Here is a 72,089-nt window from a genome sequence, read left to right on the forward strand (position 1 = left end):
CAAATCTGTGGTTAACAGCTAAGGACCACACACCTAAACTCCACGGCAGGGAGTGTGTAAGTGGTTTTCAAGAACGCTTGTTTACACCCCAAAACATCCTGTGTGGAATATCAACAGCTCAGATCTGACATCAAGGATGGTGTGGACTTCCAGCGCTAAAAAAACCACATAGTTATGAGGCTGGAAAAGAAAGCCTCTCTGAGCATTAGTAACCAAAGAACTGCAATATTTGCATTGAAATCAGGGAGGCTTGTATTTGACACAAACATAAAAAGATCAGAGCTTAAGAGCCTCTTACAGTAGACAAAGAGCATCAGAGCGTCCAGTTGCCTATTGAGTCGTAATAATGAGTGCTTTCTGCTCATGTCAGCGAATCCTCAAAGCAATCCAAGGTTGTGATGTCATTTGATTTTAAAGGTTGCAATGCTTTATGGGGTTTGTAATGCGCCTTTATGGAGGCATGCAAGCACATTTCACCCTGCGTGTGCATGTGTGAGTGTGTGTGTCTGTGTGAGTGCTTCCACATATGTGTGTGTGACTGGGTTATAGAGTGTGTCTGCACTATACATTGTTCAGGCTTATCTGACTCACTCTGAATCGGTATTGATTTCCTCTCCTCTGCTCTCTTCGGCTCTCTCTCTCTCTCTCTCTCTCTCTCTCTCTCTCTCTCTCTCCCTGCCTTCCTCCTTCCTCCCCCTTCTCTCTCTTCTGGCTCTGGACCAGCATCAGCAAAGCAGATCCTTTGACTTTCACCCTTATTTCATTTCTGCTCTCTGGTCATCTCTCTCTGTCAGAGACAGGACTCATTTTGGCACACCGGAGTGAAATATTTTGACACCCAGTATGAATGATAATGAATGTATCCAGGCTAAGGAAGACTATGCAATATTAATAACACAAGTCACAAAAACCTTTATACAACACAAATCGTAAAAAAAAAAACAACTACAAGACAAATTTCTTTAATTACGTGATGAACTGATGAAATGAAATGTATGTGATTATTATTATTTTTGTATTTATTTGACAACATAGCCCCATTCTAATCCATCTTCCAATTATTTCAACCCCATCAGACTACATGATCCAGGTCAGCAACACAACGTTTGATCATGGACATCCTCCACCATTTTTTTAGTGGCTTTTGCATTATTTCCTTCTGATACATGTTAACGCACAGATGTAAACAGGGAGAGAATATTGTTTTTTGGATGACAAAACTCTTAATCTAAAATCTAATTTGTAGTTATTTAGTCATTTGAGGAAAAAGTCTTACTTTATTTTGGTAAACCTTCATTAATTGTGTCATGCCAGTTTGGTAAAGGCCTCCTGCTCTCACACAGCAGCAGAGTGGTTTTAAAAGTGCAAATACAACCAAAGAAATAATTTGTCTGATTAGTCAGTATTACATTACAACTTTACAACTAACACTTTTATATCCATAAGGAGAAAATTATGACAAACCTGTTTCCACATTAGTCTCCCTACAGCTCTTTCTGATATCTGTGTGTGTGTGTGTGTGTGTGTGTGTGTGTGTGTGTGTGTGTGTGTGTGTGTGTGTGTGTGTGTGTGTGTGTGTGTGTGTGTGTGTGTGTGTGTGTGAGGGAGGGAGGGAGCGAGATGGAGAGAGAGACAGTGAGTATGACAGAGAGAGTTTATGAATGAGTGTTTATAATGGTTTAGAGTTAAATCTGAGCAGAGAATTATTCTAGCAAGACCTTATCAGTTCTGATTACATACATTCCCATGTAACGAACTTAATATTTAAATTGTCCCGTACTCCCGGCAGGAGAAACGGACACGGGCTTCCTTTCTATTAAGTCAATTGTCAATACACTTCCAGCAAACTGATAACCAGTGTAGGGCTATCTCACAACGTCTTAACTTTATATTCTACAATTTTAGACTATACATAATCCTTTAAATCAATATATCGATATAGCAGGCCACACACATTTGAGTATGTAAAGCAAAAACACTGCTCCGTTGTTGTGTAAAGTTAAAATGTTAAAACACTTGTGATAATAAAAGGGAAAATAAACTAGCAATTCAAACCTTGTTATAACACCCATTGTGACCGCTCAAAATAATTGATTTTTTTTGGAAAGCTGTCATCTACGTGTCTAAGATAATAAATAAAGGTTTTTAAGTTTTTCTAAATGCTGTAGATATTTACATTTTCTTCCTTCTAGGGAGTTCGTTTTTAGTTTCGTCCCCACCGAGAACTCGTTTTGTATTTAGCAGCAGATATTTGAAACTGTGCTCTGATTCAAGTGGCCCATTTATTCTGAGCCGTTTTGGAGTAAATAAAGTACACCGTTTAGTTGTAGGAGAAAAGGAGAGGCATTAAACAAGGTTTATAGACTACAAGCCGATAGCTGATAGGCTTTAAAGCTGCCGATCACTCGTCTCAACTGGACAACACAGGCTTTACATTGACAAATAAACGAAAGCTTTTCAAATAATCCAATCCTAATCAATTGGGAGTCTTTTTTAAAAAGCGGTTTGGTTTTGTTTCACCGCTGCTGTGTGCTAAGCGGGTGGGTTTGATGGCGTTTTCCTTTTCCCAGCAATGAATAGGCCTATAATATGGTCAATATAATCAATAAGCGTACATCTGAGAGGTGTGACAGAGAGTGATTGACGCCAAACTGTTTCTCGCCTGCAGTAGTCCGTCCAGGGCGGGAGAGGGCCCGTCTCTCCGGACACAAAGCCCGGTCTCATCCGTCCGTCCAGGCGCCGAGTAGCAGCAGCACGGTGCGGTTAGTTCACCGTCTGCCCCCCTCATGCCCCCCTCATGACACACACACACGCGCGCACACACACACACACACACACACACACACACACACACACACACACACACACACACACACACACACACACACACACACACACACACACACACACACACACACACACACACACAGAGTTAAACTCACAAACATGCTTTTTCATTTCATCACATCACAGGATTTAGATAGATAGATAAATAGATGTCAGGATGGCCTTTTAAATGTGACCCACATTCACCTATGGCTTGCAATAACAAAGCTGTCATCTGGGAATATCGTGTCACTCCTGCATATTTAACATTTCAGGATGTCTTCAGTCCAAACGCTATTGGCAGCCTGGATGCATCAGCCCCCTATAAACATGTGTTTTGCTACTTCTCTTGGCTGTTTGAGTGTCACTGTGCAGAATGATGCATGTGCAGCGTCTCACAGGTTTGTATGTGTTCACCTGAGCCAATCATTGGTAAATATGCAGTTTATTCAAGAGTGATCTGGACTTTTAAAGCCTCCTGTTACCTAAAGTTAAAATAGATTTTCAGTGATGTATGGGACACAGCTTGTGCCCAATATTTTGTGTGGGGGAGAACTATGACATTTTGATTTAAATGGGATAGTTGAAGTTAGTTGGTTGAAAAACACATCTGACACTTAATACTTAGTATTTGCATGTCTTAAAAACACCTAGGGGATGTTTAAAGAAATTGACTGAATATCACAGATTCTTGTCCAATACATTATTTGTTGTAAGCCAGCTCGCTCTTAGCTGTAGCTTCATACCAGGCTGTCACGTCCTGCAATATAACAAACAAAAGTCCAACATCATCCAAACCGCTTTTCCCATCTTCATTTATAAGTGCACAGTTGTATGGTAAACAGCAACCACTTAAATGAGAGCATGCTCTTACTGTAAAGGAGGCACGAGCACAGCTTAACATGCTGCACATCCAGCAGTTTAATATTTGCATCAGGAAGAGTTTGGCATCAAGCAAAGTACCTTATAGCGTCATTGACACCAGGACAAATGAAATAGATGACACAAGCAAGTGCCACTTGAGACTCCTGAGCCTCAACGCTTGTCTCTTCAGAAAAGCCCATTTGGTAATGAGGCAACTGAAGATAGCCTATAACACTGAGGTTCTGGTCTCGAGAGAGGTCGTTTTAATGAGCAGCTCTACTTTCCCTGTGGTCCTATTCATTGCTTGGGAAGGGATGTTCAGAGGTCTCATTTGAAATGGATCTATTGATTATCTGAAATATGTATTGAGCATGCCTGGTGCTAACTCCTCAGCTCCACTTGTTTCGCTCTGCAGGCCTCAGAGCTGCCGAGTGGAGCTGATGGAGGAGAACCGGAGTGGTGTTGGCATTGTAAAATGGCCGGTAGCACAAGTTGTTCGAAAACAGGCATTACATATTAAATTATCACTATATTAGCACTAGCATTCAGTCATTACATTAGGGAGTATTGAGTTTGGTTTGAGACAGCACTTAGAGAGCCGCAAGGAGATTCTGGCATGGCTGGGCCTGAACCAATTGAATAAACGTTCCGTGAAATGGTTCTGAAGTGAGGATCAATCAATATGGGGGCTATCAATCTGAGGGCAAATTAAAACAATTGAGCAAAAACAACAAGAGGGAAACTGTTGAAGAAGTCCAGGAGGTATCCGTGGAGGCTCTGGTGCAGGGACAAACATATAACCTCCTCTGCTCAGGAACATATCTTAATTATGCTTTGCTTGCAGTAACAAAGCAAGAACAATGGCAATTCAAACACATGCACGCTCACACACAGGCATGCATACACATGTGCACATTCATATTGATCCCCCCCCCCCACCCCCCAGTCAAATCAGTTTACTGCTGTTGTCTAAACCTGCTGTAAAGTCATCAATCATTTGCATACTACACCTCCACAATGCAGCCAGTTTTCTCTCCTTTCCTCCCCCTCACCCTCTCTTCTTTTCTCCCCATCCTCTTCCATTCGTACAAAACTGGAAGGAATATCATCCTCACTTTTGTGCATTTGCTTCACCATGCACACCACATCTCATGCACACCTCACGTATAAAATAATAAGAATAATGAGTGGCGTGTTATGATGGGAGACATTCCTTTGTCCTCAGCTCTCAGACTGTATAACTGCCACTCTTTTTCCGCCACATCTCCTTTGTTCTTCCACAGATAAACAATTTCTTCTCCATCTGTCTGTCACTAAGCGCGCTCCCGGGTATACTCCCCAATGCGAGGCAGTGCACGCACCACACACACGCACACACACACCTCGGTCTCGCGGATCGATGGGGATCGATCGGGTGGGGAAGGGAGCCCTGATTACTGGACCACGTGTTCAGGAGAAAACCGCGGAAAATCGATCATTGCAGCTTTTTAGGGCAGCAGAACAGAACAGACTCCCTTCAGTCTCCACAGCTACAGCCAGGCACGGAGCACTGCTTCTTTTGTCAGCATTTCACATCCCGCTCCTCCAGTTTCAACATCACACACAATGAAAACTATTTATCCTCCATAACCTTTTATTTTATTAACCCTCCTGTAGTGTTCGTTTCTCCCCCCTTTCGTTGTTGTTACCCGTCCAGATTTCTAACATTGACACAAAAAACATTAATTATCACCACATTTTATTCAGCACCATTTTAAGCTGTTAACAATGTCTCAGGCTAATGAATAACTGCAGTGAAAATACAAAGAATATATACTAAAACTGTATATTTTGTCGGTTTGTATCTGATGGATAAACATTATCCCCATTCATTTTCTATGGCGGTCATTTTTGACATAGTTGACTAAACCAAAAATGGTGATTAGTAATTTTGTACATGTTCAAATGTAAAACACAATATTTAGGATTGATGAAGGTAGTACATCGGCCAGATTTGACCCAAACACAGGGTTAAAAGAACTGTAGTATAATTAGACCATGGAGAATAAAGTAATGAACGTGTTCCCATTGAACATTTAACTCGTCATCATCTAACATTAAGCAATTAACCTTAAAGGAAGATCCTAGTGTTTTTTTATGCATGTTTTAGCCCATTATCCACAAACTCGCTGCTCAGCCCACTTTGCATTACTGATGACCGTTTTCAAGCCTTCTGTGAGTTTTTAGATTGATTTCCTATCCTCCCGGCGGCCACTGGTTTCACTTCATTTCACTGCACTTTGATAATCAACTTGTAGAGATTTGAAACTTGCTTGAAACAGGGAATCCATCCTGATAAACAATTATTTGCATTGATGTTTTTTCGTTTGTTATTGTCACGTTTTAGTTACTGCAGATGTAAGCAGGGGTCGTTAAACCATTGGTCCTTCTTATATCTATTTATTCATAAACAACAAATATATATTTTATTATTCGAAAGGGACTGTACAAGACATTTGCCTGAAACCCCTGCAATGGCTTGAAAAGTGCCACATAATTACAGTAATAAAACACACACAATTTGTAGACTTATCTTATTCTAAACACAGAATAAAGACATAGTTTAGTACTTGAAAAAATATCTGTTACAGAAATATATTAAAGGATAGTTGGACATCTGAGTGTCGTTATTAGCTTTTGGAAAGAAGGCTAAGATTTGCATCCACAAGCTTTATTAATAGCCTCAATATAATTACGAATGGATTAGGCTACATGGTCGTCGTTTCTTAACAGCCGAGTCTCCAATATCAGAGTGTTTTTGAACACACCACCAGGAAGAGTTTCAGAAAGAAGCAATGAAACTTAGACTAAAACATACGGACACTGTTAGCTGTCAAGCAAGTTTCAGATCTTCTCAAGTTGATTGTCATAAAGCTATGAAATAAATGGAAAACAAAAGCAGCCTAGAAGGTAAGAAATCAATGTTAAAAACGTTTAGTGTACTTAATACAAACATAAACCATACAGCATATTTAAGGCTGGAACTTCCAGAAGCCACGGGAATGGCCATTAAAAGATCCCAAGGGGAGGTCTGCTACTGTACAGCAGATATCTATTTTTTACTTGGATAATCTGAAAGTCTGAGATAACTTTTTATTTAGTCCTTTTCTACTGACCACGGTCGACTCAATGTCTCAATATTCCACTTCCTGACTTTCTATCATCCCTAGCATTTGACTTAGGGAGGGCAATTTTAACTCCAAATGTGATACTTTCTACCTGGCCGACCATATTAAAGAGTACATATTAGGGAGACGACACAATCAAATATGACAATACAACACATACGTCCTACTGCACAAAAAACATGCATGCACAAAAACAATTGCTCTTTTTTCACCATCTGCTTTTTCCACAAGCCATTTTATTTTGTCAGTGTTAAACTCTTCTGCATCGCTTTGTCCTCACTTCTTGTCTCAGGAATCCCTTATCTTGTTGCATAAATGTTGCAATATTTCCTCTACAAGTCTGAACTTTGTATAACATTAAAGGATTATGGACTATTTTTAACAAGACTAAAAGTCCTTTCTTTTGTTGTCTCCTCCCCTTCCTCTCTCCAGCATGTAAACGTAAGGAGGAGGACCGAGGACGAGAGCGCAACCAGGTGCCAAAGAAGCAGCGACTGGTCTTCACAGACCTGCAGCGTCGCACCTTGGTAGCCATCTTCAGAGAGAACCGCCGCCCCTCCAAAGAGATGCAGATCACCATCTCCCAGCAGCTCGGCCTGGAGCTTACCACGGTCTCCAACTTCTTCATGAATGCCCGTCGCCGCTCCACGGACCGCTGGGACACGGAGGAGCTTGGTCACGGGGTGCGCGGCCACGTACACACTCCTCACGGAAACAACAACAACAACAACAACTCCTCACCGATCCAACCCGGCACTTCCTCTGCAGGGACTTTCTCCAAGGCCTGACATTGGAGCGACGTGTGGCTGGACAGATGCATGGATGATGGAGGGGGGAATGTTTTTAAGTACTCTAATCCTGCAGAGCTACAGGGTGTGTAGTTTAATACCACTCATCTGATTCATCTGCTCACAGTGCTGATGACTTGTGCCGATGAATCAGAATCGTTCTAAGTGTTTAATTGATAATCTGAATGTTACTCTAAAGGGTTAACATGCATTTTTTAATTGTGGCTCTTCAAACCAAAGATCCAGTAGCTTTAAAAGAGTAGACCACATGTGGCTCTGTAAATCCACCTGAACACCGAAGAAAATCCATCTACACTTAAACCACCGTGTGGTATAGCTAAAGCTTGCTTAAGAAAACTCCGCTGGTTGTCAAGATGTAAACACACCAAATAATCACTCATTACAGATAGCTTTAAGACAGACACACGTTGAGTTTAACAAATCAGACAGAGGAGGTGTCTGCTGAGCCACTCATCACTCGTGATGAACCACTCCTCATTTCAGTAGCAGAGACTGCGGCTGATTGAGAGGTGTGTTTGTGTGTCAATTGTCTGTGAAATGCTCTCTACAGGTCCTTTGACCCGCTAACCACACACCACCTCTGCATCACTGCAGGCGTGCGTGTGCATGTGCGTAATGTTCACATGCTGGGTCGCTCCTGGGGTTTAATTCCTCTGCAGTGATTCAACCTGCTGCACCTCAGTGTAGCAGTGCCCCCTGCTGTCCAATAAACCAACATCTAAACATCCAGCAACATAGAGTAGCCTGCAATGTAGATTTATTTTAGGATAAAGACACCCTATACAAGCAGAAGTGTAGCCCTGCAAACACCCAACAAACTGAGACAAAATGAAGATTACTCGCAAACCCTTTGATACACATTTGAATGTTTGTTTCTTAAGACTCGTAAAGGCGACTGGCTGTGTGGCCACGTGAGAGGTTATTTTCAGGTTACAAAAGGAGAACAATCAAACAGGGAGGACACTCCCAGCGTTTAAAAAAAGTATTATGCCCAAAGGTAGGGAGTGAGGGAGGGTCTGCTCTGTTCTAGTGGCCAAACGCAGAGGTCAAATGTCACAATATAGGATCCTGAGTGCCAATGATGTTTGCCTCTTTATGATAATCAGAGAACAGGTGCAGGCCGCCCGTGTCAGGCCTGTGTTGTTACAACCGTCAAACTGCGAGCACCACACGGGCATGCTGCCTATTCCATACCTCAGAAACACATTGATGTGATCAACATGAAACACTCTGAAAATGACTGTAAATAGTATTTAATTTAATCTCTCTTTTTCTCTCTGTCTCTCTATCTATCTATTCTCTATTTATCTACTCTCTTGCTATTCCCCCTGTTGTGTCCTTTCTATTATTTCTCCTTTCCTTAACTATTGATGCGGGTAATAATAGTACCATAGACACATAGTTTCTCTCTCATGACTATTGTGCTATGTTGTGCTGAATATGTAAAGAAGCACCTTGTTGACAAAATGAAAAAAACTTTAAAGATGAAAAAAAAGAAGAATCAACTGACTGATCCTATGCACAGGCGGAGAAGGATTACCACAAATGACAAACTGTGCATATTTGTGAATTTATGTGATGGAAGGACCTGATCTCTGAAGCCCTTCGACTGTCACTGATTTCCTCTGCTGATGGATGTTTTTTGGTTACCATGAGAACCACCTCATTACTTTGTGTCTTTTTTAATTTTATTTTTGTGGGCACAGCAACTTGTTTTGTAGCATCTTCTAGCGGGAGATAATCATATTAGAGAGGAGATGCAAACAGGAGGAGGAAGTGTGTAGCAGGAGCATCAGAGGCCCGCCATCATCAGACTGGAAGGAAACCTTTTACTGACTTTCCTCCACAGTTTGGGTTCTGCCGTGCACTATAACAGATTCCTTGGCGGAGGTGTCACTTTAAAGACATCCTCTAGAGTCCAGATGGAAAAACTGTAGCTTTCAAGTGCAGATATTCGAAGCTTAGACCCAAAGCAGAGCGTTAGTGATGGAAACAGTTGTGTGTGTGGCTACCTCACAGAATAAAGTGGACTGTGACACAGCCATCAATACCAAAGATACTTCAAGCCTGCCGTGTTCACACTGGACCTGGGACGCGCACACACACACACACACACACACACACACACACACACACACACACACACACACACACACACACACACACACACACACACACACACACAGAGCAGTCGTGCTGCATGGCAAACACATAGAGGTGTTTGTTATGTGGGCAGTGTTGAGTGCCTTTTTCCTTCAACCAAGGGATAGACTGCTCTACACACACATACACACACACACACACACACACACACACACACACACACACACCAAACCAAACACACACACACACACACACACACACACACACACACACACACACACACACAGTGTTCAAAGTGAAGGGGGGCACACACTGGGTGAAGGGGGAGCACCACAGGAGGAGGTCATCATGATATCAAACAAGCAACTTTGATTTGAATGTAAAAAGCACTTTTTTTTAACCCAATGAGGGGATACGATTGTTTACCGCCACCCTTTTTGTTTTAAAATGTTGTTAACATGCTTGTGAGACGATGTCCTCTCACATCTCCAGGATACACACCCCCACACACACTCCCACCAGAGATATTTTTGTGTAATTTGTAACCGGAGTGTGGGTTTGTGTGTGTATCTGAATGTTTACAAAGATCCCACTCTCTCATTGGCTCACATCTAAAACTTTAACCTTTGTGGCGACCAACCCATGATCAATAAGTACAGAAGTGATGAGACCTTTCAGCTAGTACTTGATGCCTGCCGGTTACCCCCGCCCATCCAGACCCTCTTCACTGGTCCCTCTGTCCAGTAGCATCACATCAAGGCAGGCATGTGTAGACAATTCATCTTGATATACCTCAAATCTTTATTGTAAAGGTTAATGTAGTGAAACAATAATGACAATGTTTAGCAATGAGAGTGACATTAAGTTCACAGCAAAAATGATTGTTCGGTTTTTTAAAATTCTTTAAAGGAGTGTGTGGAGTAAGCCGTCTTAAGCTTTGAAACCTTTTTGATTTACGTTAAATTATTGTTTGCACGATGTCCTTTTTGAGTTAAGAGAAAGAATAAAAAGGAGGAGTTGGAATAATTTAACATGCAGGAAAAGACATAACATATGATGATGTAGTATTAGGGGAGGAAGTAATCAATGTAAAAGATTGAGTACAATTTAAGAAAAAAATTGTTAAATGAAAGTAAAATGACTCAAGGATGCACTAATTCCTGTTTTGCATCAGTTTTTGGCTTATTTTGTGTTTGAAGATTGTCTTCTTTGTGTGTTAAAGTGATTCCCATATTAAAAAAAGAGAACCAACCGAAGCACCTCTGTCATTAGGGTTGGGACAATTCTTTTATGCATGGATACTATATAAGTGTATATAAACTGCAGGATAAACTGTACCTCTACAGGTGGAGGAGAGGGGGAGAAACAAGGAAAAACAACTGGGTTTTGGTTTTCAAATACATTCTTTTTTAGCCCTGTGTTTTATGTGCTGTTTGTGTATTTGTATAAAATGTGTGTATTTGTACATGTATCAGCTTCATCGCTGTGTGTCTGTCCTTCTGTTGTATGTAACCCTTTCCTTTGTGTGGAAGTTGTCTCCAAACTTTCGTGTCTGTATCTACCCTTTGTCTCATCACACAGGTCTGAGTTTCTCATGTTTTGTTCCTGTATTTCAGCTCATCCTGTTTGAATCTGAATTTGATCGGCCTGGTGTTTGTCTGCTGTAGGAGCCGGCTGAATCATAAACAAACAGACAGCCTGGCAGCTGAAACACGGGTTACTTCCAGTGCATCAAAATGGCGTCATTTAGTTTTTTTTTCTTTTGTAAGCCCAGTGTTGATGTTCTCTCCCTCTTCCCTTACCAACCAACCAATCAATCAGAACCAAGTGTCTTTGTGATGGTAGAAGACAATCAATTTCAAATAGAGGAGAGACAAAAAAAAAAGGAGGGCGAGGGAAAGAGAGCGATGAATGAGGGCTGGGAAAATGACTGGACAGGAGAGATGGGAGGAGGAAGGATGGCTCAGAGAAATCAGTGTGTGAGGGTGTTTGTGAGGTCACTTTTAACCTCGACAGAGAGACCTTTATGGTGGGGGCTGAGGCACCCTGGACCCTCCCCAGGCCACGATGGAGGTGGTGGTGGAGGGGGTCTTGCTACTTAAGTTGACACCTAATCGAAGACGTTGATCAAATGCCTGCACACACACGGTCGTCACACAGAGCCTTTCTTCTGATCCTCATCTCCCAATACCACAATGACTCTGTCAGTCAAGTTGATCTGCCTTGAGCCTGTGGAGGGAGAGTCGAGTAATAAATGGAACAAATAATACACCAAGTGAAAACCAGTATGGTTAAATTGTGTGTTTTGACTAAAACGAATAAAGAAACAAGCAATTGGCTGGCTGACTTCATTTTCTGTGTGACGGTTTGTTACTGTGGTGCATTGTCGCCATCTGCTGGTATACAATAAAAGTGGGTGGTAACCCCAGTGCAGGAAACAGCATAGCCATTAGCCAGGGTTATGAAAAACTGTTCCGCTTAAATGCTAAAGTTAAATTCTTGGCTTTAAATTAGATCGCTTCCTTATTTAGTCATTACAAATAACAACATAGAAAAAATAACTAAAGGAAAACAAGGTTATAGTCGCTTTCATTTTATTTCTGAAAGCTTAATTCAAAGCCGAATCGACTCTGCCATGTAGGAATTCTGGTGAGGAATACTAATACCTGAAAGCCTTTGATATTTGTATGTTGACCTTAAATTAGTTAAAAGACCCATTGTTGTCTTACTTATTTTATATATATATTTTTTTAACTCACCAAGTGTTTCTAAAACCTCTCAGAAATAAATAAAATGAAATGACCTCAGTGTAAGGCCATGTGCAGCATATACAGTAGACAACGGTGTGCTTAAAACCTTGACATCAGCAATAAAAGTGCAGATAAAATGAATGATAATATCAAGGTCCTGTTATTGTCCATGCTCTTTCACAAAGATTATTCTTACATTTTAGTTTTCCCAATATATTGTGGACTGTTTTCCAACAAGCTGTGACTGTCAAAGCAGCATGTCCATGTTTATTTGAACGATATGGTAAACCATCATGTTTCTCATGTAGTGTAACGTGTGAGTTTTTTATGAACACGAACACTAGAAAACAAGAAGAGACACGGGACACTTCTGACAGAGTCACATCATGCTTTTATGACGAAAAGGAGTTCATTTACAAGACGGACAGTATATAAAACAAACATTAAAATAAAAAAAAGGACTTATGTGTTGATTTTTTTTATTGACAGGTACATTATTGTCTCATCCTTCCCTTTGAGACCAAGCAGCCATGGGACTGAACAAAACATGGAGGATCCCTGGAGAAAAGAAGCAGCAGTTAAGTCTTATATTACTATTCCTACACTATTTACAGTTCAACAGTCATTGTCCTCTGTCAGACATGGCAAAGAGGTCTACAGATTTGATGAGCTGATATGGCTAAAAGATCTAATATGTACAGTTTCTGTTCTTCCCATCCAAGGATCCACACATCGCAGGGCAAAATCTTAATGTTATAAATCAGGTACAGTCATGCAAGTCCAAATTTGGTATTTACAGCCTCTATTATGAAGCCGTCATGCTTTAATGATTGATCAGTTGACACCGTTCAATGTGACAAGCTGAACAACTTGTACTTATGTTAGCTCTGCATTTAATTGGAACGCTCAGCACCCATTCCTAGGTTTCCGGAGTCAGTAATGACCGTGTCAACAGGGAACAAATATGCATTAGCTTAAAAACTAGATGTGATCGATGAAAGTGTTCTGAAATGTTTAACGAGGTCGATGCCAAGTAAGTTGATAGAGAGAGAAAAGACAGAGCGAGAAAGAAGAGAGAAAAGAGAGAGGGAAGAGAAAACGTTTTACCGTGCCAAATTGAAAAATAGACTATATATTTTATTAGAGGGTTCCAACAAATGCAGAGCTATACGTTAGTGACAGCTTCCTCTGAAGAGTGGAAGAGGTAAGACAGCGTTACATCAGCTCAGACCTGGGGGGAAAAGTTTAAATCTGGCACCATCTCGTTCTTTAAAAGAGAGAAATCATCTCAAAAGGTAATGAGGAAACCTAGGAATGGGTGCCAACCCGGTCTGTAAGAGCTGTGAACGCCTCCTCCTTCTCCAGAGGGATTCTGGGAGAGTGGCAAGGTTCAAGATGGATCAATGAAAGTATGCCATTAATAATCCTATCCCCATACAGCATTGATCAGTCCCACCATCCTGCTTGGAATATCAATCGTTTTATCTACAGCTTACACATCCCCTTGTGTGTGGATAGATATGTGTAAAAGTACAATCATCCCGAGTAAACAAATGCCTATTCTGTAAGATGCAAACTTATTTAATGTGTCTCTGAATGCAGGTCCAGGTTATCATTAGCCCCTTTGCTTTGTTGTACCAGATTAAAAACACTGTTATGGTCCCATCGCTCTTGCAGTGTTTCAACCAGTCCCATGGCCAGCAACAATGGCACCCATAGCTCTCCGTACATGTGTAGGTGAGAGTTTGGCAAGACCAATCACTGTATACAAAATGCATGCATAGATTAAACCTGCTAAGACCACAAGAAAGAACTTTTTTTTTTTTCTCTAGAGAGGAACCAACCATTTTTCTGACTGGTCATATATAGAGAAAGATTGATGAAGTGACTTTTTTGTGTCCTATCCTTGTTTGTTACTGATCTTTCTGAAGGGGGTGAGACTGGCGGAGTCAGAAAGTACTCTTCTAATCTACAGACTGAGTGCCAACAAACCAGGTCAGAACATTGGCTTCTGATTTCAGGTGCAGGCCTCTCCTCATAAGCAAACAACGCCCGCGAAGGGGTCACACTATGGCTATAATTAAACATCAGTGAAGTACTGACTCATGAATCTAACAGTCAATTTGCTCTCTTTAGTCTTTCACTGTATGAGACGCAGAGCTGTTTTTTTTTGTTTTGTTTCCCCACCACATACAATGACACTGGTACATCAGCAGGATAATGGTCCCATTAGTTGCTGTTACTCACATTGACCACGTGGGGTCAGTATTGCCACATAGAAAAGGGGGGCAGGCAGTTGCAATTGTTTGGTCAAGGTTAAGATGAAGCAGTTGTGCTGTTCAAGGTGCTTTAGACAATCCTTCAGTAATGCTCGGCCACACCTTTAATTAAACCTGAATCTGTTAACGATGACTGCTCTGTAATACCATCTTTTTTGTACAATTAGAGGGACGTACCATTTTAATATTTCTATCTCACAAATAAGTAAAAAAAGATGCAATTACACCATGAATTGAGCCTCCAGGCTTTAAGCAGCACACTGCTCTGAGAGGTCTGTTATGGAAATGGGACTAATAAGCCAAGTAATGACCCAATCAGCCGAGCTCACTTCTTCGTCATCCCATTACTGCTCCTCTCAGCTTCGATAATTCAACTCAAGTCTAATCCAATCAAAACAGCAGCTGGAAGATCTGGAGGAGGAGATGGATTTATTTAGAGCTAATATGGGGTAAGAAATAACAGGAGAACCAAAGGAATGCATGTAGGAATGCAGTCTCCCCGGCTCAATGGTGATTGCACAGCCAAGACGGCTCTTTCATTAGAGAAATATAAGAAATTTCTCAATAAGATTCTCAATAATTTAATATTGGAGATATTGGATTGGAAACCATTACATAAATAAAAAACTGAATAACTCAGGTGGTAGTGACGCCAGGATTTTTGACGTCTAATGGTTAGTTTATTTTAGTCTGCGTTTTTGACAAGTTCCCCTGTGAAAGTTGCTGCTGCTGTAAATGGAGCGCCCAAACTTAAGTACACCCCAGGCAAGGGCGAGACGGAGGGGGAAGTGGGGGATTGCTCAGCCTACTTTCTCAAGTATTACGGCAGAGGAGATGAATCAAGCTCAAGCTCCACTAGAAACACTGAGAGTCTGTCAGCCAGAGATAGGCAACGACTTGGCTGCAAAGCTGTGTGTACTGGCACCCTAAATAAAAGAGAGCTGCTGAAAAAATGCCTTGAATTAAAAATGTTTTTGTGAAGCCTGTAGTTCTAGATCTAATTAGAGCTAGTTTTCAAGAACTTGTGTGGCTTAAATAGAAACAACTACTTATTTTCAACCCTAACCAACATGAAAATGTATATTTTCAGTGAATGTGCTGTGTCCTTGACAAAAAGTGAACCACAGTTGGCAGAAAGGGAGTGTAGGCTGAGAGTCACGGTATTAAAACAACACAGCCCCCCATTCAACATTTGTAATTGTGGCGAGATATCATCAGAGAAAATACACACAGTACAGTCCGTTGGGTTCATATCCGGACAAAGATCCCAGGACGGGAAAGTTCCAGAAGTGTTTTTTTCAGGAATGGGTAGGGCGTGAAATGAGAACCAATGGGTTTTTTTCTTATTATTTTTAGGGAACCTGGGTCACCCCTTTCATCTTTTGTCTCCACTGATCCAATCACTGCTCCGTGTTCGATGGCATCACGAGGAGCAACAAATCATAGCAAGACAACACTGAGTCACCGACCGCACATACGTGTCTACTACCACACAACCATAATCCAGCCTAATACTGTGAACAGGAACAACGAGGGGTGGAAATGTTAAGAAGACAGGGAACAGCAAGAGGGGAGGAGGACAGTAAAGAGGGGGAGCAGGGTAAGAAGACAATAAAACGAAACACACCCTCATCTACGCTTACAGTTGTGATTGATGTTTGCACAATAACACCTTCAACGATCACTGCAGACATTCTCAGTCTAAACCCTAAGTTCTACTAAGAAATACCGGGCAATGGAAACACAAAAGGGTCGGCTCGGGGAGAGGAAAGGTCCATGATGAGACGTCCCGTTCTCAACACCAAAATGGGCTGTGACTGTCAAATAAAAAATAAAACAGGCTGATCCAATTTGTTTCTTCTATTTTCGTTCAGGCTCATGAATCTTTAACAGCTGTTGAGTTATTCATCCTGACACAGAAGCTGTGGTTTCATCACCCCTCGCAAGGAACAAAAATGGGAGTTTCAGAATGTATTTAGCAAAAGTTCAAAGAGTTTATCGGTCTCTCTACCTGGGACAAACTACATTTGTCTAAATAGGTTCTATATTTGTTGTAGATATAGTTTAGTTACTATAACAAAAGGACTATTAAAAATGAAGCAATTTGTTCCACACACAATAATCAATCATTTGACTGCAAAAGCTTTACATAAATCTGTCGCTACGTTTGTGTGCAGTGTCCCTAATAAACTATTATTCACTACCAGCTAGTTTCAGTAAACAAGGTTGCTATTTCATGTGAGTAATGTGTAAATCAATCGCTAGAAAATATATTTGTAAGTTAATATTGTCCAATGAATAGTGTTTAGAGAGTGAAGGCTATTGAAGCAACAGCACCAGTAAAACATAAAATAGATAGACCTTTCTTTGGGTCAAACTATATCAAGCTTAACTGCTGGTGCTTTGTAAAGGCATGTTAAGTTCAGCATACTTAGTTAGTCTTGTACTCTCTTGTAATGCTAACGGGAAAATACAAGCATAATGATTTGTAATTTTAGGGATGTTTAATTATTCCCTAGATATTCAGAAATATAGACCATTTATAGCAAGCATTTAAATGTTCTTGTTTCTTATTCCGTCAACCATCTGTTGACTCACCATTTACCCTGTCACTCTTGGTTAGTGACAGGCACTTTAGATTTTGTGTCATTTCTTGATGTCTGCTTCCTGTCAATATGCACACTGAGATGCAAACAGACGCAAGCACTGTCCAGTGTGTGGCGACTTCATTAGGTGTCAAGAACAGAACAGTCCCACATGGAGGACGGGGAACTCTAAAACGGTAAACAACGAAAAGACCACGGAGAACAACAACTGATTAAATAAAAAAATGGAGGACAAACACTTCAAATTAAGTTTTTTGTTGTTTTTTGTTTTTAAAACCACAGTACTACTCTCCACTATACGATGCACATGGCGTGGGTAGGGTTAACACGACTTCATTTACATTTTATAATCCTCGGTCTCCAGCCAGGGACCCCTCCCAAAGGAGGACCCAGTGGGGGTGTATGGGGGTGTTAGGGGTGAGTAGGGGGGATGCACTGGGCTAGGGGGGCAGAGACATTCGCACACCGACCGTCTCAGAGGCAAAGAGAGAGCAGACTCGTCACACTTTGCTGGGGCACTTCATCAATCTATATGTTTATGCATGTGTAACTGTGATTGTTCTTTCTATCAATCCAAGTAATCTTGATGAAGTTTTAGCACTCCTGTGTGCATGTAATGTGTGTGTGTGTGTGTGTGTGTGTGTGTGTGTGTGTGTGTGTGTGTGTGTGTGTGTGTGTGTGTGTGTGTGTGTGTGTGTGTGTGTGTGTGTTATAGGCTTGTGGGATGCAACTTTTTGCAAACCCAGCGACAGCAGATGGTCTTGTGAACATCACACCAGCTTGTAAAATAGCAGTAGCAATAATTATTATCATTAAACTGAGTCATGCACACGCTACCGTATAAAAAAAACGACCTATACATACTATGGCTTTGTTTCTTCACTCAAACATTGACATTAATGTTGGCTTTATGGCTCTACTTACAGTATTGCTGGAATGTAATATTTAAACAGAGCATGTATGTGTGCCACTCTGTAGGATAGTTATTTCACTTTTCCTGAGAAAAGGTGCTATGCATGTGTTGCTATGTATGTTTTCAATGTGAAGACCACAGCAGCGTTCCTGTGTGTCCTCTGTTTGCCTCTGAGTTTGACCTGACGCTCCGGGCTGCTCCCCCCTGGCAGCGCTGGGAAGGTCAGGCGTCCACCAACGCAGCAGAGGGCGGGACAAAGGGTAGAGGCCGGCAGGTTGACCCTCTCCTGTTGATGAAAGTGCATGAACAGGGCTTGTGATTTACCAAGCGACCTTCCTGCGGCTACCAGCTCGGTTCCCATTGCTCTCTACCGTGTTGGTTGCTGTGGTTACCTTGGCTGCCCGCGTCCGATGGTGTTGACTTCCTAACCAAACCCTCCGGGCCGCGGGCAGCCAGGGCAGCTCTCGGTCAGAGCGCTCGCCCCAAACTCACACAGCTTCAGTTGTCGTAAAATCTCACAAAGAAGAAAAGGTCAAGTGTTTTTGTACTTTATGTGAATGGTCTAAATCCAGAGCTCATTAAGAATAGATAAAGGTATCTGTTTTATAGAAAAACATATTCAATTTAAAACAATTTGTTTTATTCTGTGAATTTACAACTTAACTTTTAATTGCATTTGAATATACTTACAGACTTTAGAAGAGCATAAATACAGGTTCTATAAATGGATGGTAGCCAGGTCTCTCTTCATCAAATTCATTTTAAAATCCCTTACTGCACAAAATACAATAAAGGGAAATTTAAATTGAAGAGGAATTCCTTTTCATTATCTCATTATTGTAAGAGAGAAAGAGATAAAGGGCTACCGGTGTCCCGCAGCTCGTCATCATGCCAATTCATAAAACTTATCTCTTTTATTCTTAACTCTTATCAAGCATGGACTAGGAATAGCTTTTACATGATTTTCAACACAAGCTGAATAAGACCGAAAGGCAGATCAGGGTCATTTTGTTTTCATTCACAAACCAAATTGAGTAATGGCTTCGGTTTAAAGTCGGCGCTTGATTTTGAATAGAGCCATAGACAAAAACATATTTTGCTTTCAACCTTCTTTGCGAGTCAGTTGCTGTGTGTGTTTGCGTGTGTCAAACACGTTTTTGGGACGTGCTCATGCCTCCCCCAAGGGACCCCTGGCTGCGTTGTTTCATATCATTTTCATGTTGAACTTCCTGGTCCCTCCTGAGGAGCTACCAGTGGCAGGTTCAGATTTCCGGAAGGAGTACTCCACTGTGAAGTTGTTCTTGCGTTGACCGCGTCCCCGGCTCCACACGAACAACAGCAGGAAACAGAAGAGAACAACCCCGAGGAAGGTGATGCAGCCCATGGCTGTGGAGACCAAGATGGTGGTCAGGTCCAAAGTGAACTTGAGGAAAACGCGCGTGCTGTTCAGATTTGTGTCGTTGAAGAACTCGCCGCCGTACAGCGAGCGGTTGAGAAAGAAAGCTGAAGCAGCATCTAGCGGCTGGCTGCGAACTGTGAGTGTGGCAAAGTAGGTGTCATTGCCTCCGGCGTTACTGGCGATGCAGATGTATGTACCGCTGTCAGTGAGCTGGGCGTAGCGGATCTCTAAGGTGCCGCTCGGGAGGACAGTAATGCGCCCTGAATTCTTTGCTGTGATCCGCCGGCGCTGTGGGGAAATCCAGATAATAGCAGGTGCAGGTTCTCCTTCAGCCCGACACAGAAAGCTCACGGGTTGGCCCTCACGAGCAACGACCTGTCGGAGGAAAGGAATGTACAGACCAATGAAAATACAGAAGAATATATGGACAATTAAATCTGAATTACAGATACCCCAGTTATCAATACATCAGCATTCATAAATGTTTGCTAGTGTAATCATCTTCTTTACCTGCTGCATCTTACGGTTGCGTATCTTAGGTTTCTGGCATGTAAAGTGATCGAAGAGTGCAGAATCGGTGAAGGTGCTCAGGCTGACCCCTTGCACCTCCACCGGCCCCGCACACACCGGCACTCTGCCGTCAAAGTTGAGGGTCTTGCGTCTTTGCAGGATCCACAACAGACGGCAGTCACACATCAGGGGATTCCCGTCCACTCTGAGGGTCTCCAGACTGTTCACAGAGTGGAAGGAGCCCTCTTCCAAAGTCTGCAGGTCGTTGGAGGAGAAGTTGAGGACCCGGATCTGTCGAAGGCCTCCGAAGGCATGGAGCTCCACTGTCACCAACCCTGTGCTTACCATGATGAGCTCCTTCAGCCTCAGCAGGTCCTTGAAGGCCCAGGGCTCCAGTGTGGTGATGGGATTGTAGGACAGGTTGAGGTGGGTGAGGTGCACCTGGTTCTTGAAGGAAGCGGAGGGGACGGATGTGATGTTGGTGTTGGTGATGGAGAGCCAGTGGAGGTCCAGGCCCTGGAAACTATAAGGGGAGATGTACTCCAGGTAGGGCCAATGATCGATGTCCAGGCCCCGCAGGTTGGACAGCTTGCGGAAGTTTTGGTCCTCTAGGGCAATGATGCTGAGGTGACGAAGCCGGAGAGTAATCAGGCTGCGCAGGTACGAGAGCGTCTGGCCAGAAATGGATGTCAGGTTGCAGCGCTCTATTGTGAGTTCTTCCAGCCCCAGCAGCCCTGAGAATGCCTAGGAATCAGGACAATAAAAGGTGTAATAACATAAGAGGAGAAACATTTAATTTATTTTACATATATGCATGTTGACGAGCAGCACATGTTTAATGTTGATGTTAAAGAAAATATAGTATGTTCACACACGGGGAGGAGTGGGAAAAGTGCTCAAAATATATATTTTAAGAATGTACAAAATATTATATTTTTAAAATGAAATCTTCATTTTCTTCACCATTAACATCTTCCAATGTAAAAGAAATACTTCAACATTTAAATATATAAGCTGAAGCCATGGAACAGTTAGATAGCTTAACAGAAAGCCAGGAAACAAGTGGAAAAGGTAGGCTATCAGTTCTTTTGATCCTTTCATCTAATGGTTAGCAAGAAAGCAAATAAGCTTATTCCCTGAATGTTGAACTACATATAGCTGAGCCAAACCCAGCATAGCTTCAGATACAAAGGCTGGCCAATATCATCGCTCACTATCGATATAATAATGTGCTTGTCTAGGATCTAGGTATTTCCTTGTATTTATTATAATAAAATGAATGTTCCTCCATCCTGTTCTTCATCAGTAACAGTCATGGCACAGATAAGCTGCTGGAGATCTTACCTTGTGGGAGATATAAACCAGGTCGTTGTCTCCCACCTCCAAATGTTTTAGACTCCTCAGATCTTGGAAGGTGTAGTCCAATAAAATCACCATCTTGTTCTCGCTCAGGTCCAGGCTGGTAAGATTGCCCAGTTTGGCGAAAGCCCCCATGGGAACTAACTTCAGCTGGTTCCCCCTCAACTTCAGCACTTTAAGACTTGGGAGGCTGGCGAAGGCATTGGCCTCCAATGTGGCGATGAGGTTCTCACTGAGGTCCACTTCCTCGAGCCGTGGGTACGGTGCAAGGTCACCAGCTTGCACCCAGCGGAGCCGGTTCTTGCTGAGGTCCAGGAGTTGTGTCTCCGTGGGGATGCCTTCTGGGATGTTGGTGAGCCGCCGCCGCTGACACGACACCGACCTCAGCTGAGCCGAACACTCGCACCGTGGTGGACAGGCCTGGCTACTTCCTGGCAGTGTCAAGGTTATTATGGCAACCAGAGAAGCAGCCAGGACCCATCCCCACACCTTCGGCCATGGCACTAAGGCACGCCCACCAGGGCCAGGAGAGCCAATCATGGCCCTGGTCTTCTGACTCCTCGCCTGTCGCAGGCAGGGTCAGTGCACCATACACCTAAAAGATGGGGCAGAGAAATAGAAAAATATGAAGAGATTGATTTGAGACATCATATTAGAGCAAGGGAATTTGAAGAAGATCATCTCTCTCTCTTGCTCATAAAAATTACATCCACAAGGTTGTAAAAATGATCTGTTTCCTGGCCTTTAAGTAATATGTTACCAAAAGAGAATTGAGGAATACCATGACAGGGCACTAAACTACAACTGATGAGACCCGATTACAGGAACGTCTGTGTAATATATTTAAGATAATTTGTCTTTGCTCATTCATTTATGGTTTTCAGTTAGAAAACTGGCACACTGGGAACCGTTTGTACAGCAAGGGAGCTTCTTGCTTCAGCTGAATTCATGCATGTTGCATCTCCTCAGCTCTCCTTGCAGCTCTGAGACCGTCTGCTCCATTTTGACAAACACAATGAATTTATTATCACCACGCATAAACACAGACTGAGCTACTCAGCAATCACATTCTGCCTGGAAGCCACACACGCTGCTGCTAAGAAACGTGAGAAGAAATGGGTGTTTGAATCACTGTGTGCTTAAGTCATATTATATGTTTGACCTGGTATGTGTTGATGCATGTATGCGTAGGACTTGGCATTTTGGAGGGTATGAATTAAAAATCGTTTTGGTCCTCCTTGTGCGGAGATGAGATGAATCATTCGTGCTTTAACATTGCTTCAGGCAACCTGTCATCTCTCCCACACACAGTTTCAACTTAGAGACAGTCAAAGAGCACCTGGCATCGGATCTGAAACACAGCTCAGTGTCCATCTAGTTACCAGTAAGTGGTACTACTTTTATACTTTCATACTCTAAACTTGAGCAAAGTCTATTGCTCTCATGCTAGAAATGATCAACAAAACCCCAGAATATGAACTCTTTACAGTTGTTTGTTTTCAGATGAAGTGGAAAAAAGAGTGAGTATGTCATCATCACCACCAGGGAGAATAATGTTAAATGCACTCTGATGGTGGCAGAGGAGGAAGACAGAGCCAAAAAGATGAAATATATATGACAGTTTTGGTTTAATAGGCAGTGATCAGAGATCCCAGTTGAAAGCAGCCAAAAGTCAAAATTTGGGAAAACGGCTAATCATATCTGACTGTTTCAATGCTTTAGCATCAATAGGATCAAACAGGATAAAATGAGATTTAAGCTAAATTTAAATAATTGCAGACATAAAGTCTTCGCACAACACTCACACATGGTCACACACACACAAACTGCAGTAAAACCCCCGGAGTTTGTGTCGCATCTACTAAGCCTGGGGGTGGATAAGTCCCAAATGTTTTTGACAGGTCTGGAAAACCCTCTGTTTAGAGATCTCATATCGGAAATGTCTGGTTAAAACCTGGCACAATTTTTATATTCGCAGAGAGACAAAACGCAGACAGAGAGGGGCTGCTGACCCAGTTCTCAGCCTTGCACTATCAACCAGCAGCAACATACCATGACCACAACAACAAAGCGGCAAACCGCAGGGTCTCAGAGGAGAAAAGGCCCGGAGAGTAGCTAAAAACAAACAGAGCAAGTGTACAGATGTTCCTAAATAACTAGCTATTTATATGACGAAATAAAACAAATTAGTGCCCCTGCACTGGCGAGATAATTCCTGTAACAGACATGATGATATTGACTATTCTTTACTCCCCAAAAGATGAATCCTGTGTTTTTGGTGAGCACCTGATTTTTCCTCTAGCTCAGATAACAATGTCAAATTGTTTGAAAATCCAGTAACATATTTCAATGTCTACTTTACAGTTTGGCACAAAAATATTATGCACATTCACGATACACAGATAATGAATACTATTGGCTTTGGAGATAACCTGACTTTTTCTCTAGCGCAACCAGGAATGATATAATCTTATTAAGAAATTAAGGATGGAAATATCTATGTACAGACATCCAAGGGTCCCCTGAGGATCCACTTTGAGCCCCTGACCTTTCATCCAGCACTATCTTCAGGGGTATTTTCTAAGTTGCAAGCGTTAGAAATGTTTCCCACATAGGCCTAACCGGGTTTATTAACGCCTGCAAAAGTATAATCTGCCCTCTAAGTGATTGGAAAATCAAGAGGGATGCCATTAATTTAAGCTCACAAATCATACCCAGAAATACTGGATAATCTACTATATTTCCGATCATTTCTGGTGTGAACATAATTCACATTTGACATATACTCTCTACTCAGCTTACCATCATACTAAATCTGAAAAATAAGTTGTGTTATTACAAACAGTAGCTATGTCTTATATTCAGAGTGTATGTAGTTTTTGTGTGTGTGTCAGTGCACATGTGCCCAGCTCTTATGCAGTGTGATTGATGCAGCCTGTCTCCACGCCCCCCCGAGAGTCATCCTGCGGATCAGTGGCAGAGTCGCAGCATGAATCAGTGAGCTGACATTGTGGAGACACACAAGGTCCACAGTGCTGGACTCAAGGACGGGCAAGAATCTTTAAAACACACACATACTTCATCAAACACACGGACCCTGAGGAGTCTGGTGTGCAGCAGACAAATAAATACAAACCTTTCTCTCTCTCCCATGGCAAATACTGAGGATAGTTGTTATACTGGTGCAGCAGGTGGTTTTATCTGCGTCTTTACATGGTTTCAAAAGAGTTGTCTTACATCTTGTAAATGCATCTAGACATCCAACACACATGAAATCACACCAGAAGTCCCCAAATCTACTCCACAAAATGTAAATGAACATTTGCCAGATGTTAAGGCTCTAGCAGTGGCAAATCCAACAAGTATCTAGACAGATTTTTCTGCTACCGGCCAGCTGTCCAGGGAGAAAGACAACGAAAAAAAGGGCCTAAAAATGACTAATTTTAGAGAGCTGACCTAGTGAACAGATGTTTGGGAATAACATCCCCGTACAATCACACGTACATGATCATCATTCACAGGCACAACAATGAGGACCACAGCCAGATGTTTCAAATACAGGTGGTTTAACCCAATTTTCACACAGGACAGCATCATTAAAATGCTATTTGGCCAAGGAAAAGATGCTTCCCAAATGTAGTAAAATAAGGCTGTGGTAATTGTCTGGTGTGTATTTGTGTGGCAGTGTGTCTGACTGTAAATAGGTCATCCATGTTGACTGAGCCTTTATATTCAGCCAGCAGAGCGTAGATATTCTCAACCCTGGTATCTCTTTTTCTTAAGATTTGTCATCTAGCAGTCAGCAGGTTATTAGAGACAGCTTTTGCATTTTAATGTCGCAAACCAACCAAGGGTGCAAAGTTGACAAGATTTCACTTTTCAGAGAAAAGCTGACAGTTTATGCTCGTATTTGCTAAGTAGCTATAAGTCCAATATTAAATCTGTGCTTAGTCACTCCATTATAAGCCCAAGTCAACTGTGAAAAGCAGCTTCTTAACAAAGTCGCATTGAATAGGGGATGAGAAGGGACATGTGAACACTATGGGGAAAGACAACTGTGGATAATTTCTTAAAAGCTTTCTGGAATTTTCAGTTTGATCATATTAATCAACAATCAATATCAACTAGAGCAGGTTAAATTCAATAGTATATTTTACTCTGAACACTCAAATCAAGTTAGTTTTTGTCTCTTCTAGAGTGCCTGCATTTTAATAAAGTCTGTAAAAAAATACAAAAAACAACAACCCCAAACTTAGACCCTTGATGAAAACAAAGAAAAAGTGTTATCACTACATAATTAGGCAGGAAAAAATAAGCCTTTGGTAGTTGCTCACAGAGCAGGATCCCCTCATTGAAGAATCGTACAATACCTCGGGTGGGAACATCAAGATAAAATATGAATAAAAGAACTAGAACAGAAAGAACACAAAAGAATCAACAGAATACAAACTGTCAACATTCACAAAGTCTTGGTCGCTTGTTTACATCATCTACATCTTTGCAGCAACACCCAAGGAACATAACCAACAGCGCCCATTGTTTGCAAGGAAAACTGAGCAATGTCCAGCTGACTTCACTGGGCTGCAGTGTGCGATCTAGACAAAACTGCAGTTGTTTGGGTTTGCAACGAGAGGTGATAATGACGATGGCGCTCTGTGCCATGCAATCATACTGCAGCAGCATCTTCTTCCAGTAAGAACTCTGAGTCACTGGGGCAGCGAGTGTGAACTAAATGACACTGACATGATGTCTTGTCTGACCTTAAGCTGAGACAAAAACAGACACAACCTTGACTTGACTGCTGCAGTTTCATTGGACAGAATATTGTAGTATTTTAAAGTCATCTCCCGAACTTTCAACTCTGGCTCATCCAACACTAAAGTATATCTACCCGTCCAGAGCAATATTAGATGCTCAGATCAACTGCTTGTGAAAATGAGTTAGTATAAAGAGCTAAAAAAAAACGCATGTAGGAGTATGGGTTGGATTGATGGGTCAAACAAAAGCATGATTTTCACCCACAAGACCGCTGTTTGTGTCCAGTATGAAACCAATATTCAAATACTTATTTTTTTTGACTGCTTAACCTACATACCTAACATAAGCAAATACTTTTTCTAACTTAAAACAGGATGTTTTCTTTGACCTAGCCAAGTAGTTTTCATTGAACTTACAATGTTAAACATGTGTTTGAAACTGAGACCTTAGTGAAGAGTCGTGGTTTGACAGGCAGGGCTTCCGAGTGCATTGAAAAGTGACGCCAAGGGGTCCTAACCAATCATCTGGGAACGGGTTGGTGTACACTGTGTAGACGGGCTGCTGAGCTGAGGATGCTAGGTTACATATCCATACTGTCAGTCTCAATCGTCTCATACACTCCTGAGAACTTGAGTCTGCAGCACAGCAAGAGGCTTATAGAACAAACACACACATAACCAAATACACACACAAACTTCTTCATCCTTTAGGGAAGCATCATCCCTCTGCAGCTGACTGTCTCCTCGTACAGGGGATGATGTTTCACGGAACCAGAGATGCTTTCTGACTCATCCTACTGTACTGTTTCCCCTCCAACCAGGTGGTCCCAAAATACTTCACAGGTCTGTGATTTCTCTGAGCTGATGTTAGCATGTCTGCATTTTTCCTGAGAAGCACAGCAAAGTGACAAGCCCAGAGTTGGTTAGTGAGAAGTGGCACTAGCTGAGGAAGTCAAACTCCAGAACCATCCAACTTCAAAGTCAGCCAAAAACTGCACTGAAACTGAACATTAGCAGAGGATGCACAGCGCATCAAGAACCATGCCTGACAGCCACAGAGGAACAACAACACAAACAAAAGCTAAAACAAGCTTAGATAAAACCCCACAAGACAAAAAAGTCTATGTGCTGCTTGTTCATTAAGGGGAAATAGTCTCTCCCAGTCCTCAAATAACTTCGGCAAAATCCTCACACACTCCCAGAACTGTTTACTTTCCTCTTGCTAAAAGTGTTGGACAATTTTGCCACAAGGGTGTCTGCAATGTTTTTTGGTACAAAATAAAAACTTTGAAGACCTTTTTTTTTTAATATCTCTCAAAATAAAGACACTACACTAATGTATAAAGTGTTACCTTCATCATTATAGAACTCTTTTAGTGCTTCTTTTCAATTTGTTGAATAGAAGGGAGAGGAGCCCAAAAGTTTGTTTTCCTCTGTGTGTGTGTGTGTGTGTGTGTGTGTGTGTGTGTGTGTGTGTGTGTGTGTGTGTGTGTGTGTGTGTGTGTGTGTGTGTGTGTGTCACATGTTTCATTTTGAACTTTACCAACGCCTAGACCTCAGTGAGGGGTGGCGGGCACAGCGGGGACTGAATGGTAAATCAGACTAGATCAGAGTTCTGATAGCTTTGGTGTGCGTCAGTTTCACAAAAGCAAATAAAGCACTCCTTTCTGTACTCACATCCTTCTCATTCGATCCAGATACCTACTCACCAGAGGTCCCCTTACCGTGTTCAAAACTTGGAACAAGACTAGACCATGTACCAAAGAACTAGTAAGATTTAGTGCAATTAGGATCTCTTTACAGATGTGTATCATTGGGGGACACACTCTCTAATATTTGTTGGACCGCCTTTAGCTTTGATTACGGCACGCATTCGCTGTGGCATCGTTTCCACAAGCTTCTGCAATGTCCCAACCTTTATTTCTGTCTTGCATTAATTTTTCACCAAGATCTTGTATTGATGACAAGAGATTCTCCAGCACATCCCAAAGATTCTGAATCCGGTTCAGGTCTGGACTCTGTGGGGGCCAATCCATGTGTGAAAATGATACCTCATGATCCCTGAACCACTCTTTCACAATTTGAGTCCGATGGATCCTGACATTGTCATCTTGGAACATGCCCGTGCCATCAGGGAAGAAAAAACCCATTCCATTCCATTGATGGAATAACCTGGTCATTCAGTATATTCAGGTAGTCAGCTGACCTCATTCTTTGGGCACATAACGTTGCTGAACCTAGACCAGACCAACTGCAGCAACCCCAGATCATAGCGCTGCCCCCCACAGGCTTGTAAAATGAAGATGTGTTTTTTTTTTAGTTAGTTTTAGAAAAGTGATAAAATAAAATTGAATTGGCTGACAGAAATGGATTTGAAAATGTATAAATTAAAAGGTTGATACTTTGGAGAGAACAACCTTTACAACGAATGAACTATAAAACAGTATACCTACTTCCGCATTGGTTTTGAATATCTCTGAGCCGATGACTCTTTCACTCTTTTGTTTCTTAAACCAGAATATGACGCACACCCGATGTGTCACTAGACATGTTTTTTCTCGTGGTACCTATCTGACTTGAGCAGATAAGATGTTGCATCAAATGTGTCACTGTGAACATTCACATTGAGAAATATTTTTGCCTTCTTTGATGTCTCGTGTGACTTTGTTCCTTGCTTGATTTGACTCCCTCAAAACTGGCTTTGTTATTTTCCTATCTGCCATAATGAGCAACAGTACTGTGCAGTCCAGAGCATCAAATCCATGACAGACATTAATGAAGTGTGTGTTTGTGTGTGTAGGCATGTTTCAATCCTCTGAAGTGATTGTATCTTTGTATTCATTTTCCCTCGGCTGTAATTATTTTCTCTTCTCGTGTTCACTGCAACAGACCCATTAAAGAGAAATGATGTGTACGATATGCTAAACCATCCACCCAACTGACTATGTGTGTCTATTCTGTCACAGTGGATCCCGTCTAGTTGGTCAGATTACAGTAATAATTTACAACATTTAAAATTGGTAGAAAGTATTCCCATCACAAACTAAGTGCTAAATAGTTTTCAGTGTCTCAGATTTCACATCATTGGTATTCAAACCTTTATGTGGAAGCCCCAGGGCAACCAAAATAGAAAAAACTGTAACCCTAAAGCTTCACACACACATCTCTCTCTCCTTCTTTCTTCCTCTTTCTTTTTTAACGCGTTTCTTCTGGCAGTAATCTGACAGCTGAAGAGAGTCCTGTGTTTGACAGTTGTGATGAATATACACAGAGGGATGGTGGGATTAAAGGGAAAAACAAAAACAGAACACTGCAGCATCCAATGAATCACTTCAAACGAGGCTTGTTCTCTTTAAAACCACAACAGACATGTATGGCTTTACCCATAACCCTGTTGTGTCCCATCTGTTGCCTAAATTCAAAAATATATTATTTGACATGTAATAATTCAAATTCATACATGCATGAAGATAATCAAATAGTATTGGATACAACATTTATATATAATAAATTCCTGTCCTAACAACAATTAAAAAAAAAAACATTTTCTAATACGTTGGCTTTTCACAGGGTTTGTTGTCTTGAATTCTCTGCTGTTTATCTGTTGACTCACTTCCTAAAACCCATTTATATCATTATAGACATTTCATTAAGTTTTATTTATTTAATATTATTTTATTTAACTTTTTATTCATACATAGCTACTTTGTTCCAATGGTTTTTATTATTTATATAAATTATTTTTATTATTGCTTGTCTGGCCATTCTGCCATCCCTTTGTAACTTTTAAAGAGTGCTTTATAGTATTGTTATTATAAACCAATACGTATACTAAATATGTATACAATCATTTATCTTTTTAATACTCGTCCACTGTGATGTTCTCTAGGATTTATTTGAGTGAAACCTGCACTCTCTGCATTGAAAACGTTTAATATAAATTCAAGAAGCTTTGATATGAACAGCTAAAAAAGTGCTAAACATAAACATATCTTACACATTAACAAGTTGATGTTTAGCAGGTTTAATGTTGACGATGCAATTGTTTACCATCTTAGTTAAGCGTGCTGACATTGCTAATTATCACTAAACATGAAGTACAATGGATGCTGAAAGAAACATCAGTTTTGGGCAGTTTAACATTTTGTGCTGTCTACCCATTTCACTAGGTTTTACAAAAGTGAACTTCATGGTAGCTCTAGAAAAAAGGTCAAAAGAACACCAAAGTCATGAGCATGTTTCCTCAGGGGATCGTGTAGGTCTGTACAAAATGTAGTGGCAATTAATCTGAGAAGAGGTTAATAGTTTCTCTGGCCATCTTACGTTACAAAATGTTGAAAACAAACCAGTCAGCCCTCGCATTTAGTGGATCACAACAAGGATGATTTTGTTTTACTCGAAGGTCTGGCACATTTAATTAGCGGTAGCTATTTTGATGATTCTGACACCCTGCAGTGTTTTGACCTGCTTTTCTCTGGCTCAAACCTGAGCACATGGCTACACATACTGGGAAAACCGAAGCAGAAATACACACACACACACACACACACACACACACACACACACACACACACACACACACACACACACACACACACACACACACACACACACACACACACACACACACACACACACACACACACATATATAGTGTAGTAAACAACAACAGAGGGTGGCCTGGGAATCCAGCTTTATAGATGGATAACCATGCCTGCAACCACATGGTGTCTGTTCAGGTGTAGAGCACCCGCAAACACTATTTCTACCATCTGACATCACTTTTTCCCCTCCAACTCTTTATTAAGTCATGTAATCTGGAGGTTCAGGGGTCAAGGCGTTATCATAAATCTCCATTTCAACTAAGTCGGCAGACATTGGTGAAATGCCAGGGCTAAAAGGGAACATATTGGTTTACACCCCAACCAAAGTCACCCACACATTATCACTAAATTTAGGTCTGTTAAAGCTCTAAACATATATTGCCTAACGTCACCGGTAGCCATGACTCTTATGTACAAACACATTCACAGCAAGGACAAGCTTTGGCCAGGTCCTTTAGAGTTAAAGAGAAGAACTTAATCGTCCATCAAAAGTAGATGAACATTTGTCTGTGATGTGGCTTAAAAGTGAAGTAAAGAATGTTTGACGACACATTTTAACTTATTCATCTGCATTCAGTAGTTACAGCATGGCAGTGGATACAAATCTTGTTATCCATCATGGGACTTTCCCTCATTAGTGAGCAGGTTGGAGCAACTACAGAGCCCATTTCCTTATGCTGAACATGAATAAATAAAAAAAAATAATGTTTTCAGTTCAGATCCAAGCAGAGTTGCTGTGATGTGTTAAAATGGCACATTGGCAACGTTCCGGTTTCTGTGAAACGGTCCAATGTGTGCACCATAATGTTTTATCATGAACAATGAAGAGCTGCAGATCAGAGGTTTGGACACCAGCCAGCTGCTATACAGATAGAAGACTTATAAGTCCTTGTGTTGTGTAGGTTCACTGCTAAAGCTACACAAATTATACACACATTTAAGCCTGTGTTAACTTGGCTGTCTTAAAAGTGTATTCAGGAAATGCATTTTGTGCACCAATTGTTTATCCTGGGATGTAATTAACCAGCAAGTCAGAGATTATTACAGTATTAGCAAGAGGGCAAGTTAGAGATAAAGATAAGAATAGCAGTAAGATTAAATCATTTAATTAAACCTGAACCTTTTCTAGGGGAAACACATTCACACATGCAGACAGCAATTATTTTGAGTGACACACAGTCTGATAAGTGACTGGACAGCGTAGAATTAAAATTCCCTTTGTCGATCTGTGGCCTTAATACTGGTGTGGATTGAAATGATTCATTAATTATCTCACACAAGATTAAAAAAAGCTTGGTCATCACCTTGAGTTTTTTTTTAACGTTATTCTCTCAAGTTTATTAAATACTCACAGAATATTTATTTGTCTTATTTTATCCATGGCAGTACAGAATTGTGTGGATAATGCTGATGAAGGAGGTCTCACATTGTTGCCAAAGAAGAATACCCTTTCCCTTACACAACCAGCCATCACAGCTCTGATTACGGGGCTCCAGACAAAATACGAAGGGAGTTCATTTCTGGTGTCGTTTCCTTTCTAAAGGCTAATGACTTTCCAGATAACAAAATGGTGGGGTTATCCCAAGGGTTGGTCATTGAGAAGTTAAATCACGTCTTCTTCTCAGCGCCAACGGACCATCCGCAGATTGAGATGATAGCAGGCGATGCTGCTAAGTAAAAACATTTCCCCTGGAGACACCTCACCTGAAATGCAAAACAGCCCCTTTTTCACCCTGTACAGCTCAGTGTGTGTGTGTGTGTGTGTGTGTGTGTGTGTGTGTGTGTGTGTGTGTGTGTGTGTGTGTGTGTGTGTGTGTGTGTGTGTGTGTGTATAAGTTGGAAGTGTGTTTTTAGATCCCTTTGGTATGGAGAAAAAAAAAAAAATAAATAAAATTCTCTGAACTGTTTTTTAGGTGAAAGCCAAACAGTGAATTTAAAACAAAGGCAGCTGACACCCCTAAATATACCACCAGCGCCTATAAGAAGACCACAAGAAGAATTGTGATGAAAAGAAATTGAAGGCAGGAGATTGAAATAGATAAGCGCAGAGCTGCATAATATGCCCACAGTGTGAGCAATTGATATATTTGGGCATCAGGGGAGGAGATGATGGACATGGAGAAAAGGAAATAAGTGGTGGAAAGAGGAGTGAAAGAGGGGGAGGGGGGGATAAGAGGGACACTCTGTCACTAATGATGGAGGAAGGTCAAAGCTATTCCACAGTTGAGAGAATCTAATGATGCAAATCAGGTCCGACTCTCAGTCAGATGCCAGAAGAGACGCCAAATCCTGATTCTGCATTTAAAATATTCTCAGTCTGTAACGTGCAAGATGTGGATGCCATTTTACTGAGTGAAAAGGCCACATCTGTCCAAAGAAGAAAGAAAGGGGAATCTCTTGTAATTTGCACAGCTGAATGCATTCTGGCTGACTGACTGGTACAAATATATAACTGTCGATGTGGCAAGTAAACAGCGGGAAAAGAAACGAGTTGGAAAATGAAGGGGGAGGGGGAGAGTGTGACAGCTTTCCATCCCCAGTCTTTGAAGAGCAGCATGGTGCCGGATGACAAGGGGGAGAACAGTTACAATGAATATGTACATAGCTTTGACCTGAATGCATGAATTGATTGCAAATTTACCATGAATCAGACTTTAACACAATTTCTAATTTTATTTATTAAATTGGATTTGGTCTAACAATGCACAAAATCAAATATGTAAAGTGGAATAAATTGACAAATATTCCTGCAGCATATAAGAGGACATTTCAGTCCGTCGAGCTGTTGTTAATAAACCATACAGTACAGTAGGAATGTGCTGTATAGGTACAAGGATGGCGAAAGCATTACATATGCATACATGGCAGGGATGTAGACGGCAGAGTAATTGCAGTGCTTCATGGATAATGGTGACCCTGTTAGCCCGAAAGCGTATTGGCTGCCCGTTTCTCTGATTCTGTTGGCGCAACCAATGGGAGCCGTCGCTACCGTTTCAGATGTGGGGATGAAGGGGCAGAAAGAGGGGGCTGTGAAATACAGAAAAATAGAGGTGAAGGCGGAAAAAATGGGAATGGATGACGTGGGGAGAGAAATGGAGAGTGACAAGGATGTAGATGCAGAATAAAAGAAAGCAGGAGAGAGCTGAATCCTTTGTACTGACGAAACAAAGGCGACAATCCCTGAGCACTGATAAAACCGTTCAGCTTGTGGATGTTCAACACCAACAGACCATATGTGTGTGTGTGCTGTGCAGCTCTGTGTGTGTAAGAAGATGGTGCTTCACAGGACATACTGTAAGGCGATCATCACATTTCCAGGATGCTCTTCTCACCAGAGATCCCAGAGGAGGATACAAAAAACCCCATATACACACACGTACTGTATGTATACACACATACATGTGGCTTTGTAAACACTGTAGAGCAAGGTGATGATAAGAAACACATCATAGTGAGGAGGAGGAGGAGGAGGAGGAGGAGGAGGAGGAGGAGGAGGAGGAAGAAGAAGAAGAGGAGGAGAAGCGGGATCACAAGGTAGGACGTTTCTAGAAAGGTAACATACGCAGCTGAACAAAAAGCGTGCGTGACTAAGGTAAACATTATGAAACGCAGGCAAATTCAAGATAGCAGCAATTGATTATGCGCATGTTACAAAAAAGTTCCCACAAACAGACAATCACTTGACCTCCATGCCAAATTTCACCAGGAAAAAACAGTGGCTGTCTAAGGGTGGAGAATGTTTTTAGACCAACACAACAGACTAAGCTATAGAGCTACAATAGCTGCTAAAACCATACACTATGTGAAAATGAGAAAAGAGCTGGAGATTTAATGTCAAGAAGGATTTGTCGTATAATCGAAATGATGTGAACAGCTACCGATGAAATAGCTTAGTCAACTGCTGCTTCCAAGCTCAATAATTATTTTTCAATATCAATATCTGTGTATATCTGTAAGTATAACGGAATAAAGGACAACTCAAAATATAGTGAGTGTTTGCTCCAACCCCTAAAGTTACTAGAGTTCCCACTACACAGCTAATGTGAAATAATGCCTCTGGTGAAGAGTTGAACTTACTGGGGCTCAGAAAAGACCCACCTGGAGCCTTTATACTGTATATGTTGAAGCACACATGTCCTGTAAACACCTGGTGAAGCCTCGGTCCTTGATGTTGATATGAACTCAGCAGGAATTCTGAAAATGTGTTGAATTATTTCCAATCTCATATTTTCGGTCTTCATCATAGCAATGTTGCTGTCTTCTCTGACTTAATTATTTACCTGTGTGAGTGCCATGGGTAGCTCTAACTACAAAAATGAAATACACATTACAAAAATATCCCTTTAAAAAACACACACACTACCATAGGGATAATGTAGTTGAAACAGTGATCGCATTACTGATAACCAATTGTGACATTCATCCTCTGGTACATCCTCTGCTCTGGAACAATTGGCTACCGCTGGAGGAATGTCATTATCCAGTGCTACAACCGGATAAGAGAAACACTTTCCCACTGATTCATCAAGGTTTTTTGTCCCGGAAAAGCAGCTAAAAAGTGAGTGATAGCAGACGAGCTCCCCTGAAAGAATATCAGAGCAGTCGGGATGCTTGAGCTACTGAAAATAAATCTGTGGGACACTGGCATTGAAGACACACAGAGATGATTGGAGTTCTCCCCAGGGAGCATCCGGTTAAAATTCAAGGACTCTACGTCTCTCATTTTCGCTCCCTCTAATGCTCATCTCACTCCCTCTCTCCCTCTTAGCGAGGTCACGGCTGAAAAGTTTCAATGATGCCCCAGGAGGCCGAGAATAATCATCCAAGTGTGCATCTGCATCCATGTGTGTGTATCCAAGCGCATGATTGACCTTATGTGCGCACAATGTTCTTGTGTCTGTATTTTTGTCCATGTGAACAGCATGTATGGATGTGTAGGTGGTTGACCGCTCAGTGGCCTCTGTTGCAGCCTTGCAGGTTCATCAGATCCCTTGCTGCACTATTTTGATTTCCATACAGCCCTCTGATGTAACGCAATATGCACTTGAGCCTTTCACCTGTGATTTCCTCTTCATAAACCATCATGCAAACTGAGAGTTTGTGGAACTCCTTTATTGGCATTCAATAAGTGTCACTCGAGTCAAAGAGTCAAAGAGTCAAAGAGAGTGAGGCAGCAAGCGCTCCGTAATGAGATCAATGGCTGTCTTTGAGGGAAAAGGCTGATGAAATAAACTGTCTGTTGCATGTTATGCCATCAAAGCTATTCAGCAGAAATCTGGAAAAAACAGCATCCATAATCACCACTTACGTACTGACAAACATCCTTCGGGATTGGTGCTGGAAGATGCACAAACCTATCAAGCAACATATTATGGTGACAGACGATAATAAACACAACAAATGTACACATACACACACCAAGACACAAAACAAACAAGGACACACAGAGCCACGCTGACTTATGCAATGCCAATCCCATCCTATCTGCTTAGTACGCAGTCCTTCCCAAGGACAGAGGAGACAGAAGACTCTGTTCTATCTTCATGTGAAAGTGCGTTAACTGGTGGGAGGAATGATAGAGAGCGAGAAGAAAAGAGTGAGCGCTGCAGGAAAGACGCTGACAGCTCGCCGTTCGAAAATAGCCTGAATGGTGTGGCTCCAAAATAATTCCCTTTTTTCCCCCCCCGATCCTAACTTCAACCGTGGTTTCTGAATAATTCATTCTCGACCAATGACATGCAGAGATGGGGACAAAGAGTCATTGCTCTATTTTGATTCGCATAATAAATTCATGACTGCATGTTTAAAAGGAAGGACGAATAGAAAGGGGGTGGGGGGGTTCAGTAGAGGCCCAGGTCAGAAAAGTGTGAAACAAGGGTGAAACAGGAAGGAGAGGAGAGAGAGGAAACGAGAGATACAGGAATAAAGACTTCAAAAATGTAAAAGGATGTGAAGGTGGAGATTAATGCCTTCAAGTAGCAGCTCAGTACAATTCCACACCCACAGGTGCAGCTGACACAGCATATTGTATCAACTGAGAATAAAGCTGACAGACTACAAAGAAAACCAATAAGGAGTTAATCAAAAGTTTATAAATACTTTATTGGGATAGATACCGTACGTGATAATATTTCATGTCATGTGAAGATGTATTCACAGACTCAGATATTCTATTTGAATGTGACACTGGCCCTACACGTGTTGAAGTGGTCCACTTTAACATGCATGACATTCTTACAGATCTCCAAAAAATCAATACCTGACAAGTTAAAAAAGTAAATTGCATCTATTAGAACAAAACCTCTATTACAGATATCTTGACGAAGTGCTCAAAACAAAACATTCGAAAAAATGCCAACAGGTAATAACAGGTAAAAGGTTTTTAGGAATGGGGATTCTCTTCTCCCCTAGCAGAACATTATCTTTTCAAACAGGAATGAAATAAAAATAAAAATGTTGTATATAGAAAAACTTTTTGCTGTTGGATAAGACGGGTCGTCTTATGATCGGACCATTAAAGTTAGTTAGTGGGAAGAAGGTACCAGAAGGAGAACCAAGAAGAAAAGAAGTAACTCGCCAAGGGCTTTTGTCCTCTCTAAACAAACAAGCCACTTTAACAAGCAGCTAAAACACACTGAGTCAGGGGACTCCACACAGTCAGTCACGCAAGTCCATCTAAACTTACTCTCTTTACCTCTGTAAATACATGGAAATATTGCAGCCCTCTTTTCTTCCTTTGTTTTCAACAAAATCGAAAGTTCCCCGAAGTTGTCTCGTATTTGCTTTCAAATGCTGCCTTGCTAAAAGGCAACAAGCCAAGGACCAATTTACCTAGTGAACACACAGAGGGCTCCGCGCAATGAAGCACATGATGAAAGTAAGTTTTGCTGTATACATGAAACCATAAGTCAAGCAAAGAGAGATGTCAGTTTAAAGAGGCGCCTAACCTTTAGCAAATACTGTATACATTTACACAGTTACCCAACTACTGGCCTTTTTATTATACATGACACTTATAAAGGACAAAGCGACACATATGTGCTGACATCCCCAAGTGGCTTCCACATGCCTCAAGTCCTGAAGGGAGGGTGACGCACATGTGTGCTTGCCTGAATGAGTGTGTGTCTATGTGTGTGCATACACACAGCATTGGTGAACAGTCCCCGGGCTTCTCCAAGCCTGTTTGTGTAGCAGTGACGCAGAAATAATGTCTGAATCTGTGCTCCCTCAGAGCCAAATGTATGTGTGCATGTGTGTGAGTCTGTGTGTCTGAGTAGAGTGGGGGGTCAGTGCTGAAGGACATAACAGAAAATCTGAGCATCTACATTCCCCCAAACAAATTATTCCCACTGCAGGGTGAAGGAAGATTAATGTGGTGAAAATGCACAACCCCATCAAATTAACAGAAATAGAAGCCTGCATTTGAGAAATTCTTTCAGAAAATAAATTCTAATTCTAATTCTAATGTTAACATGGCTATATTGAATACTCTAATCTTATAGGCCAATTAGGATATTCCAGAGGTCTGCTAATTCTTACTAACAGACCGTTACCAAGGATAATCAAGGAACCTTATGCATTTACATCAGTCCACAGAAATAAATCCAGTCAAATTAACGTCAGCTGTGGACGACAAAATTGAGTTTTCTCTGTCAGAAAACACCATGGAATCATTTTTGTATTACTTTTTATATTTCTAGCAGCACCAAACTTTGGATTTATGATGGCTGAACTGTCTAAGTAAAGAAACTTTTTTAAAAAGCAGAAGGTAAAGGGTGAAAAGACAGACTGGAATTCAAAGAAATCACCTGAAAAGTGTTTAAAGACTGGTTAATGGAAAAGAAAATGTCAGAAGACTTGGATATTTACAGAAAACCTCGATCAGTGCTGCCATCATAGTTCCAGTCATCAGTCTGCCGGGGAACATACTATCTATTTTCTTGGCGGAAGCAATATGATCATTTGAAAATCAATTATGAAGTTGTAGGTTTATTTAGTAAGTAGTCGTGCAATAAGTGAAAATGTTAGAAAGTGTATTGTCATCAATAAAAAATGAACACCGAAAGAATATATAGAGGATCTTGTGGCCTTGCTGCACATTATCCCTTACTTCAAACATTTATTTTAAGACATGTTAGTGAAAATCCCTCCTCTGGGTGGAGTGCTACCCTGTAGTAATTGAAAAAGATCACATTATTTAATAATGCTGTGAAATGCCAATGAAGTATTACAACACTGTTTCAGCTTTAAAAAAGGCAAAACATTTATTTCCTGACCTTTTTACTTCAATCTTTCATAGAGGGTAGCACATTTTAATTTCTGCCTCGAGCAGAGAGCAGTGTTCAAGAAATGATACTTGAATCATTAAAATCCAATTTGCAGGACCGGGTCACAACACTCCATCACGGCTATCAGCTAAGCCCTCCTTTCCACATTGCAGGAAACCTGGTCTGTATTGCGAATGAACAAACCGAGGGATCAGAGGACAAATCAATATCAATACAGCATTCATTAACAGAGTCCTTACGGATCAGAAAGCTGTTCATCCACTCAGAAACACAGATGAAACAGCGAAGGACTGCGAGGGAGAGAAAGACAATAAAGAGGAGAGGAGGAAAGTGAAGCATACTAGTGAGACTGATTGACCTTATTGATGTAAAGAGCTCACACGTAAACACACACACACACACACACACACACACACACACACACACGGCGTAGTGCTCTTGCCTAGAAGTCATGCAGCTAAGTTAATGAATACCGTCCCCCCCTGCCCCAAAGGTCTGTTCTACAGATGGCATTAGATGTTCTCACACACACACATACACACACACACACACACACACACACACACACACACACAACACACACACACACACACACACACACACACACACACACACACACACCACACACACACACACAAAACCAGCATCCAAGGTACTTAAAAAGACGGGTTAACACACAGCACAAATTAAGACAGAGTAAAAGAAAAGTGAAGGAAGTGGAACTCCTGCATCCTGCGGGTGCCCCTTATTGAGTTGCATTATTAAAAAAGTAGGTGATACTATTTAACCTGCATTAAAATTCAATTAATGAAGGCCAATATGGACACAGGTGCACTTTCACACACACATAAACACCACACACATATAAAAGGGTCATCTCATTGACCTGCATTAACATCTGCGAAGGACGGGAAAGCACAGGTGAGACGAGCCACAAACTTCCTGAACCACATCAACCAATAATGCACCTGAGATAACACAAGTCTTTAATTCAAGAAGAGCAGGTAATGGATAGTTGGCCCACCATCACACCATTGGCGACACAACTCTTTCAATTCCCCTTTGCTATTCTGCACCAGGCCTACGCAGTACCAAACCACAACTCAGAATTATTATTTTTAAACTCATATAAGGACTTATTTGGTACATTTTAGGGCGAAGTTGCTGAATTCTTACCAACACTGGTTATAACACTGCAAAGAAGTCAACATATTAGTATGAAGAACTAAAATATAAGTTGGTAAAATAAATGTAACGTAAACGATCTGATATATTTTATAGTACAATTTAGAATATTATTCTGCATCATCTGCTGGTCGAACAATATACATTACATAACTCGAGTAACATGAAGTCATTAGAATCCAGTAGCATCACATGTGTCTGCTTCCTGAAGGTCAACAAATGTATGCTCTGTTGTTCATTTAGAACCAAACTGACTCTTCACAACCGCCATTTCTCACTATTTTGTTTGACAGTATGCCGTGCACGAGTGTATTACTGCAGTTATGTGATGTTGTGGAAAAAAGGTGTTTGATTACTTATCTGCTGCTTCTAGGGATGAAAACTGCATACATGTGGATCATTAGAAAGTCAATTAGAAGAGTAGCTTTATTTAGTAAGTAGCAGCAATAAGTGAAACTGTAGAAATGATGTCATCAATAAAAAATGAACATGCAAGAATGTATATGTATTGTGCCTGCTCACAGTTATCCCTTACTTCAAATTTAATTAAACTATAGTGACAAATCCACAATTTGTGGAGTGCTACCTGAATAAACACAATCATTTTTATTAATATTTGAAATGACAATTGATTACACATTTCACTTTAGAACTTATTTGGACTTTTTGAAATTAATTATGAGCTAGAGGTGCCACAGTGACCTTAAATTTCCCATCAGAACAAGCAGTGTCAGAGGAGATGGGGATACTGAGATGAAGATTGGAAAACACAAAAGTAGGATGGCACGAGACGAAAGAAAGACGAAGCGTGGGAAGACGCACAACAGATCTCAAGGCACAAGGTACGTCTGAAGACAATTTCACAGCAGGGAAAACGTAATTAGTAGCGAAATGAACAATGACAGAGGCGAATGAGGAAATCAGGAATGCGAAACAGCATTCAATTAATATCTTGGAGGGGATTGATACAAAAAAAGGCAAGATGAAGAAAGGAGGCTGGAAGCGAGGGGGTGAATAGAGCAATAGACTGAGAGGAATGGGTCCAACCAGCTGGCTATTTTCAGAGTAGAAGCGCTTGATTGTTATTGACTGGATCATGCTTATCACACTGACAGTGCGACACACACCGCTGACATCTTAAAACCTACAACCTCAGTACACACTCATGGTTGGACTAGATGATATGAAGCAAACCATCAACATCAGTTTGCAGTACCTCTGATGCAACTGAAAGCCCAGTGCGTAATCAACATTGAATAAGACTGTTTTTATGTGTTGTGCCATGAAGTTGCTGTGATGCATACGGTAGATGAATTATGCCTTGTCCTCACTGCCCCAATACATCAGTTTACTTATAGCAGCAATCCCAAGGACATCTAGATCTTGTTGCATTCTCAAGGTCAACACACATACACACACACACACACACATCCATCACAAAGCTCATAACACTCCACACACCTTCCCAACAACACCTCACTATGGCCCACTTAACTCATTCTTACCACATCATCGCAAACCAGTTTCCCAGAGTCTTAAACTCCTGTGTTTCAGTAACTTCACAGTCCCAGATCTGCTCACTGAGGTTAAAGCTAAAAGGAAGATTCAACTTTCATCACTGTGACCTTATATGCATTGCTGTGTCATTACTAAACAACTGCAGTAATAATACAATGGCACCACATAAACTATCAATTAAAAGTCCTAGTTATGGACTCAGAAGTGTCATTTAAACTTTGGTGGTCTTTCATTAACAACAGACAAGATCAACTATACCTACTATCATATATTTTACATCCAATGATTAACATATACACTGAATGGACTGTTCGGAAATACAACAGGTCGAAACCACACTTCCTGAACCACATCAACATTTAATGAAGCCTGAGAAACACAAGTCTTTAATTCAAGAAGGACAGGTAATGAGAGGTGTGCCACACACACACACATTTGGCGGACCCAACTCCTTTCAAGATTCCCACCTTTGCTATTTCTCATCCAGCCTACTGCAGTAACACCCACAACTACAGATATTATTATTTTTTAAACTCTCATAAAGGTCTTATTTTGGTCACATGTTTAGGGCAGAAGTTGCCTGAATTCCTTACCAACACTGGTCATAAACTGGCAAGAAGTCAACATCATTAGGTCTGAAGAACTACAAACTTGAAAGTTGGTCGAAAAAAACATGTAGACGTAAAGATGATGATATATTATATTAACATTTTAGAAAGTATTATTCTGCATCATCTGCGGCTCGACAACCAGTAACATTACATGAACGGAGGAACAGAGAGTCAGAGAGAAGTCCAGCTAGCATCAACATGTGTCTGCTTCGCTTGAAGGTCAACAAATGGTCTGCTCTGTTGTTTCCATTTTAAGAACCAAACTGGACTCTTCACAAAGCCAGCACATGTTCTCACATTTGTTGTTTGACAGTAATGACCGCTGGCAGAGTGTTACATTAACTGCAGTTATGTGATGTTGTGGAAAAAAGGCTGTTTGTTTATTATTCTGCTTTCTAGGGATGAAAATGCATTACTATGTAGGCTCATAGAGAGGTGTCAGAGAAAGAAGCTTTATTCTGAATGAGACAAGCCATAGTGTAACTGTAAACAATGAGTCATTAAAAATATATTGCAAATGTAATCTGTATCTGTCTCTAGTCACAGTGTCCATCCCTTATCCTTCAAGAGAAAAACTGGATGGACAAACCAGCAATTTATCTCTGAAAACACAATGATTTTTTTATAATTTGAAAGGAACAATTTGATCACCAATTTCCATTTGAGAGTCTATTTTGGATTTATTTGCAAATTAATTATGAGGCGAGAGGTGCCCCGGTGACCTTAAAACTTTCCCATCAGAACCAAGCAGCTGAGAGGGAGAGAGGGAGAGGGATAGAGAGTGAGAGAGATGGGAAAACAAAAAGTAAGGATGGCACAGAGACAGAAAGAAAGACAGAAAGCGTGCGTGGAAGAACGCACAACAGAATCTCAAGGCACAAGGGTCACGTCTGAGAAAATACAGCAGGGAAAAGTAAATTAAAGTAAGCGAAATGAAAAGTGAAAGGGCGGAATGAGGGAATCAGGGAAGGTGCGAGAAAGAATAATTTATTGCTTGGGAGGGGATTGAAAAAAATAAAGCGCAAAGATGAGAGGAAGAGGAGGCTGGGAAGACGGTCAGGGGGTTTGTAATAGAGCAGTGAGACTGCAGAGGAATCGTGGTTCCCACCTGCTGGCTATTTTCCCAGAGATAGAAGCCAGCTTGTTTGTTATTGACTGGGATCATGCCCTTTATTCCACACTGAGCATGTGCGACAACACTCGGCTGACATCTTAAAAGCCTAATAACCTCAGTACACACTCATGGTGTTGGACTAGATGATATTGGAAGCAAGACCATTAAATTCAGTTTTGTGAGTGACCTCTGATGCAACTGAAAGCCTCCGTGCTGTAATTCAACAGTTGAATTAAGACTGTTTTTTATTGTGTGTGTGGCATGCAGGTTGTGTGAGTGCATACCGGTAGATAGCAATGGGCGTTATGCCCTTGTCCTTTCACACACCTCAATCACCATTCAGTATACTTATAGCAGCAATCCTCCACAAAGGACATCCCTTAAGATCCTTTGTGCATTTCTCAAGGTCAACCATCATACACACACACACACACTCATCCATCCAAAGCTCATTGAACACTCCCACACACCTTCCCAATCAAATCCTCTCACTAAATGGCCCGCCTTAACTCTTTCTCTCCTCTCATCGCACTCAGTTTCCCCCAGGAGTCTTAACCTCCTGTGTTTCAGTAACTTCCATGTTCCCCAGACTCCCTGCTCCACTGAGGCGTTAAAGCCTTAAAAGGGAGATTCAGCTTTCATGCAACCTGTGACTTATATTCATTGCTGTGTCCATTACTTAATACAAACTGCAGTAATAATACAATGGCCATCACACATAAACTATCAAATCTAAAATGTCCTGTTTGTGACTCTCAGAAGTTCATTTAAACCTTTGGTGGTCTTTCTATTAACAAACAGTACAAGAATGCAGAGCTATAGCTCTACTATCTATGTATTTTTACATCCGAATGATTTAAAACAATATTATCCACTATTTGGAATCATGTTTCAGGACAAATTACAAATGCAGGTCAAACTCTATTCACTCTGTTGGTGTCAATCAACTGCTGAGGTAAATATTGTGCTCTTTAGCTCTTTGATACTTCACTATGTTTAGTCACTAACTGTGTCTGTGACGAGGAGTCAGCGTACAGTCAGTTATTGGATCTTTCCTGCTAAAAATGTCCTGATAACTACTAAAACGCTCTATTGAAAATCATTTTCTGTGTGTTCATCACTGTGAATGACACTTTTCAAAATACAAATAGACATCTGATTAAGGCAGCTTTAAATAAGTGTTTATGCTCACGAAATGTTGTGTTTCTCAGTCTTTACCAAGCTAGCTCCAATTTGTTACACTATTACTTAGACAGAGTTAAATGTGAATTTAAAAAATGGATAAATGTTTAAAACATTGAAAAGTATTCTGAAATAAATGGGATGTTATGCATAGTTTTCCTATTCAACGAACACAAATGAAGATAATTTGGCTAAACTTTGTCGGTTTACAAACAAAAGTGCATGTGTAACAATTCATGTTTCTTATGAAAACAATATCAACCAACGTCTAATAAGCCGCAATTGTCTTTGAAGAGAGGCAGGATGCTTTTATGAACAAATGAACATCCTCCTCTTCCACTGGCAGTCTGTGTCTTTCTTCACCCTTTTTCCCCCAGAGCCAGCTGAAAACTAACACTTTTCTGCTGTGTCCATTCACAAGAAAAAGACATCAGCACCTTTGAACATCGAGGCCAACCATCTTTTTACCCACATTCTCTCATATTTCAGTCAGAACTATTTTCTCTCCTTAACATTCCTCACTTTCTTCCATTATTGCCTCAATCTTTTATTATTCAATTGTGTCACTATTACCATCTCTGTTAATTATGTCCTCATCCTTCTCATCAGTAATGCCTCATTTGGAGCCTCTAAATACTTCTGTGTATTTTCCCACAGTTCACCAGGCTTAGCAGGAGAAAGGAAAGTGATGCTATCCTTCAGGAAGCCGTCACACTGCTGTACTAAAAGGTTTATACTTGTGTGTGGGAGTGTGAGCCTGTTTTTATGTAAATATGTGCGTTTCTGTAGGAGTTGTCATATTGTAGTAAAGAGGTTATATAGGGTAATTGTTGCCAGTGAGGTTTAAGATACGGGGATAACGAAAAGCGAGCAGTTTAGAAAAACGGATCCATAAAGTATTGAAAGGTATCAGCGAGGGAGAAAAGTTGTGATTGGAGGGGTTTGAGCTGTCTGGTGAGTATTTACACACACATAAAGTTTGCCATTTGCTGGGAGCGATGTGCCCGTCTGCTCTGTCTGGGTACATTTTTTTTACGTTCTGTTGTCAGAAAGACAAGATTGCAAACAGTGATAAAGTTAGAAACCCAAACAAGTTAATGAGGACCAGGAAATAATGAGCTGATTGCATGATTAGAGGCACAATTCCACCGCACATTGAAAAGCCGCCACAGCTAAATGCTATTTACATATCTTTTCTGAACCAATGAGAGCAGGAAAAATAAGTGTGGCTAACGTGTTGAAGCTACTCTTTGCTCAGGTTGGGCAACTTGAAGAAAATAGCTGTGAAATGATCACCCATCCTTCACTTTGACTGTCAAAAAGGTGGACAGGAACCTATCCAGCCATGCTGTCCGGAGGGGCCGAGCCAGGTAAAGGTAATTGCTTAGCAAAAGAACGAAACAGGAGATAGAATCAAGGGGAAAGGGGGAGAGGTGACAGCCTATAATTGGAAACAGAGAAAGGAGGAAGATGGTTGAAGAGGGAGCAGAAAGAGAGTTGGGGGAGTAGAATGAGAAAAAGAACAGTTCTTTATAAGCCATATGCACTCTACCACAACATGACAAAACGGCTGGCCAGGCATGTCATGTACATGGCACCCTGCAGTGTAGCGTGGGAAACAGAGCTATGTGTCTCAGATCAGAGTACACTAATAAGTTTAAGCTACAATCTCTTTGCAGCAGCTACATAAGTTATACCTTTGAGATTTGTTTTTTATTGTGCACAATTTATGACTCAGGCACAAGGTTCATGTAATGAGCAATGCTACAGACACCAAAAACAAGTGCTGCGATGAGAGTGATGCTTTATTTTGTCCGGCATCATGAATCATGGCAACATTTTGCCAGTGGAGGTTTATTTACATGCATCACTCTGACAGCTTACGAAACCCATTATGAAATGCCTCAGCGCTTTACAACACCGTTATAACGGGATGTATATGGTTAGAAACATGACCAGGGACACAAACACACACAATCTCTCATCCTTCTTCCTATGCTGCAAGTAACTGAGGGCAAGTAGGGAGACTTGTCAGGGTGGGTAGTCGTCAACCCTGAAGATCTACACACACGCACTGTTGCGTTTCAAGTGTCTGCGTGCTCCGTTGCTTAAAACACAGCAACCATTGAGAATAAAAGGAACAAGTCTGTGTGAAGTATTAATGTACATACCCAGGACTGAAGCGTGGTCCCTGATGCCTCCTCATCTGTCCAGCTGTGTGCGTAGCTAAATTGCAAGTTGCAGACGCTGCTCCACACGTGCCGGTCCTCCGCTCCTCAGTCTGTCTCCGCCTCACTCTCAGAGCCTGGCATCTGTATTAAACCTGCCACTCATCCTCCTCTTTCTCTCCCACTCCCTCCTTCCGCCGGCAGGCTCGTTTGCTTACACACCTCCTTTCACTCCTTGTTCGTTGTTATCCAAAGATATGATCCAGGCACTCGCAAGAGGGGGGGTGGGGGTGGGGTGGGGGGGTGAGATTTCCCTCTCCTTCAAACAGTGCTCTTCAGCGGGTCAGGGTGCCCTCCATCTCCCCCGGCGTGGATGTGGGATTATGAGAGAGGAAAGGGAGGATGGGTGAGGAGCGGGCTGTTGCTGTAGCTGTTGCCTGCTTCAATGTGAGCACCTCTCTCTCGCTTAGCAAGGTTTTCATCTCTCTCTCTCTCTCGCACTCCCTACTCTCTCACTCTTTATCTCCCACTACCCCCCTCCCCCTTTTCCCAGTCACTGTCTATCTGCTGCTGCTCCGGCTGTTTGGATTCACAATTCAGTGTGCTGCCGGGCGTGCGGTTTAGGGAGTCTCTCTAAACAGCCGGGCAGGAAGAAAAACGAAGAGACAGAGCAGAGATTGAGGAAGCAGAAAAAACGGGAAAGAAGATGATTGCATTTTGAGCCTGAAAGAGAGGGAAATATTAAGTTGCTTAGGGACAAAACCAAGAAATAAATAGATTACTGTTGAATAAATATAGATTATTTAGATTTGATAAAATACATTTTATTAATGAATTTTAAATAAATAAAAGCACAAAGCGACATAGCAGCAGTCTGTGTTCCATTCATGAATTAAAACTACATTTGAGACACAGAGAGGCTGTTCCTATCAAAGTTCTTTAGCGGTAACATCAGTATGCTAATATGCTCACAATGATAATGCTAATAACAATGCTGATATTTTGCAGATAATATTAGGCTACCATGATCACTTAGCATAGCTGGCTGACTTTAGCTAATTAACCTCAATGTCATTCCTCGAGAAACTTAGAATTATCTTCTGTCCATCTGGATAAAATAATATTTTGTCTGCCGCACTATAACCTTTTTAAACCCCATTTCCAAAGTTGCCATTATCTTTAAAGAGAAATAAAATGTGTTTACTTTAAATCTTCAAGGTTAAACAAAGATCAATTGCTTTAAGAAAAAAGAAGCTTACCTTAGCTTATGTGACTTAGCTTTGTATATTGACAATGAAGAGACACCAGTCAAGACTAAAAGAGACAAATAATATAAACTAAAGACGTTCTTGAAGCAATCCAAACTAAAAATAACTGGCTTGCCTGATCTACTCCAGCCGGTTGTTCCAGAGTCGATGGCATGACTGCAAAGGTCTCCTCGGGCTCATATGGGGTTAGCAGGTCAGAAACAGGGAGTTGATCCCATTGGTGGTCATTAGGATTGTAAAACTCACTCCAACAAGTACAGGCTGCAAACTTAGAAATGCCTACATTTTAAACATTCATCTACTGTGTATTATGAGTAATGTTGCTCCGGCTTAATGAGACAAACAACACCAAAATGTGACGTGGTATAATGAGTATAGCATTCAAAATAGGGATTTGGGCCCCAAAATTACTCTTGGAAATGTCATTCCTTTAGTGGTTTGTTCTGTTTAATAATCTCCCCCATTTAGCCTGAAGCATGCAGAGAGAGCGAGGGAGCAAACGAAAGAGAGGGAGAGAGAAAATAGACATTTTTATTGTTCGGTCTTCTTGCCTTGTCAGGGTAAATCAGATCAAAAGGGTACTGAGGTTCAAAGACACTCACACACAGAAACACACACAGAGAAACACACTCTTCTAGCCTGACTGACTGCCCCTGGGGTCAGTTAACAGCTCATTGCAGGAAAGGAGAAGTCTGGCCTGCAACCCCTTGGGCCAGGGGTCGGGCATGTCATGATGACTGGTGGAGGCCAAGTCTAGCAAAACACCTACTACTCCAACAACTGATCCAATCACACCCACCTACACACACACATTTAAACATCCTATATCACATGTTTTTCCTCTGCTGAAGCCTCGGTGCATCTACCCATTAAGCAGCCAAAACTGTATCTTCTCACTTACTTCTCCACTCAATGTTTATATGTTTCAGGTTCTGAGATATCCACCTCTTACATTTTCTCTCGTGTGGTGACATTACTCAATGTTACCCAAATACTACTCCTTTAACCCTGCAGCAGGACTCACTTCTGCACTGTATTTTAATTTCTGCCAGGGAATAGAGGAATGTCACTGGTGATGGTATCAACTACTACATTTCAAGTATTGTTACATCCGTAGCTAATACAACCCTCCTTTAAAAAATCCAAACCCTGCCTTTAACATTACTTTTACCAGGTAGTTTTATGAAAAATATAAATGTCATATTGTGTATTTCACCCACAATTGATGAAATAGGAAGCCAAAAATCTTCTACTTCAAGGTCATGAAATAATTTGCTGCTCCATTGACAATTTTCTTTTTTGTTCGATGGCTCCACCCTGAACGGCAAAGAATGGCAAAGATATCCTGGTGGGCGCACAGGGACTGCAAACACAAGATGTCTTCAGAGTGGGGTGCAGGACGTGTTGAAAATGATGGTTGCAAATGTATGTAAGAATTTAATACCAGCGTGGGTCTTAAACAGCAGCCAAGTGACAGTCTCCTTGCTCGAAGCCTTACTTTTGGGAGGACTTTCATTTGCGCTGACATTTAGGATAGAATAGGATGACATTTGAGTTTTGAGAGTATGTGGGACGTGGGTCGGACATGAATGTGTCAGATAGCTCGGATGGAATAGAGTGCGACACTTAAGCAGTACAAATCATACCTGTATATGAAAGGAAAGAATATGCGATAAATAGAGCTATCAAGTCTATTTTTCATTATCATCCAAGTAGAGCTTTAGTATCACTTGCAAATGATTAATGCTCACACGTTCCTCTCCTTGTGCTTAAGCACCTAAAGATATGCTAGTCAAATCCATAATAAGTGCAACTTCTCGATGATTGAAAAATGACATTTGATTTAAACAAGCATACATTATAGATGTATTTTTTTGTCTAGCCTACTTGCTCTCTATCAGCAGCTGTGTCATATAACCAATCATAGCCTCGTTCATTACTGTTGCATTACAATTTGGCAACTTCTCTGCATTTCAGCGTGTTCAGGCAGACGGTGACGAGCCAAGGGGAATTACATCTCTGACTGTGGTCACACTCACAAAAATAACACATGCTTCTCATATGACTTGAGCTATTTCCCATCAAGTAACTCTATACTGAGGCGTCTGAAACTCCGAAACATAAAGCTGTGTAAAATATTTATACATGCAACATCCAAGGGTTGTTTCAAAGGGTTCGGATTTGTCACGTCTATCAAGAGGTATTGGTTGTCTTGTTTAAAGTTTCCCTTTGTCCCAGTGTAAGAGATGAGGAACAAAATGTATTACAAAGTTTAGTTAAAGATATAAGCCAGTCAAATCAGTCCCAAACTAAATATTTCACCTCTTGCTTCACTTTAGATATGAAAGTTGTCCACAATATGTGGCACTCTCAAGAATACCTACATTGAAGTCAGATAAATGTCTGACAAAGTATTAATTGAGACTTTTTTTTTTTAATGCTTGAAAAACTCTGTTAGTGTTGAAGCACTTCATCTGTGTCTAACAATAATAAACTGAACCCCTGTAGCTTGATCTGAGCCGGGCATTTCATGTCAGGTCATAACTTGGTTTGAAATACAGTCCCAAACAAAAATGGATTAACCAATGAGTAAAAGATCTTCTTTTCACCTTCTCCCTCGTCGTTTTATTGCTGGTCTAGTCATCACTTCTACTTGGCTCTGAGAGAATGATCGCTGATGACACATTCATTAACAATGATATTAGGGAAGAGAGGGATAGCAGTTAACTGTGATGCTAACTATGTTGGCAATGCAACGTCGTTATCTGTTCCTCTGCGTGTGGGTGTTACTGAGAGTCTTATCAGTGGAAACAGACCTGGACGTGAGCTGGGTGGCGAGCAGGAGGAGGATGTGGAGAGGGGGGGTTGGAGGAGCGGTGGGGGTAGAAAAGCAACAGTGAATTTGAAGGATAAGAAAAGAAATGGGAGACTGGAAGCAGGCAGAGGCGTGGAGATAGACGATAGACACATAGCTATAAAAAAGGGATAATGTGTTGTGTTGAAAGCAAGATAAAAGACAAAAAAAGAGAGAAAAAGAAAGCAAACGTGATCCGGGTGGAAAGTGGGATCAGAGTGAGGGACTAGGAGGGTATAACAACAGAAGTTGGGTGAGTCAGGGAGAAGATGCCTAAACGGTAATAAGTAAAACTGGGCAGGAGAGGAGAGACATGCTCCAGAAAATACGTTTTTGTAGGACTGATCTTGCGTGCAGGTACCTCAGGGTCTGCAGGTACCTATCATTCCCTTCTTTTGCCCTAAAGTATTTCATTTCTGGTTTATATCGGCTTGAAGGCTATAACATAACATCCGCCATATTCTGAACTTTCATATAAAAAGATGGTGACTGCTTGAAATGATATCAAGCACTCTGAGGCAAATCACTTATATTTAGAGTAGCAGTATTCAAAGTTAAAAATATGCCCTATGAAGTGCCCTCAAATCTCAAAATGGCAGAACTCACTTCCTACAATCCTGAAGTTGGACATGTTGCAGTTCTATACGACTGAACAGGTTCATGACATGAAAATCGTTGCAGACTGTCTGCACATTGTGTGTCGTTTACAGCCAACACATCCAGGCTTAGGATACTCAGAACTACCAATAACACATTTGAAAGTAATGAACACATGTCTGCCAACACACTGGCATGTAGAGCAATCATCATCTCACTGCCACATTTAACAAACACTGTACATCTCCAAACAAGTTGTAAATGCTTGCTTGTTCTGAAACGTTAGACTCAGTTGTACATTTCTAATGTTTGAGCACTTTTTTAAGACATCTCATACATGTATATGATATATTTTTTCCATAGTGTTTAATAAACCGTTGGATTTATTAGTCAAAATGTGTGGATTTTTTGCAGGTCTGATACCTTGTGGTTAAATGTTTCACCTTGTGATTGCACATTCCGTGGTTCAATTGCGGCTTTTCCTTTTGTTGAATGCCATTGTTTTCTCCATGAGTCATCCTCACAGTCATCTGTGATTATAAAAGTGAAAGACGAGTTTAAACTGTATCTTAATCTGTATCTTATTCATAAATGGGCATAACCTACCTACCTGCAATCCTCCCCTGCTCAACCAGTCAGCATTTTCATGGCATATATGGGACTGAACAACTGACATGTAATTCTGTCGTTTAGATTTTAAATGTTATTCAAAAACCTGGACCTTCACTAGAGGTAACACTGTGGATGCTCTATAATGAGACGCCAGTAAGGTGTTACTTTACATCCACGGCTGCTGCTTTGCAATACCTTGCAGTAAAACTTGCCTGAACTGGACGTAAATCTTCAGCATGACAAACACGCAATGTGGTTTTTTTTTCAGTGATGCCATCAGAGAGAAAGTGGCATTATAAGCCTTTTTGAAACTACAAATGCTCTACAGCTATGCAGTGCGTTAAAGGCAGCACAAACACACATTGCCGTGCTCATAAACCACAGCAGGGGGCCAGACCCGGTGTGTGTATGAAGTCCAACATAAAGACACAACAAAAGCTTGGGTATGAAAAGAGGTAACCGAAGCAGAGGAGAGAGGAAAAGGAGTGTCATTGTTGTTGTTTTAAAGTGAGTGAGACACAGCTAAGGGGGGTGGAGGTATTTTAGACGAGATTGATTGAAAAGTAGAAAACAGATTAGGAATAATCTTATCTGGAAGGGAAAGGTTTGTGCCTCACAGATATAGCTGGAGAATGATAAATAATAGAGAGGGGGAGAGAGTGTGATTGTGTTTGCATGTGAAAATGGAAACAACCCGCAAGGTGGGAGAGAGAGAGATGAAGTGAGTGTGGGAATTAAGAGATATGGAGATATGACAGGAGAGGCCTTGTGAAAATCAATACAGAACAGAGAGAGACATAGAGTGGATTGAGGGAAAACTGGGGCAGGGAAGGAGAAAAAACAGTGACAATGAAGCTGAGAGAAGGGAAAAGGAGGCGGGGGGAAGGGGCAAGATGGGGAATGAGAGGGTGATAAGGAGAAAACTAGGGAGAGAGGGTGTGATGAATACAAGAGAGCGCAAGATGATGTGAGAGGAGATGTTGTTTGTCCTCAGGCTGCTCTCTTCGAGGAAGGACAAGGATGAGGGGGTGGTTAGCAACATTTACTGACACAAACTGTGAGCGTGTGTGTTCATTTTTCACAGCAACCAGCCACCAATAACATTATATAAGAATGATCAAAACAGAAGAAACCATGGCAACTGTAATCCAACAGCCACTAGCTTTTTTAAAAAATGAAGGGAACACACTAGATTAGGTGTGACAATTACCGATGCTATATGTCTTTGGAGATATTACGGCAAATCTGTCTTTAAAAAATCCACGCCAAAGACAATCACATTTTTTAAATGAGAAGAGATTATCTTGCAGTCTAATGTTTTTTTTTATAATGCCAATGCAGACCACAGGGATATTAGTCAGAAAATTCCTGAGGCATTGCTTCTGGGAGGTGAGCGTATTTCAGGACTGAAACAGAGGCATGATGGACAGAAGATCAGGGCATCTGGGTCATCATCCCAAATGACTCCCTCACTTCCAAAAACTCAACCACGAGCCTCAAACGGCTGTCTGGATCCCTAGCTTAGGAGAGGATGAGGGGGATAAATGAGGTAGCTCCAGAGAATGTTGCTTCACTAGCTACAGCTTAAAAGCTCATTTACATCTGCTTCACCCTCACACAGGGCTAAACTGGGCCTTGGATGGCCTAAATACCAGTTACCACACCTGTCCTTACTTTTTCACCCAAGGACCATGAGAGTCTCAGTCCACCAAGCCTGATATCTTACTGATCGGCCTGGACTGTAAAGCTTCTGATGGAGCGAATAACTCAGTGGGATTTTAAGATATTGAAAAGAAACATTTAACATTTCAATAAAAACAGTTTTTAAAATAATATTAGTTAATTATTATTATAAAAGAAAAGAAAAAGTGTTCTTTTAGCTGTAAAAAGTGTGTCTTTTTTGTCCAGTGTTATGATATCTACTATTTATTTGGATTCAATGGGTGACACGACATTGAAAAGGAAAATAAATGTCTGCATCACTTCTGACAGTCTGTGAAACAGGGAATAAAGATGCTGGTGCATTCAGAGTCAATCTCATGTCAATATCCAATATAAAACTCACCTTACATGGGGTTTATCGTCATTACTTTATATAACTAGGTGGCTTAGCTAAGTTACCCAGTCTGCACAATCAATTTAATAATAACAATAGCAATAATAACAATAAATTGGATTTATATAGCCCCTTTCATGAAACCCAAGGACGCTTTACATGTGTACTTAAGTATAGAATATTAGTAAATGCAGCCAGTTACATTTAAGTTACATTTCACCACTGTTGTTTGATTCCTTTGTTCGTGTGGGTGATTTCAATTAGCAATACAAATGTATAAAAACGAATCCTGCCTCATTGAGGTGCATCTAATGCGCTGTTTTGTTTCCTGTCGTCACGGCTGATAATTTCCTGTTAGTGCTAGCTGAAGGTTAGCCCCACAGATACTTGAGTACAATATGCTAGTTTAGCATAGCTTAGTTTAGCCGTTTACTTAGCCGAAATTCCAACTCAACTACAACGTTGTGAAAACACTTCGGTAAATTTCATTTCATTTTTATTTGTTCCGCTCATGATGGTGCACAACATAAGAAAAAAAAGAAAAGAAAATTAATTCACATTCAAAACACAACTCTTTACACATTCCAAAATTCCATTCTAATAATAAATATTATTTTGCCTGCCCCTTACTCAAAACATAAGTAAACAATCAAAATAGATGGTCTGTCAATTATAGTTACTTACAACAAATACTTACAGTAACATGAGAAAAGAAACAAGCGACATATAGCCTACACTAATTCACAATCAACTAAGGAAACAGATTACCTGCCACTTCATAAAGTTTAGTTACTCTTTTTTATACATCTTCTTGAACTGAAAAATATTTATACTGCCCTTTAAATCATTCTGTAGATAATTCCACTGTTTGACTCCAACCACTGAAATACACATCTGCTTTAAAGTAGTCCGTGCATACTGATGCTTAAAATGAAATTTCCTTCTTCGGTCCTCATCCTCTGAACTAAAAACAAACCATTTTTGTAAATGTTCTGCTAATACTTTGCTTTTTCCCCTGAATATAACTAGTAGTGTTTGGAACTCAACTAAATCCTTAAGTTTCAAATCACTGCAAAAGTTTCAAATCACTGCAACTGCAACTTAATGCGTTTCTTCACTACGTTAACACTCTTATCAAGTTGACATTAACATCAACATTACACAACACTTTTCTGCAGTTTCTCTCAGTTCTCACAGCAGCTAGCTTAGCATCAACAAACCCTTTCATTGCTTACGCCTCTTTCGTTGGTCCCTCGGCTCCCAGCCAATCAGTAACCCAGGAACTTGACGTTGTCTTAAAGGGATAGTCCGGCGAAAATTTACCCCAGGGTCTTTTTCTGCATGAAAACTGACCAAGTAAGCCCTCCATAGAATTTTTTTCGTTCATCAACCAGTATTGAGCTTGCCCGGAAAAACCCGGAGCAACGCTAATAGCCTAAAAGGCTTAAGTGCATTCGATCGGGGCAGTGCGCAGAACGCTTCCAAAACGGCATTTCTTAACCACTAACATTGCTCGAAATAGCACCAAACCTCTGCAGTAGCATGACTAGGGTCCCTACACAGAAAACGGAGCACCAACAACGTAGTTTGCAAACCCGAAGTTTATTAAAAAAGAACTGTTTTACAAGACTCACCAACTACCCCCCATTCCAGCTCCTCTCCAAGGAAAGTCCGCACAAGTCGATTATCGAATGCACCGGATTTCGGTTCAAGGAGGAATGTTTTGGAATGTATAATTCCATGGAAATTCATATCTAGTGAGTGTTGACACAGAAATGAAAGGAGTTGCCTGTAATTTACATGCAACTCCTTCAATTGGAATTATACATTCCAAAACATTTTGACTATTAGCGTTGCTCCCGGTTTTTCCGGGCAAGCTCAATACTGGTTGATGAACGAAAAAAAACTCTCTGGAGGGCTTACTTTATCAGTTTTCATGCAGAAAAAGACCCTGGGGTCAATTTTCGCCAGACTATACCTTTAAGACTGACTAAAAAGAGCTGGGATAAATTAAGCAGGCTAGGTTTAAATACCCACTTTGTAAACATTGTACATTTCACTTTTTTATTTACTGTATTCATGCTCGTCCGTTAATTACAGAACTTTCCGTTTAAACAGTAACATTTAAACAACTTTAAAAAAACAAAAACAAAAACATATTACACAACTTTACTGTAGACAATACCTCTTCCACTCACACCTTACTCCACCAGCTCCCTCCTCCTGCCATCCTAGAGTGGCGGAGCCAAACAATTTATAAAGGCAGCCAGCTCACCTGTGGCAAATCCTTTTCCCTGAACAAAGAAGTGGGTTGGCCTCATGTGGCCTCCTCACAATCCAATTGTTTGGCCGCAAACAATCAGCCTAAATGTACAACAACAACAACAACAACAAACGATAGGATACAACATAACAATGATCTGGAACTCCTGCCACATGTTCTAATCTCTGAATGCATTGCGTTGATCTCTTATCCTTGAACTAATTATCCTTACCCAGATAAATATTCACAAGGAAAAAAAATGCCAAGGGGTTTGTAAACAAAATAACCCTGCATGAGAGTGTCATGATCGTTGTTTCGTATCTGTCATGTCCTTGTGTTGTGTTTTATTTTGAAATGTTTTCCCCCCATGTTTAGCTTCACTTCCTGTCTGCGGTTCCCTCCTGTGCCTGATTGCGTTATTGTGTTCACCTGTTGCCTCTGTGTTTCTCCTCCCCCTTCCAGCTGTCTCTTGTCTTGTGATTACCTATGTGTATTTAGTCCCTGTTTCCCTTTTGTCTGTTGTTCGGTCGTCGTCATTTCTTCTCTGATCTTGTCCAAGATACCTGCCTGTTCCTGTCGCCCTTCATTGTCTGAAGCTAAGTGTTTTTCATGTCCTGTGTTCCCCTTGCTTCGTGTTTTCGTCAACAGCTTTGGAATAAAGCTCGCTTTTTGTTTGGACTCTTACCTGCTCCCCCTTGATTTACTGCACTTGGGTCCTGTTTCCCCAACCCTGACAGAGAGATACATTTCAACTTTGACCTGTTGATGGTGCTTGGTGAGCCATGGCAAGTCAAGTCATATAGATGAATCCTCTGTGTACCATGAATCTCTAAATTTCCTTTTTCATTGCCACAATATTCCATGAGGTATTTTTCCTCCAACAGGGAAAGAGGTTTAAAAGCTCTTTTAGTGTCAGACTAAACAAGAAAAAATGAAATAGAATGCTTGAAAATGAAGTCAGTTAGAAGGTCCAGTGAGGCCTTAGATACGATAATTAAAACTTTATGATCAAATCTGAAAGTCATGAGAGGCCACTGCACAGAGGAGAGCATCAGCAGAGTGTAGGATGTGTGTTAAGATTTAATTAGACACACACGTTGGGCCAAAAGAGAATTCATCTAGTCCGTCTCAGCTTCCACATCTCAATTGTCCTGCTTGAGGGATGTAATAGATAATAGAATAATAGATGAATGGAGTGTTTGTCGGTGGATCGATTGTGTGTTTGTGGCTGGTTGCCTACCTCTTAACATCACCTGCTGATTTTAATATTATCATATATGTGGCAGGAACAAACAGAAGTCAGAAGGCATTCTCCCTGGGAAGCAACAGTTCCCATTCACAGCCTATAATAGGGCTTCTGTCACAGCAACTCGTGCAATATCCCATCACATTGTTGCTCTGGACAAAATGCGTTTTAGACAGATTCTGTGTATTCAACCAAGCATTTCATTACAGTATGTTGTCCTTCTGTTCTAGATATAGTTTACAACGAATTAACTTATTATCCATTAGCTGTTTATTCGGTGCAGGGTCACTGGGCTGGAGCCTTGCCCGGCTCACATTGGGTGAGAGGCGTGGTACACCCCGGACAGGTTGTTGTCTGTCACAACAAGTAGAGACAAATGGACATTCACAGTAACATTCATCAGGAAAAGGCATACTATGATTGTAAGTCATGGGTAGCAATGCCTAACTCAGGGTCCACTTCTTTGTCCATACTTAAAGATATTTACAAATACTGGATGGATTGCCATGAAATGTGGTGCAGATACTTATGTCCCCACCATTACCATGTCCAGTGCTTAAATGTATACCCAAATGGTTGTTAAACATTAACATTATACCCGGATATTATCAGCATTTTTTCATTGTCACTGTGAGCATGTTAGCATACTGATGTTAGCATTAAGTCTTAAAGCATCACTGTGTCTAAGTACAGCTTGAGCTTGTAGCATCACTGTGGAGTCTTGTTCATGGATTTCAAGAACTTTATATTCAAATAAACAGGGTTTAATAAAGAATGTACTCAAAATGTGTTTAGTTAACCCAAAAAACTAAATGAGAGAAGAAGAATCTGTTGCTTTTGTGGAAACCAAATGGAAAAGTTAATTTGACCTAATCCTGAGTCGTTAAATTAAATTGTTACACACTTGGGGTTGTCACTCATTTCACAATAGGTTTGATTATACTGTGTGGGGGCCCAGTGCATTGCATCTTTTGTCTGGTGCTGAATGTTTTTTATGATATTGTCCTACTGGAAAGACAATGGAGCGCAGGTTGAATCATCCTCTATCTTGTTTTATAAGAGCTACTCTTTATTTCATGATACTAACTTGATGTAAAAGCCTCTGGCACACAGACACATTTTAAACCTAATTTCTATTTTCTTAAAAAGGCTCACGTGCACAATCGTCCATGCACATACTGTATTTATGTTCATTGCTTCCATTATTCCATTCGTCATAATGTCTCCAATAGACGGGAACAGAGGCTGGAGATGAGACCTTGTGCATGCTGACTACAGATGAAATGAAAGAAAGATGAGTCAATTAATGGGAAGCAACAACAATAATGTCTTTTGACATGTGGAACGAAGTGTGAGGATCACATATTGTCACTGCAGATGTGCAAAAACAAGAACACAATAATTGTGTACGTGTTTCTCTGCAGTGTGTGTGTGTATGTGTGATAGTTTGTACCTTGCATCTAATGATCGCTGAAAATGGTTTTTTGACATGTGTTGGGCCAGAGAACACAGCACTGAATCATATTGGTTGCTCCTCATATTAGATTCTCTTGTTTTCTTTTCTTCATGTGACACAGACATCTCATACCAGAGGCTGCTCTCACTTTGCTGTTAAGGTGGAGTTTCATTTTCTCACAACATTGATTTGCTTTTGACTACAGATGTGGCAAAGAAAGAAGAAGAAAGAGCAGGAGGGAGAGAATAAGAAAGTGGAAAAGCTGTTGAAGCATTATCTGCTTTTAAGAGGGTGCTGTTGTTCAGAAGCAGCCGGCTGGAGAGCCCTGCCTGCTGTACCTAATCGGAACCGAGAGTGTGACGCCCTGATTAAAAACCCAATAAAGACACACACACACACCTGCTTTGAAAGCAATAGCTCTCTCCAAACCTTTTCTTGAGTTCATTCTCTCACTTGTATGAAGGCACATGGCTTTGGAGGTGAACTGAGCAAGACACTTCTTTATGACAATGAGGTTTAGGAGAAGTAAATTGTGTTTTTCTAGGTGAATAATGAATTTGCTGTAATGTATCAGGAGCCATGACCAAGGAAAATATGCACTGTGTAAAATCAAGAGTATTGTACAATCTTCCACTGTGAAGGGTAACACAGGTACACATTAAAATAGGATGTTGAATTGGTAAGATCATAGGAAAGATCATATTTAAAACAATAGACACTTGATCTAGGTTCAGGAACTAAATAAGCAACAACCAAAATAGATTTGGGGAAATATCTGTCTTTACTACTTATTAAACCTTTAAAAGTCAAAAGAACATGATTAACCTGCTCCATGTTTTCCAATGTAATTGCTAACATGCAAGCCAAACATGAACAATCTCTATTCAGTATGGGCTAGCTATTCATGAACTTGACTCCTCTTTAATTCTGCCGTTGATCTTATCAAAAACAGCCTGAAAGTTAAGAGTAGTGTAAAGATGAAGGTGATTTCATTTTCAAGCCCGGTAAGCCTTTCCTGGATGAATAAAGGTTTAACAAACGCCAAAACACATGACATACTAATGGCTGCGGATATACATCTAGTAGCCCGTTAGCAAAGGACAAGGTGGTTATTAATCTTTCACCTTTCGCACTCTGCTACCTCTCTCTGCATCTCATTTTCAGTCTCCCCTCTAACCTTTCATTCTCAGCCCTCATTCCAGCTTTGCAGCTTTCAACCCTGAAGTCACAGGCAGTGAGTGGTTATGTATGCATAAATATAGAAGGGGGAGAGGGAGAATTTTAATTAATTTCCATGTCTATATCTCCCTCCATCCACCTGCTCTATAGTCCTAGCGAACAGAATGTAACCTGGAGTCAAGCCCAAGCCTCCATGACAGGAGAATTGCAATTATTTCTTCAACGGCCTTATCACACTTCATAACCACGTACATCCACGTCTCTCTCATAAAGCATTCGTCCAGAAATTGAGGGCTGAGCACAGATATTCTTTCCAACAGTGCTTAAAGTAAATGCCTTCACACCTCAGTGTTACAAGCATGCCAACACTCAATTTTCTATACCTCCCAGCTCTGATAGTTTGGGCATTGAAATACATGTTTTTGCAGATTAAAAAAAGTGAGAGCGTTTTAAATTGCAGGCTACACTGCCTCCCACACTAAAGTCTATCCCGAAGGTTTGTGACACAGAGAACAGTGTCTCTGCCATCTGGCAGGAGACTCAAGGTCCCACTAGCCAGGAAAATGATGGGTACAAGAACTCATTTGTGACCTCTGCTGTGGCCATCCCAAACAGTGTAATAGTATTTTAACCACCCTCCAACAGTCCATGAGCACTGCGGCTGTTGCAAATGTTTTTATGTGTTTTAGTTGCCCTTTACGATCTGTTTATAAACTGTGATCCCAGAATGCCAAAGGTACATTTGCATTTCATGTGATGTACAGTAATGTACATTGACATTTTGTTTATAACATTTGTATTTCTATTTACTTATTTATTTTTATTTATTTGCTCAGATTTATAGGATGCTTCTTTTTTGGGCCAAAATATGGTAAACACAGATATTATGAAAAGAAGTCAAGAATATATACTGTATGTTGTTTCATGCATTTTAAATGATTTATTTTACATTGACTATCAAAGGAGCAGCATGACAATAATAATAATATAATAATAATGAAATGCCGTTTCAGGCATAATGGAAATAGGCTGAATTTTGATTATGTCCATGTATCAAGCCAGTTAAAAAACAGCAACGTTTCCCTTTAATCGATGATAAATGGGCGACCCTTCCTGTCCTGTTTTTACAAAAGTTATTTGCTTTGACGAATGCATCTGCCCAAATGTTCTAGTATGCCTTGGGATTGCGTCACCATAGATTAGCAATAAACAGTTGTTAATGCTTGACCTCAATCTTACCTAAACCTGTTGATTTCCATACAGTTGATACATGAGTGGAATCCAGCAGCTTTTTTGAAAGACGGAAAGATACTTGACAGACTTAAAACTTGCAAAATAACTGACCTTCAGGTATACGTTAGGTATAATGGTGCTTTTCTTTCTTCAACACTGCCTCCCACGCTGTGAATACACCTCCACTGCTTCCCTGCATTAACTCTAAACATCAACTTCCACATGAACTGAATCTTAATCAGCTGTGTTGTATCCAACATGGCCACATTCCTCCACAGAAATCAGTGGAAGCTATTTCCTTAATTAACTGACTTCCTCTTTCCTTTTGCCCCACTTCCTGTCCTTGTGCCGCCTTTCACCTCCCAGGATGTCCGATCTGCATGAGAAGAGAAAAGACAGCGCATTAATAACCGCAGCATCTACTCGCAACTCCCCTGACGGTCTCTGAAGCACACACACACACACACACACACACACACACACACACACACACACACACACACACACACACACACACACACACACACACACACACACACACACACACACACACACACACACACACACACACACACTAAAGATAGTAAACCTCACAACTAACCCTCGAGCTCTAGAGGAGCAGTACTGTTCCACGCTGTTTAAGCACTCGGGGCGTCTCACAGGATTTAGAGCAGGAAGGCTTAGAGCCAGGTTGGAAGAGGTCAGGAAGAAGGGCACATAGAGTCAGAGCAAAGAAAGAGGAAAAGATCCAGAAAAAGGAGAATATAAAAAGGTGGGGAGTGGAGCAGCAGAGGAAGAGATTGACAGGTGTTATAGCATAGTCAATATATACAATATACACTGCCCGGCCAAAAAAAAGGTCACACACCTGTGGGGGGCAGTGCTATGATCTGGGGTTGCTGCAGTTGGTCTGCTCTAGGTTCTGCAATGTTATGTGCCCAAAGAATGAGGTCAGATGACTACCTGAATATACTGAATGACCAGGTTATTCCATCAATGGATTTTTTCTTCCCTGATGGCACGGCATGTTCCAAGATGACAATGCCAGGATCCATCGGACTCAAATTGTGAAAGAGTGGTTCAGGGAGCATGAGACATAATTTTCACACATGGATTGGCCCCCACAGAGTCCAGACCTGAACCCGATTGAGAATCTTTGGGATGTGCTGGAGAACACTTTGCGCAGAGGTCTGAATCTCCCGTCATCAATACAAGATCTTGGCCAAACATGTATGCAAGACAGAAATAAATGTTGGGACATTGCAGAAGCTTGTGGAAACGATGCCACAGCAAATGCGTGTTGAATCAAAGCTAAAGGCGGTCCAACGAATATTAGAGTGTGTGACCTTTTTTTTTGGACGGGCAGTGTATATTGATTTATGGTACATACATCTTGGTATGCTCGTTATGAACCTCACTTTCATCACATGCAATACTGTGTAGTTTTCCAATATTTTCATTTTTCGGGAAATGTTTTGGGGTCTAAAGACCACCATTGGAAATGAGAGTACATTCCAGAAAGCACGTCCCCCTCATGTCTAAAGGACATGGTAACATAACAGGTAATCATGTAATGTAATGTCCGTGAATGTATAGAGGCTGTATATATTTCTATTGTTGGCTTTGCTGCAGTAAAGATCATCGAAATTATTTGTTTTGAGGCTTTTTCTTAAGATTTCCAGAAATTTAGACAAGTATATTATTAAGATTTAGGGGACACTACAGCATGAAAAAGGGAGGTCTTAATGAGAATATATAAAGTGTGAAGAAGAGGAGGATTGACAAGTGAGTGGGTAGAAGTGAGGGGAAAATGGAGGCTTTGGCAGAAATGCAGTATGAAATTGGTTGGAGAATTAGAGTGCATTTCAAACACGATGATGGAGGGCCAGAAAATGAAAGGATTGTGCAAAGATAAGGGAAAGAGAACGTTAGAGACTGTTGCAGCTTTCGCTAGTTACCTCACCTCTGAAAAATGTATCATTCGGTATAGGCAAGACAACACACCCACGTGCATGTTCTCACTCCTCCTCTTACACATCAGGTAGAATGGTGATCCCTGAACACTTGATTTCAACATTGAGTACCTGTGACCACCCGTTCTCTCTGTCTTCATCGTCACTCAATGGCTGAAGTAAAATCACACCTGAGACAGAGAGATTATTCCAGCACACTGCAGTTTATTACACCAGAACCACACTCTGCTGCAGATGCATCCTGTGAAGAGCTTGGCAAAGACACACCGCAAACTCTCATCGCTTGACTCATTGTTGTATCTCCTTTGGTAATGCTTTTACATGAAGATCTTAGAGTAGAAGACTATTCCTTGATGGTTCCCTCAGACAGATGAAGAGCCTGTAAGCATATGGCTTGAAAACCTTTCCGAAGCAGAGACAGGTAGAAATTGCTGGTAATCTATGCATTTGCCTGAACTATGAACTCACTGATGTGATAATGCATTATAGTTGCCATGTACTTTAAATAGCCGGTTCCAGCCGTGCAGTATGCAGCTATGATTTGTGCCTCCATAAGAACATGTATGGGGAATCCTATATTTAAATAATTATACATTTGAAAACCATCAATAGGCACTCCAGTAATTTAACGTCTGTGAACTCATGAGAGATAGATTAATTCAAAAGCTTTAGAGGCATACATATCCTGACTTTAGGGTTTTTATTCAAGTCAAGTTTCAAAGACGTTGGGCCCTACAGTAATCATAACGCAACTCAATGTCATCTTTTGTCTCAGACCCTCCCTACCAAATCTTTAAATTCTGCATCCCTACTTTGTAATGCAGGCTTTCCAATTTAAATCTGAGTATAAATCTGAATTCACAACAACAAAATGAGATAACCCTGATGACCAAGTGTAGCAGACTTTGTCAGACCGCTTTTTAAAGGCTCAATAGTAAGTTTAAGTTTACATGCACTTACGTATATTCCTCCCTTAAGGCCTATACACATAGGGGGCATTTTTCCTTCCTGCAATGAACTCTCACACCAATATACTCATTGGGAAATATTATTTGCATAGACAAACTTTCTCATACAGGTGGAATACACAACAAAAAAATGAACTCATATTTTCCATAATAGGGTTGTTTTTTCTGGATTCTAGCACTGCAAATAAATATGATGGATAATGAATTAACAAATGGCTTGAATTGTGCCTATGTTTATGAGGATTATAAAAAAAACTGTGAAGCTCTACATTCCAAACCATGACAGCAAACTTTATAACTCCAAATGTTTTCTATACTTCTGCAAAAAAAACCTAGACGTATGATATTTGCCGGTGAGCATTTGCATTTTTCTGCCATTTATTCTGGCCGCTCTGATGTTTTAGGGCTTTAATTTGAATATGAGAACATTCCAATTTTGATACTGTTAACAAAATATTATGTTTGAATATTCCAAGTTAGGCCTTATAACTAAGGCAACAATTTCAGATTAAGACGTGTGATGCTCATATTGTTCTAGTTTTAGGAGCCTTCTTACGACACTTGCACAATGCATATCAATTGATATTTTTACTGCAGTCTTGTTGCCTGTTATTAGCTACTCTGTGCGTTGTATAGCCCACATTTCTGGTTCAGAAGGATAATAAAACCTATTTCAAAACATGGAAGGCTTGGATATCAACAGATATGTAGCCTCAGGACATTGCCCATGAGAGAAAGGGTTAACATTAATCGGAGTATAACCTGCTGCAGATAAATGTGAATATTGAATACTAATTTTCTATAGCTAAGTTAACGGTTTAGCAGGGTAGGAAACTGAACTATTTTGCAAGTAGACATTTTGTATGGTGACAAGCATGTTATGTAATGAAGCATTGGAATAGGATTTATTTCATGCTTACATATCTTCTTCCCCCATGTGTTCGCACCAGGGGGTATTCACATTCAAGTGTGTTTGTAATGCTTGTGTCCCTTCAGGAAATTACAACTGACAAATACAAAAAGGTGTTATCCATTTAGATTCCATGATGATCGTGTGTATTCAGTGTGTGTCTGTGCACGGGGTTCACAAGTGCTGTAGTGCGTGCAGTGATGCATGGCCCACTCCTTATCCGTGCAGGACATCTGATAATAAGCCAATCACTGGGGCTGATGGAGAGGGGTGAGCGATGAGAGCTCTATCTTCCAGCAGAGAATGAGACTGAGGGGGATAGATGATGTGCTCCGATGCAGGCAGGGCTGCTTTCTGTCTGGTATGACCATTAAACACCTGAGACCAGGGCCACAGCAACACAGCAAGCCACAGTGGATACAAGTCTCATTGTTATAGAGAGCACATACACAGTGAGTTATTGTCCCAAACTATTGCCAAAGGAACTGCACTTAAAAAAAAACTGAGTTTGTTTTTATATTGAATCAAATATGCAAGGTTGATTCTGGAACAGATCTGGGCTCTGTTTACTTTCACAATGGACACCAATTATATTGTGATATATTAACACATTTACAAACACTTGGTCTGACCTCATGGCATTTCATGCATGCAGAAGAGAAAACGGTGATAAATGAGGCTCATTTTAGCATTAATCACTGCATGGTAACTGCACTGAGAAAATAAATGGTAATCTTATTTTATTTGGGCACCTGGTGTGGAACTCCTACGCACGGCTCAATGGAAACTGTCTTGGACTATTATTGCAAAGCACACATTGATCAGCCTCTTATCGCCAGCTGCAGGTCCACCAAACAGTAACACACACAGAAATGCAGCAATCCATACGTTGTACATACAGTACACAGGCAGCCTGCCACATGGCTTCCTACTGTATTGATCCTTCATTGATTGTTATTTTTTTTGCTGCAGTTTTATGTTGAAATAGGCTGTATTTTTAGCTCCCTGGATTACAGTGCCCAATAGCATAAGCGCTAAAGAAATATACATTGTAACACCAAATAATGATCACGAAGATTTCTAGATGATTTGTGACAACACTGCAGGGACAAAATCATGCAAATGTCGCAGCGGGGATAAATCAAAGAAGCGGCAGCAATTCCTTCTCATCTCTGCAACCATTCATTCATGCAGAAAATATACTTAGCTGGACAGGGGGTTAGAATCTGGCTGAAAGCATCTTTTGTACCCGAATGTCCAAAAAGTGTTGCTGGTTTCTGTGTTTTTCCCCCCATAGGAATACTCATCTTTGCAAGCAAATAAGCAAAGGCATGAACAATGCGCCTGCACACTTAACAGACAGGCAATACGAAACCTGCCATCAGGTGCCAGCAAACCTTCAGTGGTCATAACAATCATATATGTGAGCCTGCACGGGAAATCAGAGTGTCTGTAGTGGCGAGATAAACGAAAAGCAAGGCTTGCCCTTTTGACTGTGTGTGTGTGTGTGTTTGTGTGTGTATATATGAATATGTGTTCCACCTCCCAGGAAAAAAAACAAGCCTGGAGTAGAGCAGGGCACAGTTCAGTTCAATAATCACACACTTACCTTACTGCCATCTTTCCACCCCCCCCATAGTTCTTCTATATTCTGCTTTTCCTCTGGCCACTTCATCTCACAGCCCATAAATTACAAACAGAGACCAATGATAAAAAAGCAAGGCGGAAATGACAAACCCTATCAGGGCACGCATTGAAGTACCTATTTAATATTTTTGTTAGCCTCAATGTGAGCTGTGTTATTTTACAACTAAATACCAGGACTTGTTTTTGATGACACATACATTTCTTGTTTTCCTATAAGGTAAATAAGCAAATAAATATATTACTTTCAGTGAAAAATAAATCCTACAATGGCAACTTTGGGGATTTTTGTAGCAATTCCCAAGCAGTCATATGTACTCTCTCCATACCTGCTGTAAAGAATCTATGGATTTTGTTCAACCATCGTTTGCAGTGGAGCTGCATTATAGGGATGTCTTCACTGCCAGTACAAACAGCAGGAATGACCACAGTAATAAATTGTTCAATGTAGATAGCATTTGCCTGTGAGGATCGCAATAATATTTGCTAAGCTATTTTGTTTATTTTGGGAAGGGTGTACCAATTTTTGATGACATCTACCTCTTTCTTTACTGTGAAATACTAATTGGCATTGAAATAATCTTGCTATAGTCTGTTGTTGCAGTGTTGAGACACTACTGAAAAAAGTCCACAACATTGCTGCTTGATTGCAACCGAAGTTCTGCAACATTTTTTGGTTTTTGTAGTTCTTGTAGCCTATATCAGTAATTTGTGCAACTTAATGTAACAAGGAAGTTGATTGTGATGGGTTAGTGGCATCTATAGCAGTAAGTATGCAGATTGAAACCCTCCGAATACCCTTTGCTTGCCCCTCTCTCTCTTAGCATATTGGAGAATCTATGGTGCCTTTGGGTAACATAAAAAAAAAGGCAACATGGAGGACACTGTGAGGTCCTGCGCTCTCGGTCGATAAGAAAAAGCAAATTCTCAGCGAAAGTAAACAAGGATTCTTATTTTTAGGAGATTAAACACTAATGAAAACTTAGTTATGAATATTATTTTCCTTTTACTGCCAATAAATTCCCCTAAATTCTCCACACGTGGTCTTTAAACTCAGACAGAGGAGTCGGGGGTCCTGTTAGTTGCTCCTTAAGTATCAGCAGAAACATCCTTATCCTCCATTTACTTCCAACTTATGTCATCTCTGCATCCCCTTTCATCATGGGGACAATGTCTAGCAGTCTTATAAATCATTCACTGAGTATAGGCCTATCATAAAAGATTTTTAAAAAACAATTTATTGCTTTGAAATTTTGGGTTCACTTTGAAAATAATGTTCCTCATGTGTCAAGTGAGAGTCAGAGCAAAGTAGTGTGTGGGAGAGAGATGCACAAAGATGGAGATAAAGAAAGCGCATTCACCAGCATGTTGTCTTTTTCTGCTTTGATCTCTATTGCTATCATCCATTTTCGCCTGCGGTCAAGTATGCAGCTGTCATGGCTCCCCATGAAACAAGGAGGCAGACAGAAAAGGGGTTCCTGTTGAGTGAGGGCTGTGATGGGTCCTCAAGTCTCCGCTGTCACTGCACACCACACAGCTTATGTAAGCAGCAGGCGACGGAGGAGGGAGGGAGATAGAGATGCGGGAAAACAATGAGCGGAGAAAAGAAAAAGAAGGGGAAGGCGAAAAAAATGTCAGGCAGGCAATGAAAGAAATAGAGGGAGATAGAGAAAAAGAGGAGAGCTGTCATCATAAAGAGTCTGACTCATTCCTACTGTTCTGGATATAGCACTGAGCTGAGAGGCATGTACTACAGCTCGAGAACAATTACATTTCTTCAAACCCGGATTAGACTCATAATATGTGAGAAAACGGGTCAGTCTCTACAAAACTACACAGAATGAACCCAATTTAAACTGCCACCAAATGATGTTAAGTTGTATATGTCCTCTGGAAAAAATGTAAACATCATTTTGAGTCCATATATGACATTTTGTGACGTTTCATCAAATAAAGTGCAAGTTATAATGTAAACTAAAGGCCATGCTACATGTGAAGATTATAAGATAGAAGTGTTATTTGGACCATGTCTCAGTTTAACTCCATTTCATGTTGAATGCCATGTTTTTTTTAACTAATGTCTGTAAGATTGGGTGGAAACAAGTATAGGCCAAAATGAACCAGAATATTGTAACTACTTGGCATTTCTGTTATGAGTTAAGTCAAGGTTGTAAGTTTGCTCTTCATTGTTGAGGAGGAGGATGTGGGGGTGAAATGCTACCCCCTATTGGTTTGGAGAATGCGGTAAAGCATAAGATGCCCAACAAATGCACAATTAATATTTAAGTTTTTACAGAATCCAGCACAGTTTAATACATGAATACCTTAAAGCTCCAACATTGGTCAGATAAATGATTCATTTTCCCTCTCCAATTGTGTCTGTAGTTATCTGCAGAGGCAGTTAAGGGCCTCCGCTTGGCATGTTCTCCCTCTGTAAGTGCCTGCAGAAAGGACTGGCTGTGAAAGCTGCAGTCAAATAGCTGTAATTATCTACAATCAGTCGACAACCAGGGGCCGGTTGAAAGGCTGCTCGCACACAAACACGTCGGAGGGAGAGAGGCATCGAGGGGGCGCAGAGGGTAAAATATCTCTAGAAAAGAAAAGAAAATGGTAGCAATGTTGGTTTCAAAATCAGATGGCAAGGCTGTGAAAAACATTTTTTAATTGAGATCACAAATGAAGCTGTAGCAGATGTGAATACTAATCAGGGTAGAAAACGACAACAGGACTGAATTATGTGTCTAAAGCCTTCTGTCTCCTACAAACCCCATGTTTATATCAGAAAACACCATCTGTAACAGAAGTGGTTGTTGAAAGGAATAACACAACATGTTACACAACATACATCTCACATATACTTAAATACTTTTTTAACAACCGTAATTCACTCCTCCTTCAGTAAAAAATATTTAGACAAAGTCACTGCCACGTGTGCATGATACTTTGACGTGCTTTCTCTTCTGCCACTTCCCTTTAAAGCCTTAACAGATAATATTCCTTATGCACAGGTTGAACACAGCCACTAATGGCTGAGACGGGTGGAGAAAAACTAAATGTGGGCATGTAGGCTCCTTGATTAGGCAGAGAAGACAGCTGATGGATGAGTAAGAGGAGGGTTTAGGATGATGTCGTGCAGCAGTCATCGTTCTTAAGTGCCATCATATAAGAGCAAAGTAGAGGCAACTTTTGAAAGAGCTTTAATTTCGCACAGAGATAATTAACTTTTGTTGGATGTCTAACTAAAAGTGTTTGTTTACTGAATTTCAGAGAGAACATAAACAGAGAAAGCACAAACACAGAGGCTTGGGATAATCAGCTCTTTATGTTTTTTTCATATTCAATACACACATCAAAGCTTCTGTGTGCATGTAACTGACAGTAGTAGTGATGTTAGTGGAGAGGGAATCAGAGTACAAATTGCTTCTTTGTACATCAAATACTCACCCATATACGTTATCCTCTATTTTCTGTAGTCTCTCTATATCTTCCTGTCTCACTCTTGGCACAAATTAAAGCTTTATCTGAAAGTGATTAGCAGCAAATTCAGAATGATTTTAAGACACTGGAATTAGTTATTGATTATACAAGCCTGTGTGTGTAAAACTAACATGCAACAACATGCATCAAGCTCAAAAATTGCAAATTGTGTGGCCTCACGTGGTCATCGCTGAGCAGCAGTAATATATCACACTCTTCCTCTGAGCATGGGGTTTCACATTAACCGTCTCCCACAGGCACACAAGCTTCTGCCGGAGCATTAGGGCCGTGACAGAAGCTGTGAAGCATTGGCCTGGAACCACGGCTCTGAAGCATGCTGAAAGGCTGAACTGCCTCAGATGAATAGATGGTAATTAATACACATAGCACCCAGGAGACCGCAGTACAATCTCGGGGCAAATTACCCTATCAATAAAATGGCCCACAGACACAATGAGAGACAGAGAAGAAGGGAGGGAGAGCGGGATAAAACTGTACATATTAGGGCCGAGCAACTCTCAGGTGTTTGACTGTGAAAGTGAGGTGGTTAAATTTGTAATAAACAGACACTGAGTCATGCCCATGAAAAACAACCATAAAAGTGTTGAACCCGGTTTGAAAGCTGAAAATTGGGGGGGACAAGTTAAGAAGGAGAAGACAAACGCAGAGAGAAGAAAGGATAATATGTGGCGGGCTAAAAATATTATACCTTGGCATCAGTCTCCCTGCAGCAGGTTGAGCTTAATGCTCACAATCAAACACTATCAATAGGATTTCCCTTGCGCTTTAAGAAATCCAATATCTCTTTCCAATTACTCTTTTCTCCTCTTTGCTTCTCATCTTCCCTCGATCTCCTATGCCCTCGTCCCATAATGACGAAACAAGGCTTCAAGATATTTGGAGAAAAAAGATCAATGGGGGGAAATGCATTGCCTGCACATGATGAAAATCTTTCGCCTAATCAGATCATCCCATCCTCTCTGCAAGAGTCCCCCACCAAGCAAAGCCTCAGCATTCCCCTGGGTCAGTGTCTCACTTCTTTCTCTCAGACAGATCTTCTCCGACATTACACCTCTGCTTCCCCCTGCAGCGATGGGGAAATGAGGGACAGTTTATCACATTGTTTGGACATCTGAACATTTATCTGCCTGAGGGCACGGTCGGGATTACAGCAGAGTGCTCCCCCAGTGAACCCAGCAGAACTCGCACTCAAGAGCCGGTCAGTTACATGTTGTGGTCTCTGAAAGATCAAAGGCTGAGCGAGCCGCCTGAAGAGATGCAGAGAAACACATGAGTCCCACAGTGACTCCGAGAGAACATGAAAGCTTTGGTATGAGATTT

General features: G+C 40.9%; 2 protein-coding genes across 2 annotated transcripts in view; one reads left to right on the plus strand and one right to left on the minus strand.

Moving 5' to 3' along the window:
* onecut3b (one cut homeobox 3b) overlaps positions 1-9,663 on the plus strand; it is a 13,136-nt gene extending 3,473 nt beyond the window's left edge. The window contains exon 2 of the mRNA XM_063886192.1: positions 7,290-9,663. Within this exon, the coding sequence (XP_063742262.1) occupies positions 7,290-7,645 (356 nt within the window). The 3' untranslated portion in view covers positions 7,646-9,663. The remainder of the gene's footprint in view (positions 1-7,289) is intronic.
* Positions 9,664-18,233: 8,570 nt separating this feature from the next.
* On the minus strand, positions 18,234-47,441 carry LOC134866183 (leucine-rich repeat and immunoglobulin-like domain-containing nogo receptor-interacting protein 3). Its single transcript, XM_063886189.1, has 4 exons — positions 47,016-47,441; positions 21,571-22,180; positions 20,227-20,970; positions 18,234-20,091 (listed from the first exon to the last, which is right to left on the minus strand). Exons 2-4 carry the CDS (start codon positions 22,123-22,125, stop codon positions 19,522-19,524), a joined length of 1,869 nt encoding a protein of 622 aa, XP_063742259.1. The 5' UTR covers positions 22,126-22,180; positions 47,016-47,441; the 3' UTR covers positions 18,234-19,521.
* Positions 47,442-72,089: the final 24,648 nt, after the last annotated feature.

This window comes from Eleginops maclovinus, chromosome 6 (assembly GCF_036324505.1).
Source record: "Eleginops maclovinus isolate JMC-PN-2008 ecotype Puerto Natales chromosome 6, JC_Emac_rtc_rv5, whole genome shotgun sequence".
NCBI classification, from domain to species: Eukaryota; Metazoa; Chordata; class Actinopteri; order Perciformes; family Eleginopidae; genus Eleginops; species Eleginops maclovinus.

Excerpts from the sequence above, each read along its gene's own strand:
- LOC134866183 (XM_063886189.1), bottom strand. The coding sequence starts at position 22,125 with ATGATTGGCTCTCCTGGCCCTGGTGGGCGTGCCTTAGTGCCATGGCCG. Across the intron at positions 20,971-21,570 it reads TGGTTTATATCTCCCACAAG|GCATTCTCAGGGCTGCTGGG; the intron begins GTAAGATCTCCA and ends CCTGATTCCTAG. Across the intron at positions 20,092-20,226 it reads GCAACCGTAAGATGCAGCAG|GTCGTTGCTCGTGAGGGCCA; the intron begins GTAAAGAAGATG and ends TTCCTCCGACAG.